The sequence below is a fragment of the Camellia sinensis genome, chromosome 3, assembly GCF_055761805.1.
Source record: "Camellia sinensis isolate YWXY chromosome 3, ASM5576180v1, whole genome shotgun sequence".
Taxonomy (NCBI): domain Eukaryota; kingdom Viridiplantae; phylum Streptophyta; class Magnoliopsida; order Ericales; family Theaceae; genus Camellia; species Camellia sinensis.
Window position 1 is genome coordinate 13,758,767 of NC_138963.1, and position 72,089 is coordinate 13,830,855.

The 72,089-nt window shown below is 39.4% G+C and overlaps 2 protein-coding genes and 1 pseudogene across 2 annotated transcripts; 1 reads left to right on the top strand and 2 right to left on the bottom strand.

Moving 5' to 3' along the window:
• Positions 1–5,130: 5,130 nt before the first annotated feature.
• Positions 5,131–5,922, bottom strand: LOC114308018 (protein FAR-RED IMPAIRED RESPONSE 1 pseudogene; annotated as a pseudogene).
• An 18,958-nt stretch (positions 5,923–24,880) lies between these two features.
• LOC114261630 (26S proteasome non-ATPase regulatory subunit 7 homolog B) lies at positions 24,881–32,568 on the top strand. Its single transcript, XM_082919128.1, is given in 11 exon segments — positions 24,881–25,225; positions 25,228–25,296; positions 28,863–28,955; positions 29,055–29,136; positions 29,332–29,428; positions 29,671–29,746; positions 29,980–30,038; positions 30,239–30,361; positions 30,476–30,533; positions 30,723–30,808; positions 31,587–32,568. Coding segments are annotated over 8 exon segments (615 nt in total). The 5' UTR covers positions 24,881–25,128; the 3' UTR covers positions 30,281–30,361; positions 30,476–30,533; positions 30,723–30,808; positions 31,587–32,568.
• Positions 32,569–35,801: 3,233 nt separating this feature from the next.
• Positions 35,802–36,203, bottom strand: LOC114261670 (josephin-like protein). The gene has a single exon (XM_028201953.2). It carries the CDS (start codon positions 36,201–36,203, stop codon positions 35,802–35,804), a length of 402 nt encoding a protein of 133 aa, XP_028057754.2.
• Between the last annotated feature and the right edge of the window lie 35,886 nt (positions 36,204–72,089).

Sequence of the window (72,089 nt, forward strand, 5' to 3'; positions counted from 1 at the left end):
ATGTGTCTTACCCGAGCTTGCTGCATACGATTTGTCAGAGACTTGTCTTGTCTATCAATCACCTTTTTGGAGCTGAACCAACCCGTTAATGCCACGTGTCCGAGCTGTTTGTTAAGGCAGCCGGCAGATCTTGAAAACAAATCATTTCCTTGTCTCAAATCTTGGTCTTAGAGAGAGAAGCTCTAGAGAGGAGGAAGAAGGGTTCTTGAGTGAGAGTAATCTTCCAAGCTTGATCCTTGAGGCTTGAACCGTTAGATTCGAGTTTTGAGGTTAGAATCTTGATCTCCTTTGGTTGTTCTTGCTGAATATCTAGCTGCATTGCATGATCGGATTTGTTTTGCATGTCATGCATCGTTTTGAAGTTGGTTTTAGAAAGAGAAAATGGTTTTCCATGTGTTCTTGAAGAAAATCTCGTTTTGATCCGAAAGTTTGGAACGAAAACCATGTTTTTGTGTTTGTTCTTGCATGACTTCCTTGAATGGGTACCCAGGTCCATCTATTTTGAACTCTTGGCATGAAAACTCAGATTTTTTTTATATAACAAGTTGTGAACTTGCATCCATCTTTCAAAAGATCATGTTCTTCATATTCTTCAAAGGAAAACCCAGATTTTTCCTGACTTTGTATAACGGGACCTCGGCTTTGTCCTGGACGGTACCCAGTGTGTCTTCTTGAAACGGGAGCAGTGACTAAGCTCCCAGCTTGTTTTGCTTTGTCTTTGACTTGGATCTGGCAAGAATGCCGAGATCATTTGCATGTATATAGAGCTTGCTTTGAGAATGTGACTTGCCATGTGATTGTAGGTCCTTGATATTTGCTTTGAATCTACACCTGAAGAACTAGGTGAGTGGTATTATTGATAAAGCTATGTTATACTTGTTTTGATAAACCTTGCTTGCCTTGTTTTGACAAAAGTATTTTGTTAGCATGAATAAATAGCTCTTGTTTGATGTGCCAAGTATACTCCTTGTTGATGCCACCTTTGAAAAGGATACGGTCCTTGTTAAATCGGGCTACGGGCCTAAGTAACACAAGTCCCTTGTGCTGGAGGACTCTAAACTTTCGCAGTACTAAGTATAAAAGGATACGGTCCTTGTTAACTCGGGCTACGGGCCTAAGTAACACAAGTCCCTTGTACTGGAGGACTCTAAACTTTCGCGGTACCAAGTGCACAAGTCCCTTGTATTGGAGGACTCTAAACTTTCGCAATACTTTTGACCAAACGATTACGGATCGTACAGCCCTTGATACTTGACTGATGAATACGGTTCATCCCTTGTTTCGCCGACGTTATGATACTTGACTGATGAATACGGTTCATCCCTTGTTTCGCCGATGTTATGATACTTGACTGATGAATACGGTTCATCCCTTGTTTCGCCGATGTTATGATACTTGACTGATGAATACGGTTCATCCCTTGTTTCGCCGATGTTATGATACTTGACTGATGAATACGGTTCATCCCTTACTTCGCCGATGTTATGATAATTGAATGATGAATACGGTTCATCCCTTGTTTTGCCGATGTTATGATACTTGTATGATGAATACGGTTCATCCCTTGTTTTGCCTATGTCAGTGAACACCTTTGGATACTTGTAATATTTGATTGATGAATACGGTTCATCCCTTGCCTTGCTAAGTTTGATGTGTTTCGTTTTGAAGGACTCCGGCTTTATTCATGCAAACCTTTATTTTTAGTACCATTCACTGAGTTTTGTACTCACCCCTCTATATATATGTAGGTGATGAGCAGGACGGCGGCGACGCCTAGATCGTTTTGGTCGCTTGTTTGGATTCGTGCTTATGTCGGCTTTACTTTTGTATTTACGTCGGCGATGCCCTGTTTTACATGTCGGCAAATCTTGAAAATCATGCTTCTTGACTTGTATTAGCTGTATTTTGTATATGTCGGCTTGAGAAGCCTTTTGATCAAGATGTAACATGTATTATTTTACCTTGTTGTATTTAAGTTGTAAAGTTAATTGGAATGTTTGGCATTGTTTGGATCTACGCACAGCTCTTACGGACCACTTGTGTTTGATTTATTGCTTCCGCATTTGTGAGCCCCCTATATCCATACTCTGATTGTGTTAAGTTTTGAAAAGTTGGCCTTCGGTAATTACGGATTACTGGCCATCACGGCACCAAACTACTAGGGGCGGTTTGGGGTCGTGACAAATTGGTGTTATATTAATTATGAAGATGTAATAATTTTTATACAAGTTAAAACATGTAATTGGTGTTGTATTAATTATGAAGATGATATGTATGAAGATTTATGATATATTACAATTATGGATTGACAAGTATGAATATGTAATCATGTGGATTGTTTGTTATCTGATTGGAAGCTTGAAAGTTATTTGTTTGTCTGTTTGAACACATATTATGAACAGATTTGGACTGATTTTGGACTGATTTTGGGCTGATTTTGGACAGATTTTGGAATGATTTTGGACAGATTTTGGGTTGATTTTGGACTGATTTCGAACATAGATTATGTTTGTCTGCTTGAACATAGATTATTGACAGATTTGGACAGATTTTGAAAAGATATTGTTGACAGATTGTGAATAAAATTTGTTCTCACATTCTTGACAGATTTGGACAAATTTTCATGGCAGATTCTATTTATGTATTTCTGTATTTCAACACAGGTGCTTCACAGATTTGGACAGCTTGTTAACACATATTATGAACAGAATTTCTTCACATATTTCGACAGATTTTGGACTGATCTGAAACATAGATTCTGTTTGTCTGGTGCTTCACAGATTTGTGTATTTGAACACAGGTGCATCACAGATTGTTCAAATACATTCTTGTGTATTTGAACATACATTCTTTTGTATTTGAACACAGGTTGACAGATTTGGACACATTTCCAACACAGATTCTGTTTATCTAGTTTTCACACAGGTTTTTGAACACAGCTTTTTCCACACAGGTTTTTGAAGAAAGATTTTTCCAATACTGGTTTTTCACACAGTTTTGAAGACATTGTTTTCACACAGGTTTTCCAAGACAGATTCGAAGACAGGTTTTTTTGACATAGTTTTGAAGACAGATTTTTGCACAGGTTTTTAAAGACAGCTTTTTTGAACACTGGTTTTTCACACAGTTTTGAAAACACAATTTTTTCACACTGGTTTTTCAAGACAGATTCGAAGACAGGTTTCTCTCACACACTTTTGAAGACAAATTTTTCCACACATTTGGGTGTAGACAGATATACAAACATAATTTTTGAACAGATTTGTAACAGATTTGGAACACATTTTGGACATAGATTTTTTGGAACACATTAAATCTATAACAGATTTGTAACAGACAGAGCGCAAATATAACATCAATTGGGAACATTAACTATAAGAACAAAGTAGGGAACAACATCAATTTGTTCTCAACCAAAAAATTAAGAAACTGAACAATCCAAAAATATATTAAATAAATTATCCAAAACAAAATAAACTCCAATTTTAGTCACATAAAAGGCATTACAATTATAAATTTCCAACTCACGAAAACTATCGCCATGGTCATTGTGGTTCATTCGTACATTGAAGTCAACAAATGAAGATGGTACGGCTCCATAAATGTGATGCGTAGCAGTCATGGATTGTTGAGTTCTCATAAATCCCGGTGTGCCTCCAATACAGTCCGATGGGGTAAGCGATGTGCCAACTCCATAAATCTGAGTTGGGGGATTTATGAAACTTTGTCTTCTCATAATGTCCACACTTGTCGAGGTGAGAGATGTGCCTCCAATAACATTGACCATGTGTCCCTATTCAATTAAAATGAAATGTTAAAATAAATTGGAGAATAACATAAATTGCTCAATGTAAAATCTTATGATGTATACGTACCGGCACACACATACTATTTTGCATGCCAACCACATAAGGATAAAGCTCTCTACGTACACTACATTCAGGTTGAGATTGACATTGACCTTCACCTTCACCTCCAAACACCTTAGTACCCTATATTCATAAAAGTTAATGAATGCTTCAAATGTATGACATGATTACTATAAAATATGAGTTGAATAAAGAGTAATGAATACCAATTTACCTTTGATTTGTTATGTTTTCTTTTGCTTGCCTTCAACCGATTCACTATTTGATCTACTTTGGCAACCTTGCTTTTAGTAACTGGATGACCTTTTCGCCGAGCAACCAAAGGACTAAGCAACTTGGTATGACTGATTGCCTGTCTATTAATGCTGCCAATTGGGGAAGATGGTACATTACTAGTAATAGGTAGTACATTACTAGTCGAAGGTGCTACATTACTCCCACCACCTTCATCATCTTTCATCACTTTTGCCTTGATTTCATCCAACCCACGGTCGATAAGTTTTATTTTCCCTTCACAGTTCCCAGCAAATTGTACAATGCCAACCAATTTTCTATTCATCTTCTCATACACCTTTGTATTGAAATCATCCCCAAAGCCAGTGTATGTGGTTTTTATACATGTGTACCCTCTATCCAAATCTTTTCGCCATCGTGGTAGAATGTATTTATGTGGAACCTCATTTATGCATCTTGCAATGAGCACAACGAGTGAGTGAGCACACATGATGCCCCTAAATTCAAACAACCGGCACATACATTGCACATCAAATTCGGTCGAATTATAATAGACAACAAAGTCCACATGCTTCATCTTCCCAAAAAGTACCATAGCTTCCTTTATAAAATATGTACAAATTGAACCCTCTTCTTTGACCAGAAACGGCTGACAATAAACTAGTCTCTTCATCTCTGCTTGAACTTCTTTGAATTTTGCGTTGGTGTAGGCATCCTGAAATTGCTTCTCAAAACCATACACAATTAGGCAATCAAAGACTTTGTGCCGAGACTTGAAGTCAGCTTTCTTTTCTTTCTCTACCTTACTTGTCAAGACATTGTCATATTGTTCAACAAATTGTTTTAATGTAGTCTTTGGGTTGACATATCCATCAAAAAATGCATTCATACTCTCACTTCGTTGTGTCGTTGACATGCCAGCCCAAAAAATATCTTTGACATAAACAGGAACCCATCGCTGTCGCTCATCATATAACACCCCCAACCATTGATTCTCATAAAGATTGAATTTTGCAATCATCTCTTTTCATTTCATCTCGAATTCATCTTTTGTGAATGTGTCATACACTGCATTTTGCAAATCCATCTTCATGGATTCATATTGGGAATACCCTTTCAATTTCTCTGGAATTTTCTTCATGATATGCCATAAACACCATCGATGTTGAGTATTGGGGAAGACAATTTCTATCGCATTTTGCATAGCTTTGCACTGATCAGTTATTATAGCTTTTGGGTGATGATCTGACATGCAATTTAACCATGATTTGAATAGCCAAACAAATGTATCAATATCTTCACTAGATAACAGCCCACAACCAAGCAAAATCGACTGTCCATGGTGGTTAACTCCTACAAACAGAGCAAATGGCATATCATATTTATTAGTGAGGTAAGTTGTGTCAAATGAAACAACATCTCCAAATTCTTTGTAAGCCGCCCGACTCATTGCGTCTGCCCAAAACAAGTTTCTTATGCGAAAGTCAGTATCAACATCAATCATATAATAGAAACTCGAATTTTGTGAATGCATCCTCAAAAAATATTTTTGAAGTGCATCGGAATCTCCTTCTCCAAGCCTTAATTTTCTAGCTCTGTCAATGTAATTTCGTGCATCTCGCTCATCAAATGTTAATGACTCATAACCCCCAGCTTCAACAACCATTGAGTGATAATTTCTAGACACCCCAATCCCTACTTGATCATTAATTTCTAATCTTCTCTTCATAGGAGTACGAATCTTCTTATTCATTGCAAAATGACGTGAGTCGGTGGGAATCAAGTCATGGTTATGGTCAAGGTTAACTGTGGTTAACATAAATCTCCCATCCTTTTGTAAGGTTGCCCGTACCCTTGTTTTGCAACCAATTTTTGTAGACAAAGATGGCTTTAGAGGGTTTACTTCTGATTTTTTTATTCTCTTTCCCGATCGAGAACATTCAATCCCAAAATATCTTAATTCCCCATCATTGCCACAAACTTAAGTTTTATAAGCTATGGAAAATCCAACATGTTTAGCATATTTGGCATAAAATGAATGCACTTCTTGCTTTGAGCTAAAACACATACCCCTCTTCGGTTCCTCAACTTTTTCACTCTCATTTAATAAAGGATTCTCAGCACTGTTCGAACCATTCTCCATTCCAGCTCATTCAAAAATACCATATGAAATCAAATGATTTAATAGATTAATAGAATAATAGAACCAAGCTATTATGTTATTACTCTGTTATACTTACACATATACAAACAGATTAACAATGCAAGCTCTTGAACAAATTATAACATATTACCCTTTCAACAGACTATAACATATTACTCTTTCAAAAATTAACAGAGCTTCAAATTGTAACAATTTCTAATCTGTAAGAGCTTCAAATTCTAACAATTACCAGATTAACAGATTATAACAATTTCTAACAATGCAAGTTACCAGATTAACCCAAAATCTGTCCAAAATTAGATTAACAATTTATAACAATTTAACAGATTTGGATTGTCATATTATCTGTTAATTAACAATATACAGATTTTGGACTGTTAATGAACAGATTAGCATTCCCAAACAATATACAGATTCCCAAACAATTTAACAGATTTGGACTGTCCAAACTGTAAATTGTTATAATCTGTTAATTAGTAGATTTTGGACAGAAATTTTGAACAGATATTAAAACTGTTAATTTTGACAGAAATATGTTAATTAATAGATTAAAACTGTAGAGCTTAAAACTGTTAATGAACAATTTCCATAGCAGATTAACAAAAATTATATTCCATTACATATTTGGCATTCTCAAAATCTTATTTTATATATATATATATATGTATGTATATGTGTAAGTATAGAGGAAGAGATGGACAAAAGCTACAGATAAACTTACCTGGATGAGGGACAACAATCGAATAGGGAGATGTCGGAGACGGTGCACTAACTTGAATACGTCGGATGGTGGAGGAGAGGGACGGCGGAGGACGCTTGAGCGAGAGGGGGAAGACGCTTGGGCGAGACAAAGACGGGGACACAGACACGATTTCTTCTCCCTGGAACAGCCCCGATTCAGATGAGAGAGGGAAGACGCTTGAGCGAGACGAAAACGAGGACAGAGACACAATTTCTTCTCCCTGGAATAGAGCTTCAGAATAGACACGATTTCTTTTCCCTCATTTATCAGATTTTTGGGCGGGAATTTTTTTTTTTTTTTTTTTTTTTCACAGTGCATGAAACACACGCACTGAAATATGAAGGTCTGATTTTTCCTTCCTTATTTGATGCCACGTAATTAGAGCTCCAATTAGTGGTCGTAGTTTAGTTGTCTGAATCGGAGCTGTTAACATTTTAGGCCTTATTTGGAATAAATTAAAAAAATTAAAAAGTTAAAAAATTTATACTATTTAAGGGTAGTTTGTGGGGGAAGTCACTAAGACAAAATTATTATTTTACCCTTTGAATTCAACTACCCAAAAAGTCAAAAAATCAAAAGGATAAAATTGTTATTTTGATTTTACTACAATATTTATACATCTTTTCGTAAAAAGTCAAAAAATAATCCCAAACATACATTTTTTTTCTCTACTTTTTTAACCAAAAAGTCAAAAAGTACACTTATAAAACTCATCTCAAACAACTACTTATTTTCATTAATATCGGATATCTTTGGAATATAAAATTATAAACAATGATTCATCATTTATTAATGTAATTTTGCAAATATTATATATATATATATATATACACATATATGAATATTTATAAATAGTGTAAATTTAACTGCATACATAATAAAAAATTTGGTAAAACCGTTTTGATCAACCAACAATATTTTATGCAAACAAAAATCATATACATACATATATTAGCATAAAATACTAATTTTATGGATATTCAATAGCATGAAAATACCTTAATAATGGCTCTAATACGAATGAAAGAAATATAATACTATATACACATCAAAAAATTATATAGATTGAGGCCTACTATATGGGTGGGTAAACAGATTGCACAATGAATCTAATTTAGAAGATGAATCACGTACAAGGTGAATCATGTATTCTTGAATAGTCTCCACAGCAATGAAGTAAAACTACTAAAGTTTTACCTAAACCAATCACAGTAGAAATGTAGAATGGTTTATGTGAAAAGAGAATGTATATTTTTTTATTGTTGTAAGTATAGAACCCAATTTCTGTTTATATAGGAGAGTTAAGAGACCTATAGATAGATGTATTATCTCAGATAATGTCTATCTCATATCAACAATATCTAATTAATAATTATCATCCAATATATTGACAATTATCCATATCAAGATTATCTCATATCTTGAAATATAATCTCTTATTTTATTTGGATCTCTTCTAATCGGGTTATGCCACCATGGGCAACTCAATTGGGTTTGGATTCTAAACCCAACTCAATTTTCAACATATCCAAACTAGCATGTCACCCGTGCTGTGCACGAGATAAAATAATATATCATTTATTAAAAATATAATAATTTTATATAATTTTTTTATATTTTATCTGTCGTAAGTAAAATTTTATATATAAGTTTAAGAGTTTTATTTCAAATGTTTATTTACTATAATATATAGTATAGATAGATTAAAATTATTGTATTGACAATTAATAATTATAATTATGCTTTGTTATAAAAAAAATAAAAATAAAATGACATAGTTGTAATACTTCACTATTTTAGAAAAAAAAATATGAATTTTAAAAAAATTTCATATTGGTTTTTGAAAAAGAAATAATTAAAAAAATTTTAAAAACTTAATGAGTAAGAAAAAATTATCGTAACATGTAATTTAAAATATCAAAAAATATTTAAAAAATTAATTAAGACTTTAAAAAGATGTGATTACAATTAAAACTAATGCCATATTTATTAATAAGTATACTTTTATTTGGATATCTATTTATACTTTAACATGCTTATTTAAAACAAAATAAATAAATAAATAAAAGTATTAATAATTTTGAATTTTAAAATATGGTTTTGTAGACTTGCTATATTAACTTTTGGAAAGAATAATTTTTTTTACAAAAATTGAATATTAGTCATTGAACAAATCTTATAAGATTTAAAATAAAATTTATACTAAGAAGAAATTAATGATATTGCAACATATATATTTTAATAATTTTAAATTTTGAAAAAAAAAATTAGGACTTTCAACTTCAATTATCGTACAACATTTTATAAGTAAGGATAGGGAATATATATAGATTAAAATTAATTTTAAATATAGCTATATTTAAAAGGACATGGTTTTGTATAATTATATTTTAAATTTCAAAATTTATTTTTTAAATTTTTATATAAAAAGATTCAAAATTTCAAATTACATATAGTTTTTTTTCTAAAAACATATAAACTCACAGTAGAGTAGGCAGAGAAATACCATAAAGGAAAAGAGGAGCTGCAAAGATAAATAATTAAATAATTGACTAACACCTTTAATAGTTTTGAATAAATAAATAAATAATAATATTTTTCTTTTTATAATTTTGAAAAACTATTATATGCTTTTGAAGTAATGTTTTGCACTAATCGTCAATTAACTTATATCATAATATAAAAAAATATTAAAATTAATTTTTTTTTTAAAAGTAATAATATACAAACATAAAATCAATAGAAAATCCTTATTAATAATGATTTTGTTTGGATTTTGATCTATCGCTTTATAATGAGTGATATATTTTTTATTATACAAATGATCCTACCAAGCCATTTTAGTATAAAAATTCTACTAAAACAACATTAACCAACAAAAAATAGTTATAAACAAGAAACAAATAATGGTTGGCAGAAAGAAGAGAGAAATGACACAAAATATGAAATACAAAAAATGATCATAGATAAAAAAAAAATAATAAAAAAAAAGAAAAAAGAAAAAATGGTGTACCTAAAGGATGAAATAGTTTGTTTAAAAATACAATAGACTAAATATAAACTAAACTCCAAATTGTCTCATAAAGAACGTTAAAACAACAATGAGTTTCATCGTTCCATGAATATAATATTGGGCAAACTTTACTTTTTCCCCCTATGGTTTAGGCCATGTGCGGATTACCCTCTTGACTTTCAAATATCACCACATAACTCCCATGTGGTTGATGGAGTAATGTGCATCGTTAACACCGTGAATGGCAGACATAAAAGACCAATTTGGCCTTGTATATATATATTGAAGCTTGCTTACTAGTTTCACTTCCAAAAGTCGTGGATCTGAGAAGAGAAAAGTGAAGAGAACTAGGGTTGTTCGATTGAACGATTCAACAAATTAGTGTTGTTCAATTGAACAAATTAGGGTTTCAATCGAACGAAATAGTGTATAGATTTGAGAAAGTAGGGCTTCGATTGTTCGATTGTCATTGATTTGGAAATTTACGAAGCAAACGAAGCCCAAAAATTCACGAAGAATAAGTTGTAAGGTATTTTTTCGATCATTGCTTTTTATTTTGTGTTTCATTCGGTTTGATTTGCTGATATATATATATGTATAAAATGTTAGTTGATGTACTTTTTGTTGGTGTATACTATAGTCCCGTATGTTTTGTATATTAGGGTTTGTGTGCCTCCCTTTTTCGTACCATTAGTCATTAACTTTTTGTCATGGCACTGTGTGCGATGTAGTTGTTCATATCCTGTTGTTATGTTGGTTTTTTTGTATATATAAAGTTGTTCATATACTGTGGTCTCCTATGGTTGTTTGTTTATTTGTAATGAATAATGTGAGTGTATTACTTTGTTTGTTTATTGTCATTGTGTTTTGTGTGGGGTATGCACTGAAAATGTGAAGTTTATCCCTAATCCTCAATGTATTACTTTGTTTGTTTCCTTCTTCAATTAACTTTTAACTTTATGCCTAAAGAATAGATTTTTTAATTCTATTACTTTATACTTTTGTATTTTATTTCTATTTTGTGTGATCTGTTTGAGGATTAGAGATTATTTATTATTTTAGTTTATGTTGGTTACATGCATGAGTATATCTTTGTTTAGAGTTTAGGGTTTAGGGTTGTGGGTTGTGGTCCCAAAATGTATTGATGAAAGTCTTTTCTACTTTAAGAGTGAATGTTGAAAATGTCAGACAAATTCATAACTGTTCAAATGTATCGTGGGGGCCATTTTGTCTTTCATCCACATGTTTATAAGGGTGGTAGGGTGAATGAAATAATTAACTGTGACATTGACAAAATGTCTATGTTTGAGTTAAGAGACCTTTATTATGACCTGGTTGGTGGAAAAGGAGCAAACATAGATATGTACTATACATGGCCTGGTTATAATTTAGATGTTGGGTTGAAAGCAATGTACGATGATGCTGATGTAATGAAAATGCTTGAGGCTTATAAGGGTTTGGATTATGTAGTAGTTTATGTAGAGAAGGGTGTAGATCCTATTATGGTTTTGTCATCCAATGGTGAGTTGTTGTCAGATCCCAATGGTGCAGAACAAGTTGGTAATGCCATAGGTGGTGGTGACACAGAACAAGGTGGTAATGCCATATGTGGTACTAACACAGACATTATTAATATAAACTTGTCTGATATTGACATCATAGTTGATGACATTGGGAATGACTCAGATGAGAGTGCAGAAGTAGCTGAGGGTGAGAATGTGGGTAATGGATGTGAGGGTAATGATACACAACATGAAGGTAATGATACACAACATGAGGAAGGGTTGCAGCATACTACTGACACTGAGTCTGTAGAAGGTAATGAAGCTAATGAGAGTGACAGTACACAGAGTGAGATTGAATTTTTGGCTGATGAAGAGAGAACTGATAGTGATGATTCTGAGGACTTGGACTATATATGGGGTGTTTGGGAAGGAAGTTTTTTGGTTTTTTTTTTTCACTAAAAGACAAATTGGTTACAAAACCCAAAAAAACTAATCCAAACAAAATATCACATCAAACCCCATAATCATTTCACTTTTTCTCTCACAAACATCACATTCAACCACAAAAAAACCCAACTATCTTCCCAAACACAAAAAAAAAAAAAAAAAAAAAAATTCTCCAATAAAATCCTGCAACTAAAAAAATCTACAAAAAAACCCATTTCCCAAACACCCACATAGTTAGTGAAGAATATAGTGATACTGAGACTTTTGAGGATAGTGCAGAGGAAAGTGATGACCAAAGTTGGTTATATGAAGCCCTAAAGGGTCCAAACGATGACATTTTTTTATAAAACCTCACACAGAAGAATTGAAGGACCACCACCTAAAGTTAATCTACCAGGTGATGTTAGTCGGTATTCAGATGATGATGATGATGATGATGATGAATTGAATAGTCTTAAAGGGTCATCAGATGAGGTAGATGATGTTGGATACCCAGAATACAAATAAGGGATGATGAAGGATCCCAAACTTGTAGTTGGAATGAAATTTCCCAATCCCCAAGTTTTCACAGAGTATTTGAGGGAGTTTAATGTGGTGCATGGTTATGATATAAGGTACATCAGAAATGAGAGTGCTAAGATCACTGTTGTTTGTAGGCATGGTTATACTTGGAGGATACATGCCTCTCCATTTGAGGGAACCCCAACCTTTTAGATCAAAACTCTAGAGGGGAAACACACATGTGGGAGGAATTACAGCAACACACAAGCCAACTCTAAGTACTTGGGGAAGAAGTTTATAGATGAGGTGAGAGATGACCCCTCCATTAATCAAGAAAAAAATTAGAAGAGAGATAATGGTGGATACAAGTAGGTTTCAAATATATAGGGCAAAAAGAAAGGCAAGGGAGATAATTGCAAGGGATTTGGCAGAGCAATATCACAGGATTAGGGATTATGCAGCTACAATTGTTAGGAAAAATCCAACCTCACACATTTCAATAATAACTAATCCTGAAAAGACAGAGCCTACATTTGAAAGAATGTATTTCAGACTTGGTGCACAGAAAGATGGATTTCTAACAGGGTGTAGACCAATAATAAGACTAGATGGTTGTCATTTGAAAGGGATTTTTTTGGAGGGCAGCTACTCAGTGCTATTGGGAGAGATGGAAATGACAACATGTATCCTATTGCAATGGCTTTGGTTGAGATAGAATGTAAAGCCTTTTGGTCTTGGTTTCTTTATAAATTAATGAATGATATTGAGAGTGTTGAGGAGATGGGGTGAACATTTATATCAGATAGATAGAAGGGGTTGGTTAAAACATTTGCAGAGTTATACCCTACTGCAGATCACAGATACTGCTTGAGACATATGTATAGTAACTTTAAGACAAAATACAGTGGTTGTGTGTTGAAAGACCTGTTTTGGAAAGCTGCATCAACTGGAAATGTGCATGAATTCAATTATTGGATGAAGAAGATTGAAGAAGTTGATCCTACGACTCGAAATAGGAAGATAGCTATGGAGTGGTTGAGGGAGACTGGCCCTGCTTTGTGCACAATGTCACATTTTTCTCGAAGGAGCAAGTGTGACATCCTTGTGAACAATTTGAGTGAGTCATTCAATTCTTACATCCTAGAAGCTAGAGAGCTACCAATAATCTCCATGTTTGAATGGATTAGAAGGAAATTGATGCAAAGGATTCAAGTTAAAAAGGCTGGAATGGCAAAATACAGTGGTGAAATTTCTCCCAATATTCATGACAAACTTGAGAAGTTGAAGGTGGAATCAAGGAACTGCTTTGGAACCTAGTGTGGACAATTGGAATTTGAGGTTGATCATTTTTAAAGGAGGTACATAGTGGACCTAATTACTAGGACATGCAGTTGCGAGAGATGGGATTTGTCTGGTTTACCTTGTAGTCATGTCATTAGTGCAATTCAAATCAATCATGAGCAGCCAGAAGCCTATGTGCATGAGTATTACAGCAAGTCTAGGTACTTGGATACTTATGCATTCATGATACACCCAGTTCCAAACATGCATGAGTATGAGGAAGGTGACCAGAAATTGAATCCACCAGAAGTAAAGAAATTAGCAAGCATAACAAAGAAGTTAAGAAACAGACAAGCAAATGAGTCAAGAAATCCACACAAGGCATCAAGGAAGAACATCAATGTCACATGTGCTAAGTGTCTGCAGAAGGGGTACAATCAGAGGTCATGCAAGAACAAACTGCATCCTAAGTCCAAAATAGTGAAGGTTAGTGTATACTTATGCATTCATTTATTATACACATGTTGTTATTTGTTTGTTGTATACTTAATTTATTGTAGACTTAATTTGTTTGTTGCAGCAGAGATGTACTAGTGGGCAATCATCTCAACCTGCATCAGCTCCTAGTCGTACTCATACGCCTACTCCAACAACAAACATCCCATCAAATGAGGTAACCAACTTTTAATATTGACTTGTAACTTCAAGTAGGAAACTAGCAGTAGTTTGCCTAATTTTTTCGTAACTGGAAATTTTTTTGCCTCAGATGTCCAGTAACATCCAAACTAGAAGAGGAGGCCAAGTAGCATCTCAGCCACCAATGAGTACTACTTCTATTGGACTAAAGAGGAGAAGTACTAGGTCATCCACTCAGGTAACTCACTTGTTTATATAACCAACTTTTTAATTTTGTAACTTTTCAGTTTGTTAATTGAAAATGTTGTTGTAGCCCACAAAACTACCAACCCATGGTGGAAAGGCATCAAGTGGTCCTGGCAAAGGACCTAAAATCACAGTTGGTGGGAGGGATAGAGATAGATGACCAATTAATGCATCTGCATCTACAGTGAATATTGGAAAAACTGGAGTGGATGCTAATGTTAGAGGACATGCTAAGGAGACTGCACAAAGAACTAGCAACTGGGTCAAAGTAGACTATAGGATTACCTGTTATTATTTATGTTTTTGTAATGAAACAATATTATGGGATGTGTTGTATTTGTATTTAAGCTAAGAAATTATAGACACACACTTATAGTTATGGTTTTTTTATGTAGAGTTATGTTTTGTATTTAGAGTTATGGTTTTTGTATTTAAGTTATGTTTTGTATTTAGAGTTATGGTTTTTGAGAATGGTTTTCAAATGCAGCATACTTCTGTAAATGAATTGCTATTGAATAGCATTGTCAGCATACTTCTATAAACGGTTTGGTATTAAATAGCATTGTTAATCTTAGTTTTTTTTTTTTTTTTGTCATTTTTGTTCCATTGCCTCAAGTGCATTGATTTGGAATGAGACCTGTTGTTTTGCAAATCAACTTAGTATGGTTACCATTGCTTCAAGTATATAGTCAGTTTGTTTGTGTTGGAAATGTTGGTTGTATATTTTGCATTGGAATGCAGTAAAAGAAATTAAAAATTTGTTGATTTTTTTCCAATAAAACTCAGCAGGGTTGATTTTTTTCCAATTAAACTTAGCAGGGTTGATTTTTTTCCAATTAAGAATTTGTAAGAATTTTTTTCCAGTAAAAGAAATTATGAATTTGTTGGAATAATTTTCAATGTTGCAGTAAAAATATTCATACAAAAATCATGTTGTAGTAAAAAAAAAAATTTGAATTTATTTTCATGTTGCAGTAAAAAAAAAATACAAAAATCACAAGTTTCATAAACATAAATTCATTTCTTTCAAACATACATCAAGTACATAAAGCACCTTACAAATTCTTACAAATTCATTTCATACTGAACATTAACATGGTGGAAATGAAACACACAAGCAAAACCACCAAAGATGTCTTCATCATCATGGTCAGTGCCTCCATCTTCATCTCCAGCTTCATCAGTCTTCCATTAAACTGCATACCTTCCTTAACTCTTTGCTTCTTATCATCAATCTCATCTCTTCCATAGATGGGAGCATATCCAACTGGGTTGCACCAAGCCCAGAAATCACAACCCCCCAAACCCGCATTTTCACAAACATAGTACAGCCTACCTTTTAAAGGCTTCTCGGACTCCACGATTCTAATGGATGCTTTTCTTCCACAACGACATTTCTTGCTTATGAACCTCAACATTTGTCCTTCTCCACCTCCAATGCTTGAAGATGACATTTTTGCTGGGTAGACTACGTACAACTCAACATACAAAGCAAGGAGGCAATGTAAAAAATAAGGTAAGCTTTTATGTTTAACCCTAGGGGCATTTTCATCTTTTAATTGCGAGAGAACATCATCAGTTCATGCCCACTCGCACCACTCTGGCGTGCATTACATAGCCGGTTAGAATACACGGAAAAGCTAACGGTGCACATTACTCCATTAGCCACAAGGGGGTTATGTGGTGATATTTGAAAATCAGGGGGTAATCCGCACATAACCTAAACCATAAGGGGAGAAGTGAAGTTGCCCTATACTATTTATAGGGTGAGGAAGACATGAATGGCTTGGAAAAAGTATAATGTATGATAGCTAGAGTTTTTGGATAAGATAAAAAATTGGTTAGATAAAGAGTGAACAAGAATAATTTTTTTTATCTTTCCTTTTCTAAATTACAAATCATGGAATCATTATAAAAATAAATAAATAAATAAATTATGAGATTTTTTTTAAAAAAAATTATATATAGTATAGAGGTGCTTAAATTTATTTGGAAATAAAATTGTATTTAATTATAGAATAGAAAGGGAATCTAAATATAAGGTTTAATTTTTATTTTATGTTAGACTTAATTTAAGGTTTATATAAATCAGACCAGTTGTGAAAGATATTAATAGTATACATTTTATGGAAGGTGAGAAAGTTTTATTTTCATTAGATTTATTTTATGAGAGAGTTTCTTTTTAAATAAAGACTTATTTTGAGAGGGAGATGAGGGTTGAGAATTGTGTGCTTTTTGGGGGGGAGTATTGACCGACAATATATTTGCATTAAATAATTTTGAAGGTTAATATTTATGTCCTTGGAATAGCCAATAGATGTTTTATTTTATTTTTTTATAAAAATTAAAAATTAAAAAAATTAGATTTAAGGTTTTGAAACACTTAGAGCCTCTAAGATGAAATGCCACTTTGGTATAATTTGTAGTGTAGATAGATAGATTATGAGATTTAGGAAATGCATAAATATTAGGGAATAGATTTTAGGAATTTGTAATTCAAATTTTTTTTTTCAAAATCTATAATTACTTTGTTAGCTAATAATATTATTTTTAAAATTACAAAAATTAGCAATTGAAGTTTGTTATGTTTTATTTATTTATTTATTTATTTTAATCTATAGTTACTTTGTTAGCTAATAGTACTATTTTTAAATTTTTTAAAAATTACAAATATTAGCAATTGTAGTTTTTACGTTCTTTCTATAACCTTTTTTTGTAAATATATAATTACTTTGTTATGAGTTATGATGGTAATTTGAACCTGACCGGATAGAGACCCGGCTCCCAACTCCGATCAGAACTGTTTTTTCTTGAAAATACCCCCGACGGGCAAGGGATGGTATTTGAAAATGAATCCCCAACAATTTTCGGGCCGGGGACGGTGATAGGTTTTCTCGCCCTGACCTCGGCCCGTCCCCATTTCCACCCCCAAACTGAAATTTCTATTATATCCCTCTATATATATATATATGTGTGTGTATGTGTGTGTGTGGTTTTTTTTTTAGGGATTTTTTGACTCATTGTTTGGATTTTTTTTTTTTGTTTTTTGGTGGTGTGGGTATTGTTTTGTATCTTGTTTGTCATGTTGTTGTTTGGATGTTTATGTTTGGACATTGTTGGATTATGCTTTTATATATATTTTTTTTATTTGCCTAAAAAAAATGAAATGGGATATGCAAAATTATAAAAAAAAAAAAAAAAAAAAGAGGACCGGGGAAACCCGATCTCCGTTAGGAAACGGGGGTGATGGGTTCCCCGCTAGGGATCGGGAACATGGAATTTTATACATTCGGGGGTCGGAGACGAGGAGTGTAATTCTCGACCCTGCCCCGGCCCGTTTGTCACGACCCAATCCCAGGGGGCTTAGAGTTGAAATCATGACTTGCTAACTTATTCTTATTCGTAGCAAATTAAGTTGCGCAAGTGAAAATAAAAATAAAAATAATTAAACAGAAATTTTACTACATTTTACTAAAAAAAAAAAATACATTTCTAGGGTTTTCATTATTTTATTATTCAGTGACCAGTCCCGAATAGAGACAAAAGGAAGCAAAAATATATTAAAAAAAAAAAAAAAGAAGATAAAATAGTGGTTTAACACCAGTCCATGAGCAGGTTCCATTTCGTGGGGTTATGGATTTCCCTTACATCTCGTCACCTGAAAGGGTAACTGCTATAAGCACACAGCAGAGTGAGAAATATTATACCAAGAGTGTAAAACAACCATGGATAATTAGTTAGGCTAAAACATTTGCATATTTTAATTTAAAATGACAATTTATTTAAAGTGGCAGAATACAGAAAATCATGTAAATAAATAATCATAACCACGGTATAAAACAGAACAGAACAGAAGTCACAGAAGTGACAGCCAAAATAGAGGTCAATGGATCCATGACAAACAGAGGACCACAAAATGGTCAAACAGAGACCAGTGGTTATTTAAGTACCCCAAGGTGTGGGACTCCCGTGGTGATACTTAAAAAAAAATAATTGTTTATAAGGTTGTAGTCAAATATATACTAAAATTTAAACAAACATATCCATGGATTTCCTTTTAAGTAAATAGAGTTTAAAAAGTAATCCACGTAACTGAAATGTTTATAAACATAACTTTTATTTATATAACTTAATAAATATAACTTGTATAAAATAAGTTATAGTAACTCAAAACATTCATAAAACATATAATGGTAAATTATTTGCCCCGGTGCTACCTCAGAGAGACCACTGCTGTCCGACTGGCCTCATACCAACAGAAAATGAGAACACACTACAACCGCAAGGTCCGACCGAGGGAGTTCGCTGTAGGGGATCTTGTCTTGAGAGAAGCAACTCTTGCTACCAAAAATCCGACTGAAGGTAAATTGGCAGCCAAGTGGGAGGGACCTTACATTGTGAAAGCCCGACCCCGACCAGGCACTTACCGACTTCAGGACATGAAAGGTCGAGACCTCCCCCACCCATGGAACGCCGAACACCTTAAACGTTACTTTCAATAAGCTCCTATTTTTGTATTGCTTAGTTATTGTATTTTCTTTTCGGGAAATTCACACATTCTTGATATTCCCCCACGCAATGTAACTTCTTGATTATATATGTCAGTTATCTATATGTTGTCTCAGTAACATTCTTATTTGCAGCATTAAAAGCCTCAGTCAGACTGAGCACTAAAAGCCTCAGCCAGACTGAGCACTTAAAGCCTCTGCCAGACAGAGCACTTAAAGCCTCAGCCAGACTGAGCACTAAAAGCCTCAGCCAGACTGAGCACTTAAAGCCTCAGCTAGACTGAGCACTAAAAGCCTCAGCCAGACTGAGCACTAAAAGCCTCTGCCAGATTGAGCACTTAAAGCCTCTGCCAGACAGAGCACTTAAAGCCTCAGCCAGACTGAGCACTTATAGCCTCAGCCAGACTGAGCACTAAAAGCCTCTGCCAGACAGAGCACTTAAAGCCTCAGCCAGACAAAGCACTAAAAGCCTCAGCCAGACTGAGCACTAAAAGCCTCTGCCAGACAGAGCACTTAAAGCTTCAGCCAGACTGAGCACTTAAAGCCTCAGCCAGACTGAGCATGAGCCGTCTTAGGCAGTCCGACCGTTAACACCCTCTGCCGGACCGAGCGCTAAAAGCTCCATCCAGACTGAGCGTGAAGCACTCGTCCAGACCTAACATGCAGGGCTCGGTCAAAGCCACCCATGCAAAACTTCATACTTGTGGAATTAACTAACACACTTAGTCACAATTCCAGGTCCAAGTCTTCACACCACTCTTTGCTTAGTCCAATTCTAAAGACGTTCTTATCATTTTATTACATTTCAAATTTCACTCTGCATTGTGGAGTTCTTAAATTTCACTATCATTTTATTACATTTAACTTTCTCAGGCCTATCATTTTATTACATTTTAAATTTCACTCTGCATTGTGGAATTCTTAACTTCACTCTGCATTGAGTCCTTATTACAAGCTTCAATTTCACTCTTATTAACAAAGAGTTCTACACACACTTCACCCACGCCTCATTTATCTAAGATCCACAAGCAGAAATAATCAAATAACAAACACAACTGAAATTTTATTCGTTCACAACTTTGTACAAAAGTTCATTACAGCAATTCATGTACAAAAGTTCCTTACAGCAATTCATGTACAAAAGTTCCTTACAGCAATTCATGTACAAAAGTTCATTACAGCAATTCAAAACAAAAAAAAAAAACAAAACAAAACAACAAAGTATCTTTTTCCCCTTCCTCCCCAGTTACTCCTCCTCACTGGAGATGAGGTCTTCTTCTTCAATGCCTTCATCTAGAGGGGTTTGGGCCACATCGTCTTTGCCAATTGTTACACTACTAAGGTCTAAGTCTGGGAACAGCTCTTCAGCTCTACGTTTGAACATCTTCCAGCCACTGTCCCAGTACTCAGCCATTTCGTGCTTATAAAAGTCTGACTGCTGGAAGCTCTCAATAACTTCTACTTCAGTTCTGCCTCCAGCGGTCGTCCTCGATGGGCCCGCCTCCCCAGATTCTTGCCTAGCCAGGCTACCCGCGACCGCGGCATCAACCGTCATCTAAAATTCGGCAGACCCTTTGAATTGCTCCACTGCTGCAACTCACAGATCGGGATAAGCCGCCCTTTCAGAGGCTGCCTTTGCCCTCTCTTCATCAAGCTCTTTCTGCAGGGCCGTCCTTTCCGACGCCGCCTTCGCCTTTTCCGCCTCCAATTCTTTCTTCAGGCTCTCATTCTCCGCCGTCGCCTGGACTCTCTCTGCTTCCACCTCCCTTTGAAGCCTCCATTTCTCCTCCACCGCCTTGGCGCGCTCGCCCTCCAGTTCCCTCTGGAGATCGCCCACTTTGCCATCCGCCTCATCCTTTTGCCTGACCAGCTCCTCATTACTGCTCATAGCCTCTTCATGTCGCTCGACCGCGACGGCGCAGGCTCTTTGGGCCTCGTCCAACTTCTTCTGCTCGCCAGCAAATTGGAACTCGAGTGACACAACCTGGCGGCGTGTGTCCTCCAACTCCGCCTTAACCGCTTGCAGCTCAGTGTGGGCACTCTCCCAACTTGCACTCTTCTTCTTTAACTTTGTAAGATGAGCCTTGGCCTCATCTGCCTTGAGTTTGGCAGCCCCCGCCTTCCTCAGTAGGGCCCCTACTAAGGTGGTTACCTCTATTTGAGCGGAGTATAACCCCCTTAGCAGTTCAACCTCGTTGAATCTGGAGGCCGAGCGCAAGATTGCCTCTTTTACAATCCCTACAAGGCGGTCTGCCCCTGCCCTAGCTGGGCCTTCTTCTCCCTCCAGCCACCCCGCCACCGCACGAGCATGGTAGATCGTCGTGGTCGCACCGACTCCTCCTTCTTGAGGTGCAAGACCCCCTGGGGCTGTCCCTCCCTCCTTGGCCCAGGGCCAGCAGCCTCATCCTCCACTTGCCTTTCGGGGGCGGCCTTTGCGACCCTGGCGGTGATCGCTGCCACCACTGGCACCACCTCCATGACCTCTGAGGCAACATCCACCACTTCTGGGCCACCTACCTTTCCTGGGGCCCCCTCCACTTCTCCCCCTTCAGCCCCCTCGGCCGCACTGGTTTCCTTCACACTCGTCTCCCTCCTCCTCTTCTGGGCAGACACTTCCTCACTCCGACTCACTCTCTTCTTCTTCTTCCCCATGCCCAGCGCCTCCATCTCCTTTAAGGACCTCTCCTTCAAAGGGTCTGTTGGGGGCGGCCGCGGCACAAAATCACCCAAGTTTTTCTCTCCCAAGGGTTTGGGGCGAGGTCGAATCCTTTCCCTCGCAACCGGTTTTGGTGGTCGGTCGGCCTGGGACTCTTTGAATTGTTGGGCTTTAGCAAGAATGGCCTGATCCTCCGCCTCCTGAGCCCTTCTCCTCGCCTCCAACTCCGCTCGGTCGAGGTCCCCACTACTTGGCTTTGGCCCCAACCCCGCCTCAAACAATGCCGACGGCTGAACGAGCTCGTCCCATTTGGCCTTTTCTCTCTCCCTCCACTCCTTCACCCTCTTCACCCTCCCCTCCGCAGCTACCCCCAGTTTCAGCTCCACAGACTTGATGGATACTTTCCAAACGGTGCGCGCTCCAAGCCCCCCATAGACAAGTAGAACCATCGCGGTCGCCACCCCTTGATCGACGACGGCAGACCCGCCACCAACCCCTTCCCCACTGCTGCCTGCAGAGTGACCCACATCTCCTGCTGCCCCGAAGCCTTATAACACGCAAAGAATTCGTCTACCGTCATGGCCTCCCCTCCATTTGCCTTCGGCCACGCACTTGCACAGGCCAGCAGGATCTTCCATGCGTTGGGCATTAGTTGCCTCGGTGCTACCTTCAGACGATTAAGCACATCCACCACCACTCGCGGCAGTGGCAACCTCAGTCCACCCTTCAGAGCATCCTCATAAAAGGAAAACTCTCCTAGCCTGGCGTCAGACGGCCTTTCCGTTGATGTCGGCCGTTGATGTCGGCAGCAATAACTCCACTTCCCTAGGGATTTGGTATTTTTCGCAGATAGCCCCCAACTCCGCCTCAGTCATTGTGGATTTGTCAGCCTTCGTGTGCCAATGATCTGGTTCCGCCTGTTGATTGGCTTTGGAGCTGCTATCATGGTGGAACCGTGGGATCGTACCACCGACTCCCCCACCCTCTTTGTCCTATACTGTGCCCCTAGCTCCACAGCATCGTCATCTCCAAGCGGGTCCACCTTGACAATCGCACTCCCTTCTTCGGCCATTTCTATGGTATGTTTGCAAATCGCTTCGGCGGCAGGAACAAGGAAATTGAAAAAGTGTTGCAGAGGTGTATTGTGAGTAACAAAGGAATTCGCACTTGGAATATTTTGATTTTTCGTACACAAGTAGGTGAATCGAATAATGCCAAAAATCCACGGTTTGCCCGTATTCCAAGGGTCCCAATTAATTTTCGCCAGTTTGAAAACTTTTCAAAATCATCCGCCAAAACCGTCTCTTTAACACCCATAATGACCTAACGTTTCGTTTCTGATCCAATGCCTAATCTTCCCCCCCTACGGGATGTGGCCACGTGTACGACCACGATATACTGTCCACTCCCCTTACCCTTCTTTTCTACTTCAAATCATCACTTGCCACGCCGCCTCTTGAGCCTCTCGCCAATCCGCTCGGCCTTCTTGCGCAGTCACCCCTCCTCACGGTCGGCCCCTTAGCTCGGCCTGTCCTCAATGGTCGGCCTTCTCGCGCGGTCGCCCCTCTTCACAGTCGGCCTTTTAGCTCGGCCTTCTCGCGCGGTCGCATCTCCTCCCGGTCGGCCCTCCGCTCGGCCTTCGGCGATCAGCCCTCCCCACGGTCGGCCTGTCCTCAATGGTCGGCCTTCTCGCGCGGTCGCCCCTCTTCACGGTCAGCCCTTTAGCTCGGCCTTCCCGCGCGGTCGCATCTCCTCCCGTTCGGCCCTCCGCTCGGCCTCCCGCTGGGCCCTCCGCTCGGCCTTCGCGCGATCAGCCCTCCCCACGGTCGGACCATCTTACGCTCGGCTCGCCAACTTGGCCGCCCATCCCGGTTGGACTCATCTTCCTCATGCATATTCCCTTAGCTGGTCTGAAGCTGCACTCGGGAATGGGGAACTACTGACATTGACAGGCCCACAAAGGCCATGAACCACTATAAGCAACCCGAGCCCATCATTCAGGGCCCAATGCATAACCCAGCCGATGGAGTCCAGAACAGTTGGAATCCAATATGGCATCAAGAACCAACGGCATTCAGACACGTGGCGGGTGAAGGACGAGCCACATCAACAGACAAAGATTTGCAAAGTTATTGCCACTGCACATCACCATTAATGCAGCCCATCACAGCATTTATTACGACAACACCTCTCCGCCGGAACAGGACCCCCTTACCCTGAGCAAGGTAAGCTACAGCATAGGCTTTTGGCAAGGAGAGCAGGTCGGAAGGAACAGCGAAATAATTGCCAAAGGATATAAGCGAACGTTGTAGACAAGAAAAATGTTAAGCTTTCTATCTCTAATCTTCTCCTATATACTCTACTTCTCTTCCTAACTTGATCGTCGGAGGGTTCACTGGGGGACTACCCCGTTCCCCATTGAACTTGTTTGCAGGGTATCCGGTGGGCTCGATCATTTGCGCTTGGGCTTGAGGAGCTTGGACCAGTTCGATCCATTCACCGGGGATAAACTATATCAACAACTATAAATATTTATGTGGTATTTAATTAAACATTTAGGGTGTCACACCGTTGCTATTCCTAGTTATGAGATGAGATTTTTTTTTTTAAAGCATAATATTTTTTTAATGTATAATTACTTTGTTATGAAATGAGATTTAAGAAAGTGATAAATATTATGAGAGAGATTTTAGGAACTTATAATTTAAAATTTTAGGTAATTTTTTTGTTTTGTTTTTTTTTTTGTTTAATCTATAATTATCTTGCTAGTCAACAGAATTATTTTTAGATTTTTTTAAAATCACAAAAATTAACAATTGTGGAATAAGATTTTGGAACTCTCACAAGTCTTCTCACTAAAAATTTCATCTTCCTTATATAATATATATATATATATATATAAATAAATAAATAAATAAATATCAAATTATTTATTTCAATATCACTTATAAGTACATATGTCATTTATTTATTTCCCTATCCGTTTAACATTACTTTTGTGCCTACCTTACCATCACTAGTCGCCGCCATTGGCCATGCTGGTATATCACCAACAAAAATCATGGATTAAAATGACCTCATAAGAATGGACATTTTATCAATTAACCCTTAATTAATGAGGGGGTAAAGTGCCACATTTCCAAAATTTAGGAGCCAAAGTACCATTAACCGTTTCTTGGGGGAGAAAAGTTCCTCTCTTGGAGAGAACTCAACCACGGCACAGAGGCAGAGAGGGAGAGGGTTTTGCAGAGCAAGACTTGAACTAATTGAACTAAATCGTTGGAATTGAGGTTATCATAGAGCAGAGCATTCAAGCATTCTTAGCAATGGATGTGATAAAGGCGCAGCAAATATCAGCGAGGCCGATCGAGAAAGTGATAGTGCACCCTCTGGTTCTTCTCAGCATCGTCGACAACTACAACCAAGTCGCGTCATCGGTGTCCTCCTCGGAAGCTCTTTCAAAGGCACCGTCGATATCTCCAACAGCTACGCTGGTCCCAATTTCTCTTCAGATCTTGAGCTTCTTCTCATTTCCATTGCTTTCTAGTCCCAATTTCACTTTTTGCATTCTATTCATGTATGTATGAGTACAGTTGAATGGAAAAAAAAACCCAACTTTTTCCCTCTATTTGTCCACAGAAGCACAATTTGGGTTTGTTTTATTGGGGTTTTAAGGCTGAATGGTACTAATTTAGATTGTGATTGGTCTTCCAGAGAAACACAATTTGGGTTTGTTTTATTGAATTTTTAAGGCTGAATGCCAATAGATTTTTGGGTCTACATCGTAAGTTAGATTTTGATTGGTTTTCTTTTGGAGGGAATGAGAGAAAATGATGGAAATAATGAGCGGTAGAGAGGTGAATTTTCTTAAATGGCTTCCTTTTCATGAGCTTTTTAATGAAGTTGTTTGTTTGTGCTCTTTCTTTGTGCATTAAGGTCTTGATAGTGATTTAAGGTTGTGAGACTTATTTTTGTTTTTACTTGTCCCAAAAGGTTTGGAACCCTGTATATAATTTGATTTTAATTTGGTTATAGTTGTTCACTGTGAAGGTTGCACATAGCAGTAGGGCAATATTATATGCTCCATAGGTCTACAAAGAACATTTTATATGCTAATTAGTCCTGGGCAAGTGATTTAGTTAGTTAATTCTATATATGTTGTAAATTATGGTTGTACTTTGGTTTATAGAATGTTATATCTTGTTGTGTAATGAGTTTAACAATATTTATTAGTGTTTCTAAATGGAAGAATCTCTCTCTCTCTCTCTCTCTCTCTCTCTCTTTCTCTCTCTATCACGACCCTATTTCGCCCCTAGTAGAATGCTGCCGTGATGGCCAGTAATCCGAGATTACCAAAGGCCAACTTATAAAAATTCACACACAATCAGAGTATACATATGGGGCTTACATGTGCGGAAGCAATAAATTTAAATCTAAGTAGTCCATAAGAGCTGTGCATAGATAAAATGAAATGACATACATCTTAACATGGTTTTACAACTTGAATACAAAATAAAATGGAGTACATATTACATTTTGATCAAAAGGCTTCTCAAGCCGAAATATACAAAAGAAATGAATTACAAACTAAGAAGCATAATCTTCAAGATGATACAAAATATGAATCAAAACATTTTGCACATAACATCTTAGGCGTCACCGCCTTCTTGTTCGTCACATACATATATATAAAGGGGAGGGTAAGCTTGGATACTCAGTGAATGATATTAGAAATAAAGGTTTGAATGAATGATATCCGATATCTTTATCAAAACAATACATATCATAACTTGTAACAAAACATGGGATGAATCAAGTTCATCAATCAAAGTCTTTCAAAACTTCTTGGATGTTAATAACATCTACATAATACCAAAAGATGATATTCCGGACAAAACAAGGGAATAACCGTCCCGGAATCGAAGCACACCCGTTCACGACCGTCGGTGGCCGACCCAGAATCGGTTAAACAACCCACGCGGAAAACCTTCAGTGGCAAAACAAGGGAATAATCGTCTCGGAATCAAAGCACACCCGTTCACAACCGTCGGTGGCCGACCCGAGATCGATTAGACAAACTCACCCGTACAAGACCATCGGTGGCAAAAGAGATATCTCAACAAAGGTGCTACATAGGCTTAACGTCCCCTAGCACGAAAGGACGTTCCAAGAATGTCATCAAAACAAATATAATACTTGATACAAAAACTAGGGATAATCATTCATACTTGAACAAATACTTTTCCAAAACGAAACAAAGCAAGCTTTTATCAAAACATTGTAACATAGCTTTATTAAAAATACCACTCACATAGCTCTTCGGGTGTAGGGATTAAGGCAGGGATCCAAGACCTACAAATACATAATAAAAGTCCATTGAATGCACTTCAAGAAGACAAGAAGGAATGCTCAAAGATGGTTATGAAATGCACTTTCAAAACAAGCTTTACATGAGGGAAAAGATCCCGGCATTTCTTTCCAAAACCAAGTCAAGACAAAGCAAAACATGTACTGGGAGTTAAAACACTATTTTTCTTCTAGGAAAAACATGCTGGGTACCAATCAGGTCTTGGAATGGATGCACAGAGATGATCTAGGCTAAAATGACCCAGCTGGGTGAACTCAGGAGGTCTTGGCCGAGGTCCCACACCTCTTGGCCAAGGTGTGGTTACCTAGGCTTCGGTGTGCAGCTGCCTGCCGAGGTGTTACAAGGTGATGGCAAGAGTATACCATGGTCGGCCTAGGTGTGCAGTAGCTAGCCTAGGTGTGCATGCAAGATAGACTAATGGTGCAAGTGATCATGCAAGGTAGGCCAATGTGAGATACGATGCTTGGCCTAGGTGTGAGATCTAGGTAAGAGTGGTCTCGGTGACCACACCTAAGGAAAGGTGAAGTCTGGAAATCTGGGTTTCCTCCCTTGAAGAACATGAACATGAAGAACATGAATGCTAGATTCATAACTTTTATTCCAAAATCTGAGATTTCATGGTATGAGTTCAAAATCATGGACCTAGGTAACCATACTTGGAGATTTCATGAAAACAAACAAAAAAATGTGGAACTTGTTACAAACTTTCGTATCAAAACATGGTTTTTCTTCAAGAATAAAAGAACATCATTTTCTCTTTCTAAAACCAAACTTTAAATCAATGCATGACTTATGAATCATGCTAGATCATGCAATGCGAATAGATCAACATAAAGAACGACAAGAGTAAATCAAGAATCTAACCTCAAAATGCAAATCCAACGGTTCAAATTCTAAGGATCAAGTTTGGAAATCTAGCTCTCTTTAAGAACTACTTCCTCTTCTTCCTAGAGCTTCTCTCTCTACAAGGCTAGGATATGACAAAATGATATGGGTTCTCAGCTAGTACCTGACTTAACCCTCTGCTAGGACACGTGGCAACGCCGAATTGGATGTCCTCAAAAAGGTGACAGAATGACAAGACAAGAGTATGACAAAGTGTGTATAACAAGCAAGGTGACAAGGGCACTCTAACAAGGCGATGACCTCAGATCAAAACATAGGCTTCGGGCAAGAAGGTTTCGATGATCTCGGCTAGGAAGGATAATGCTTGGTCTAACTGTGCCACACCTCGGTGTAGATCATACCAGTCCAGGAACAAGATCACTAAGTGCAAGGATCAAGAATGTTGGATGCCTAGATGATAACATCTCGGCTTAGATGATAAACATCTCGGCCTAGGTGATGAACACCTCGGCCTAGATGATGGCATCTCGGCCAATATGCCAAGGTGAAGGTGAAGGTCAATCGAAGTGATTCTAAGATGGTCCTAGGTGTAAGAGGTTCAAGGGTGTGACCTAGGCTACACACACCAAGCAAGGAACAAAGCATACAAGCAATACTCAAGCAAATCACATAAGCACAAAACAAGATAGGGACTTTTACTTTAGGCAAAACAAGTCAAAGTCTACATGTACAAACTTAACAAGGCAAAATCATATAAATACTCATGAACATGACTAAGACAAGAATGTGGGTTATTACACTCTCTCTCTCTCTCTCTCTCTCTCTCTCTCTCTCTCTATTTTGTAGTTCCTTTTGAAGAAGATGATAAGGATCCAAGCATGTGGTTTCTTGACCACAATTACCATGAGTCAATGTTCTCCATGTTCAAGAGAATAAATGGTACGTGTTTCACCTGTAGCGGCAAGAATCAGTCGTACCTTTACTTTGTGAGGGTGTTGTGACTAAATTGCTTTTTATTAACTTGTGAAATGGTCACAGCCAAGGAGCATGTTGTGGGTTGGTACAGTACGGGACCAAAGCTGCGAGAGAATGACCTAGATAGTCATGGTTTTTTTAATGAGTGAGATAATTAATCTTTCTACTTAAGAGAAGGTGCTGCTTGTGCAAGTAAAATTTTGTGTTTGCAGTTTGTTATCTTTGTTTTTCTTATCTATCCAATCAACAAATAGCTTGGCAATCCCCACAACAACTCTCTCTGTGTTTCTTTTTATTTCCATGTATCTCCCTTATTGTTTGATGCCTTTGGTAATTGCAGTTATGTTCCAAATCCTGTCTTGGTCATAATAGATGTCCAACCTAAGGACCTTGGAATACCCACTAAGGCTTACTATGCTGTTGAAGAGGTTAAAGAGGTAAATACCACTATAGTAGTTTCAGGGTTTCTTGTCAAGCTGTTGTATATAGTTGATCAGATATGTTATATTGAGCTTGGATATAAGAGATCTGTTGCTAAGATATACTTGATCTAGAATGTCTATTGAATAACAGAGAGAAACTGATAAAAAAATCACAAAGTTTGTGACCCTGCTATTAGTTGCTGAAATCCTTTATCATGCTGAAATTGAACCAAAGTAACAGTCACTTATGGTTGCAGAATGCTACTCTGAAGAGCCAGAAAGTGTTTGCTCATGTACCCTCAGAAATTGCTGCTCATGAAGTTGAGGAAATTGGTATTCCTTTTTCCATTTAGCTATTTGTTTCCACAAAAACTGCAGAACATGCAATCTGCTTTAGATGTTGAATGTTTTTATTTGATAAGTATATTTATTAATGAAACAAAATATATATTTTTTTTGATAAACATATTTATTAATGCAACAATGAGCACAAATTGCATACACGGCGTATACAAAAGGAGTGGAATATTTGATCTTCCTGCTTTTTCCATTTCTCATGCCAACAGGAGTGGAACACCTGCTATGGGATGTGAAGGATACAACCATTAGCACACTTGCAACTGAGGTTTCTAATTTTGCTTATTTTAAGTTTCGTTGCATTTTTTTCTTTCACTCAGCTATAGTAAAGAATTGAATCTTGTAGTTTGACAATGTGTACTTTTTTTTCCTTTCCTTTAATTTTCTTGCTTTGTAACTTTATGGGTATTTCAACTATATTCGATCAAAAGGAGAATTGTGAATAACACTTACCTTTGCACTTGCTAGGTTACAGGAAAACTTGCAGCCTTAAAGGGTTTGGATGCATGACTACGAGAAATACGTGGTTATCTTGATCTTGTTGTTGATGGCAAGCTTCCTTTAAATCATGAAATCCTTTATCATTTACAAGTAATCTCCTATATTGACTTGTATTTATTTCTACTTAGAAAATGGAGCCTTTGTTTAACATTTAATATATTCTTTCTTTGCACATTTCATATATGAATTTCTATAAAACTGCAGGATGTATTCAACCTTCTTCCAAATCTGAATGTGGCTGAGCTAATCGAGGCATTTGCTGGTAAATATTTATATATATTATAAGAAAGAAACCAAATATGTTAAGTAGGAATGTAAAATTGGCCTGCTCAGCCTGGCTTGGCCTGAGTTTAAGCGGAAAGCCAGTGGGCTCTGTGCTGGACCAATTTCCAAAAACCCCCGTCTAGGCCAGCCATCTTACATATTGTTTGTTCCCCCTTTGTATTTGCAGTGAAAACAAATGATATGATGTTGGTCATATATCTTTCCTCTTTGATCAGAAGTGTGGTAGCACTCCACGACCTGATCAATAGCAAGGTAACTTTTGCTCTCCTCAACACAAATGTCATTTTGTACTTAATTCATGGCTTTATTGGTACCTGATAATTAGCTTAATGTATAGATTATATGTTGGGTATCGTTAAAAATACAAATTACTAGGTGGTCTTTTAGGCGCTAATAATTTACATATTTATTTTACGGGATAAACCAAATGTAGAAGGTTGAAATCAGCCTGCCACAGGTGCAAGAATGCTGCCTCCACATCCTGTTTTTATAATGATCGTCGCTCAGGTGTCGTGTGAGCTTATAGTCCATTTGGATCGAGTGATTTGGTGAGAAATTACAAGAATTGAGGAGAAAGTTAACTCTTCTCATATTTGGTTTATAATTTAGGTGAGAAGTGGTGAAAATTTGAGAGAAATAGAACTCATTTATGTAATAGGTTGTGTATTTTTTTTAATAATACCGTGATTGCTCAGTAAATAAAAAAAGAAAAGAAAAGAAAAGAAAAAGAAATACCATTCATATCCCTATATCACATACATTGTTTTCTTACTCATCCAAACATGATAGTGAGAAATCACAATCATTTCTACTCTTTTTCACCAAGATGAGAGACGAAAGTCATTTTTCTTTTCTTTTCTCACCCCATGATCGAAACACGGAGTGTTAATGTCAGATCTTTCTCAACAGGGGTACTAATAGATGGACTTTGGGAGTTTTCTTGATGTTTCAATCAGGCCCTCTTTGCATCTTTATAAATATTGGATGGGTAAAAGATCATTTACAAACATCCTCTTCTCCTATTCCCCAGATGCTTAACAAAGAACATGAAAAAGCTGAGGATTTGAAGCCTGCTCCCGTCCCAGCCAGCACTTGAAGTTGATTGGATTTTACTGGATTTCACACATGATAGAGCTCAAGGTGAAGCTTCCGGGGAGGAGGGGAATCTGTCCTACTCTGATGCTTCTCATTGATGAGAATTTTTGAATTTTTCATGTTGCAGCCAGAGACCATAGGTCTCCACAGGTCTCCATTCTTGATTCATCGCTGCTGTTGATTCATTATCAGTTGGTGAATTTTAATTTGCTTACCGGTCAATGTACCATGTTTAATGGCTGCAAAAATAATATCTTCTAATGATTGTTTTGTTCAGCATCTTGTCTCCTCTCCATCATCTTTATTGACCACAGCATTTTATTTTGTGCTTCATTCTGAGGATATGTTCTTTCAGTTATCAGTTGAACTATAAAGATCTATGTCAATTTGGAGCAATGAGATCTGTGAGGAAGAATAATCAGTCCTCAGATGGATTATTTGTCATCAAGGTGTCCTAGTCGACTGTCCATTTGCCTGCAGGCTTATCCTTTAATGAAAAACCTGTTTCTCGACAGATTGCAGTAATGGGTGGCTGAAAGGGCTCACCAAGGTGTATATCCCTTTTCTGGCTAGCGGTGATGTCAGTGGATATGACTTGGATCGTTCATATCCACTCCCTAGACTCGCAGAAGAAACATACCAAAGTTTGGATCCAATACAGCCACCAATTGGTCCCCCTTACACGAGCTCTTGAAATGAAGAAAGCTTCCAGTCATGGGATCCGAGATTTTGAGAAGCTCTCCCTTGATTTGTGGTAACTATGCAGCACCAATACTGCCTTAGAAATGATTTGGATTAGTTAGAATTGATATAATTGATTGTACTATTTATTAGTGTGAGCCAGTCTTATATATAATTGTCAAATTGGGATTCGAATCGTAAATTGAAATGATTTGTTGAAATGATATTATACCAAATCGCGAATCGAATCAAATTATGAATCATAAAGATTTGGTTTTTTAAAATTAGATAGAAAAATATATCTACATACTTATATATTAAATATATCTAATGAATATGAAATATTTAGATTTAAATTAATGAAAATATTATTTTAAATAATGATCATGTGGTTTAGGTAAGAAGTTAACATGGATTTTCATATTTACCGCTTCACATTTTTCCTATTAGATATTATATTTTATCAACTATTCTTAATAAATAAATAAATAAATAAATAAAGCAAACAAAGACAAACTTTCAATTTTTAAGTAATAATAATTCAACAACAATGTTTTTTGACATTTTACAAGGTTAACATATTAAAATCTTTAAAAAACATTTTTTTTCTAAAATCTGACTTAATGCCTTCAAAAAATTCATTTTGTAAATGCAAGTGTTTAGATAAAATTGAATATAAACTAAGAATATTGTAGAGAGAGTTCATTCTTTTTGGCTGAGGTTCGTATTTGAGAGTAAATAGGGAGAGAGAAAGTCAAAAGATGACATATAATAATGGGTAATGCTAGGGATACCAAATTTTCTACCAAATAAATGACCAAATGTCTCAAACTCACACTCATGTGAGACATTTGGTCATTTATTTGGTAGAAAATTTGGGACCTCTAGCATTTTCCTATAATAATCTTAAAGATCTTAAAAAGGTTGTGTGAACCTTTTTCCAACAATAAAAAAGCAAAAAAGAAACCAAACATCGATTTTAGTAATTTACGATTTACCAATTTGGTTCACCGATTCACTTACGATTCATAACTATTTGCGAATCACACAACTTGTCTGAATTGATTACCTACTGAATCGAATCAAATCGTACAAGTTTAATAACAAAGGACATATACGGTGGCGAAATGATTTGGATTAGTTAGAATTGATATAATTGATTGTACTATTTATTAGTGTGAGACAGACCTATAGGGTGGCGAGTCAAGACTCGGGTTATGACCCTTGATCCTATTAGTTGTCTTGATCATGAAATTACTATTCATTAGTCAGAACATGGCAGGTGGGACTGGACTGGAACCAAGACAGGGTAATGCCCCTTCATTATATCTCGTCAAATTGGCAATGGGATTCCTTGTAGATTAACCGTGTAAGTGGACAGGAACAATTGGTCTTTCGGCTGTTATAGTTTAGGGAGTTTGTTTCTGGTGTTGTTGGTTGGAATCTTGCTAGCCAATTCTTTGGGAGTGCATGTTTGATGCATCGCATGTGAGTTAACTATTGCTTTTTCCCTAATGGATGCCTATTCATGCCTTACTTTCTATCTGATACTGTTTGATTTTCTCAAATGAAATATTACTTTCATAGTGTATTTGAAATTCTCAACTTACAAGTTGATCCACTAGAGTTAGATGGAGCTATCCAAGTCAGTACTACGTACGCTGCCACTCTTCACTATCAAATGGCCTACCAAGTGCAGAATAATGCCCTTCATTTAGCTTTTCGTGATTCCTTGAAATATTTGGTTGGTTGTTGACACATTCGCGTGATAGTGGACTTTTGAGGTTTTGTCGATTGTATTTGCTAGGCACAAGAATACAGATGCATTAGGGTCCATTTTTAGGTTTCTAGCTATAAAGGTGATTGATTCCTTATAAGTGCTTTCTTTCTTCTGTTGATGATGATATGCTTGTTCGAGGACGCCATCATCATAGTTTCCATTACAACCATGTCTTGTTGATGTCCTTTTATGCTTAAATTTATGGAAATGTGATGGGCTTACGACATTTTTATCATTTCAAGGTGCCTCTGAACTACAATTCAAAAAAAAAAAAAAAAAAGGTGCCTCCGAACTAGGCACGGGATCCTATCTCCAAATCTCCTCTATCCTATATATTTAGCTTCTAAGGAGTTGGGTTAGCGGAGTCGCTGAGCAGCAGGAGCAGGTGAACCCACAATGGGTAGTAGACGGTATAATAGGAGCTACCCCACAAGTCAACTACATAGACTTCCTCTTCACCGCACAAGTAGATTAGAGGTGACTTAACTATCCCAAGAAATTACAATGGTAATTGATTTATTATTTATATGGATCTTATAGATAGATTCATCTTCTCTAGGGACACTTAATTTCTTGTATCAAAGATTGATGAAAAAGTAGATACCTTGAAATAATGGTGGTAGTGACTATAGAGAATATTGGATAACCAATGTATATAGAGAAGAGTTGGATGGTGGTGATGTAGAATGTAATCACGGAAGATGTTGAAACATCGCAATAAGTTTTTCTTCCCTAGGATAGTATTAATAATAAATAGAAAAAACCTCTAGTAACAACACTGACCAGCAAGCATTCACCCTAGAAACAAAAGTAGTTCGGTGAAATGTTAGTAAAATATTGGTGTTCTTAATTTTTTAAATTTTGTCAAGTTTTCTATATCATTACATCATTCTAGAGTGTAATATAGTGTTGTATTGGATATTTTTTAGAGTATCTCTTAACAGCTTTCTTATTATTATTATTTTTTTCATTTTTAACTAATTTAGGTAGACTCACCTCAAAAAATTAGCTCCAACAGCTCTCCTAATGGGCTTCTTATTTTTTGAAATCAGTAGCTCCTTTTTACATCCAATAATGTTAATAACACTAATAAATCTACCAAGAAATATACTAACTAAATATAAAATTTATTTTACTTTCACACGAAATAATGGAATTCACATTATATGTCGTGTTTTAGTTAGTATGCTTGTTGATATATTGATTAATATTTTAAGTATTACTGCTTTACATCCCTTAGAAATATAAAAATAATTTTTTATGACCACATCTAATTATTTTAAAGACAAATGTGATGAAATCAAAGACAAAGATGATGAAATCGTATAGTTACAAATATCAGGTAATTTTTTTTTAATGATTTACACACTAAAATTTAAAAGATTAATAAATTAAATTATTAAAATAAAATTCATGATAAATCTAAGGGTCTCAGTTGGACTGATTCAATTCACACTATGTGAATGGAGACATCCTCAGCCCTTTGACTAAAATTTATAGAAAAAAATAGAAAGAAGATGAGTTTGGTTGCTACTATAATGAATTATTTAAAATACAAAAATAAAGTATTTGAAAATTATGAATTTGCTTCCTACCCCAAACAGTAGAACTCATTGTGATATCTATATGAATCGTAAAATTCTTTCTTTCTTTCTTTTACATGCAAACCAAAATCAACTTCTTACTTTCTTAGCAAGAAGAACTTGCTGATACTGAATTTGATCTCTGCAACGAACAGGAAGAAGAAGAATTCAAGAACTCGATACAATCCTCTACAGCTTCAGCTCGATGAGAATCAATGGCATCTGCTGCATATGACCTAGACCTTGTCAAACTAGACGACGATGAAACTTTACGCGAAGACCTCTTTGTGATTGACACGAAGCGTAACGCTCTCACAAACTTAGCTCTCATACTCCTTAGAAATCCCATCGGTGAAACACCCGGAGAGGAGTCATTTTGAAGTCTGAAACTCAAGATTCTGATGACTCTCTTCCTTTGTATACCACCAACTTTGGTGCCACTTCCATGGTTATAGAAGCTTGGTGGCTTGTTGGTGAGTTCAGGACTGAAACACACTTTCTTGCTCATTTTCTTAGACATCATGAGAGAGAGAGAGAGAGAGAGAGAGAGGGGTTGTGAACAAGAGGCAGTTGGAGAGGTTGTGGGAGGTATTTAATGATGATTTTGATGAGAGGGAAAGAGAGAAAAAGGAAAAGGAGAGGATGGAAAAAGATAAAGAGAGGGTTTTAAAATTCTCATTGTAATGAGAAATCTTCATTGTTTTTGATGGAAAATATATGGTTTGTTCACTGAAGTTGACTGCATACCAAACAAGCGTTAAGTGTACGTTTTTTTTACTTATTTTTTTTTTTTTTTTTTTGTGATTTGGTGGTGGTCAGAAAGGAGAAGAAGAAAAAAAAAAAGTACTAAAATATGATAAACATGATAAATATTGATAATTATAATCATAATTTTTTATTAATGTGCAATAATTTTATAAGATTTTCACTGAACAGTAATTTTCTGTCTTTTTTTTTGGATTCAGCGGTCAAGAGTGTTCGGCGAGCTAATATGCATCTCAATTAATTTCTTTTCTGATTCAGTTAAAAGCAGACCATCCACGCTTGGATTGGAAAATTTAAGAGAAATTACTTTCTTGCAAGTTGTCTCCAAGAATCAAACCTTGAGTAATCGTGTGGGTAAAAATTTCGAAAGAACAAGTAAAAAAAATGTGAATAAAAGATAAACTAATTTTTTTTTTCATTTTCTTTTTCTAAGCCCTATTTAAATTCATAATTCAAACATTACAATTATTAGTTAATATAAAATCACAAATAGAATTGGACAGACTTTTGGTATCTCTCATTCACTTTATTATGCATTTCTCACTATTATAATAGGGGCCGTGATTCATCCCCCGAATTGGGGGAGCCCGAATCCCCCGAAATTCCATTTCAGGTAAAAAAAAAAAAAAAAAAAAAAAAAAAAAAGAAAAAAGAAAGAAAAAAGGAAAACAGTTTCCAAAATTGGAAATTAGGAGGATTAGGAGACTCTTTTTAGAGCTACCAAACATTTCCCATTATAATAGGAAATCTCTTTGATCAAAGATTGGTGATATAATTATATGATATTACTTTTACTCTAAATTCTTGTTCAAGTTTGAGCCATATATACATATAACTGCTACTTAACGTTAATATGTGTTTTTAAATTTGATTTTCTGTGCTTTTACCTTCTTTTTTTTTTACAAACAATCTATTCTGGGTTGATTTTTCTTATTATAACTATTGATAATACTAACAAGATGCCTGAATTGTGAAGTAAATAGAGATAAATTAATTGCTATGGTTTGTGCAGGGCAAATGGCCTTATCTAGGGCACATACCCAAATGTATTGGCTTAGGGCATATATATGCTTGATCACATTTTTCCTTTTGCACCATACTGACACTAGTCATGGGCTAACTAATAAAGCAATGTGGTCTAGCAAAATAAATAAATTCCAATGGGACACAAGCATAGATACCAATTTAGTGACTAGTCTTGAAATTTTGGTGATTGACGCAAGTGTGAACTATAGGAAGATTGGTTTTCATGAGGAATTAATAAACACAATTAGTTTGGTCAAAAGGGAAGGAAAGTGGTAGAGCCCTAGAGAGAGAGAGAGAGAATGGAAAAACACAAAAGTGAACATTTGATACACTGCTCTTATCTGCGTTTCTTTTGATGTGCTTCTAGATATGGCCCCCTCTTTGAATGCATTTGTTTTTTTAGAGAGAGTTTGAATTTTGGAGAATGGGGATTGGAGTGAATTGCAGGAAGAAGGGGACTAAGATCATCTCCAACGCTTCATCAAATTTGACATCAAATTTAAAATTTGGTGAAAAAGTCACTTTTTGAAGTTCCAACGGTTTCACCAAATCGATATCAAATCGAGAATTCACCAAACCTTTCACCAAAATGAGAACAGGCACAGCATTTCACCAAATCACTATTCCTGACCATTGGCGGAGACCAGCCGGTTGACCAACCGGTCGACCACTAAAGGGCTCAAACAGTTCAAAAAAAAAGTTCAAACAGTTCAAAAAAAAATTTGTCTTACCAGTTGACCAGCCGGTCGACCAACCGATCGTCCCGGAAAAAGGTTCAGACAGTTCACTGAAAAGGTTCAAACAATTCAAAAAAAAAATTTTGCCTTCACCGGTCGACCAACCAGTTGTCCCAGCGCAGATTTGATGAAAATTTGATTTGATGAACCATTGGAGCCCTCCGTATCAGAATGAGAAAAAAGTCACTTTTTTACTTAGATTTGATAAAAATTTTGATGAACCGTTGAAGATGCTCTAACCCATCTTTAATTTACCTTTTTTTTTTTTTTTTTTGATCAGCAAAGAAAAATTTCATTAACAGCATGAAATTAAAGGTACAGGAAGATGACATGCATCGAGAGAGATTCGGAAAGTACAAAATACCCCTACTACTGCTACTCGCATCCATACAACCAACCCCTTGGCCTCACAATTTTTTTAAATAAAAAAGTTAAGAAGAGCTTAACTATATAAAAAAAAAAAAAAAAAAAAAAAAAAAAAAATTACATGAAACCCCACCAAATTAACCCACAAAACCAAAAGTCAAAACCAAAACCCAACTCCCAAACCAACGCCCACCTGCTAATTTTAAAACCAAACTTTTCACCTATGCTGTTCCAACTTCCAACGCCCACCAGCTACACTCCTACGCCTGACCCATGCCTGCTACACGCCAAGACCCACGCCTGCTGCACGCCAAGACCCACGCCAGCTCCTGCCGAGGATGTTCTCTGGCCGGAAAACTCCATAGCCTATGGCCGGAAAAACTCCATAGACTGCTGCACAACACTTGCCCGACAACTCCAAAAATCTCCCCTGCCCGAAAACTATGGCCGGAACACACCATTGGCCCTACACCTCCAACCATTGGATTTCCAAACCCACCTCTGCCACTTTATCTGCAAGCTCACCCACGCCACTTTAACTGCAAGCTCCCTTGTGCCGCCTCCTCCCTTCAAACACTCCTACTATTATAGTCAAACACACCCGCTACAAAAACTCGGCAGATGATGATCCGAATACCGATCAACCGCTGAGACACCTCCATAACCAGGACGAGGTTCACCCCTCAAACTCCCACTCGAAGAGGAGCGCTCGAATAGAGACCAGGCAGATCTGGAACGACTATGACACTCATATTAAAATTTCATTTAATTTACCTTTATTTACCTTCTTTGACCAAATGAATTCTTTTGTTGAAAAACTATTTTGTGGGAATTAGGAGTAATTATTCAGTAGTGAAAATTTTTACACCACGTGTTGATGTATTTTTGTTAAGGGAAATGATATACAACTCACCATTTTAAATTTATTTTTATAAATCTAACATAGTTAGAAGATACTGGATGGAAGAGATATCATTTTCTTCTCCAAACTTTCACACTTTTTCAATTTGACTCCCAAATTTCGATTAATATCAATTTTACATTCAAACATTCAAAATTTTGATCAATTTGGCCTCTACTGTCACATTCCATCTGCAATTGAATGAGATGTGCTAACGTGGTACCAAAGTTCATTTAGAGTCATTTTATCCTCCAAACTATACCTTAAAAATCAATTTATCCCCTAAATATAAAAAAATTAAATTTAAATATTTAATAAATATTTTTTATCTCAATAATGAAAAAATTAAATTTTAAATAATATATACATTGCAAAAAAATAATAAAAAATATAAAAATTGTCATTTTGAATTATCTTGAGACTATGACGCATGAATAACCAGTTACTTAATCATGTTTAGTCACAGTTTAGTAGTAATCAGTGATATTATCAGTAAACAGTGGTGAGGGTTGTCACAAAGGTGTTAACGCCCCAAAACCACCAAACAGGGTTGAATTGGTACGAAACTTGGCACATACGACCGCCTAAGCACGAGAGACTTGTGGAAGAAGACGGGGCTCGAATCGGGTTCCTGGTTTAGAAGTTAGAGCCGGATTTCGGTCTAGGTAAACTAGTTTCTTAAGAAATTTAAATTCGAGGTGTTGACGCCCCAAAATTACCAAACGGCGTCAGTTTAGCACGAAATTTGGCACACACGACCGCCTACGCACGAGAGACTTGTGGGAGAAGACGGGACTCCAATCGAGTTCCCGGTTTGGGAGTTAGAGCCGGATTTCGGTCTAGGCAAACTAGTTCCTTAAGAAATTTGAATTCGAGGTGTTAACGCCCCAAAATCACCAAACGACATCGATTTAGCATGAAACTTAGCACACACGACCGCCTAGGCACGAGAGACTTGTGGGAGAAGACGGGACTCCAATCGGGTTTCCGGTTTGGGAGTTAGGGCCGGATTTCTGTCTAGCCAAAATTAGTTACTAAACTATCTTTGTAATTATATAGTAGTTAATTTTTTTATGTTTTTCTGTAATTAAAATATTAACACAATTATATTGTCATTAATTATTTTTATTTTGTTATTTTCAAATATTTCCTGAGTAGCAGTTTGCTTCTTGTGGAATGCAGCGTGTAACGATTATAACTAACTTTTGTTTTTGTAACCCACGGAAGAATCATGATGAAAACTTTTGTTTTTTATTTACGTTATTTAGATTTGTGAACAACATTATGTATGTATTATGCAGCATTATGTAGTGGGATAATTTTGCTTATGTGTTGTTATGAATGAAAGAATATTTTAATTATGGATGAATTTTTATTTATATACTGGGCTTTTTATATTATTCTGTAATTATTGTTTTTTTTAAAAGTTATTTTTCATTTAATACAGGTCATTTTCATATTTTTAATAATTTTATTACAGTTTTTTTTTTTTTTAAGACGGCACCATACACACCGTCTCAAAAAAAAAAATAGAACCAGGGGTTTTTGCGACGGCATTAATGCTGTCGCAAAAGATAGGGGAATTGGTTGAAAGGAAGACCTTTCGCAACGGTGTTATTTGCCGTTGCCAATAGTACTTTAGCGACGGCATCAGGTGCTGTCTCAAATAACCCTTTAGCGACGGTATTTTTGCCGTTGCAAATAACCTTTTTAGCGATGGCAACACAGTGACGTCTCAAAAAATCTCAGATTTTCACGCATTAATGCCGACAGCATTTTTCCATCGCAAAAATGCGTTTTTGCCGTCGCAAAGAAAAGGCGACGGCGTTATGCCGTCGCTAAAACCCTTTTGCAACCCCCTTTGTTGCGACCCCCCACTTGTCGTCGCAAAAAGTCAGTTGCCGTCACAAAAAACCTTTTAAGACGGCGTTTTGGGTATTTGCGACGGCATTTTGCCGTCACAAAAAAACAATTTTTTTGTAGTGTTAGATATGTCTAACTAGGCCAAAAATTAAGAAAGAAAATTTTGAGTACATATTTTGTTTTTGTGTACAACGTATGCAAAAATATCAAATGTCGGTGAGTACCTGGTACGGGTACGACATGTTCGTCGAATTATTCATACTTCATAGTCTCAAGATAATTCAAAATGACAATTTTTATATTTTTTATTATTTTTTTGCAAAGTGTATATTATTTAAAATTTAATTTTTTCATTATTGAGATAAAAAATTATTTATTAAATATTTAAATTTAATTTTTTTTATATTTGGGGGGCAAATTGATTTTCAAGGTATAGCTTGGGGGGTAAAATGAAATTCCAAATGAACTTTGGTACCACGTTAGCACATTCCGTCCAATTGTAGACGACATGTGATGGTAAGGGTTAAATTGATCAAAATTTTAAAAATTTGAATGTAAAATTGATATTAATTGAAATTTGGGGTTCAAATTGAAAAATACGTGAAAGTTTGGAGCAAAATGATATTTCCTCTAAAGAATGATTGACTTAGCGTGTGTTACAATTTCTCATTAGTCAAGAATATCACGTAAATAATATCAAATGATATTATGAAAATATCTAATAATTTTTCAAGAACCTGAAAGTTTTATTTCTTATTTTTAAATACTACACATATGAAATACCATCAAATTTCAAAATAAAATGTATAGCATATATTCAATTTAGTGTAGTGTGTGAACTACACCCAAAATTGATTCGATACATATATTTTATTTTATGAATACTTTTCTAGTTGATCAAATCAAAGAAATCCTCATATCCCATCTAAAAAGAATTGGAAAACCTCATATCCATAACCATGCTGAAGGAAGAGCCCATTGTAAATTGCAAAATTTTGAATCCAATATAATTTAAACAAGAATTTTATTAAAGAGTATTTTACAGACGTTAGTTAATAAAACTTAGAACAAAAATTATATTTTTATGACATATTTTAATAAATAACGCACCATCAACTACTGAACAGTGTCACCTAAATGGAATACATCTTCGGAATTCAATTCAATAGAAAGAAAATACTATGTTTTTCCTTAGTCTTTTTGGGATTAATTCAAGTTTTTGACTCTTTTCAAGTTCAAATATTCTTGTTTTCTGGCATTTGCATTTACGGCATTTACATTGAAGAAAGAAAACTTGGGAGTGGTGGTCCAATTTCACCACCGAGTTTGTTAGAAATTGAATATTGCTGATTCCATAGTTGGACTTGAACTAGTGCAACAACCCTAATATTGAGAAGTTGATAATTAAACTAACACCTTTGTATTTCTCACATGCTAATAACCATATGGGTTTTGACACAGACCCTCACAAAATTCATTTCTCACAACCTCTACACACTTGTGAGAGAGAGAGAAAGGGGGAAAAAAAATACATAATGAATGGTCACCCATCAATTGGGGGTCGTGAGAGTCACTCAGTCTCAAGTATTAATCTAACCGTATATTAATCAATGTCAATGACAACCACACAAATCGCAATTGAAATAAACAACACAATGACTTACATAAAAAACTTTGGGAAAAAAAAATCCCCTATAAAATTATTAGTGTACAGTAAGTGAAAAATTACAATAAATATTAAACCGATCATCTTTTGTCTTTAACTACCTAACAAAAATGAACAACCCCCCTTCCCTCCCCCTTTTTCCCTACAACCACTAATCTCAAGTGTTAAACAACCCATTAATAATAACCCACCCACCCTCCCCTTTCCCTTTTTTTCCCACAACCACTAACCTCAAGTGTTAAACATCCCATTAATAATAACCCACATGTGAAAGAATTATGTTTAAAAAGGACTAAATTTCTTATTTTATTTTTTTTATGTCTCGTCCGTCTGGACTTGATGGCCCTGAAATTAAAATAAAATTTAATTTTTTTTATCAAATAAAAGTTTTTTTTTTTGGATCTCTATTGAAAAAAATTCAAATTTTCTTTAAATTTTTTGAATCATCTACACCAGAGACGAACTTAAAAAGTAAATTTTTTTGACTTGAAATTGAAAAAAGTTTACTACAGATAAAAATAAACCTAAAAATTATTCCTACTTATAAGCTGCAACAAAAGAAAATACCCACTTGTTTTAGCAACCACAAATTGAATATCTGAAAATTTAAGTGCAATCCATCAACATAATGAAATCTAAACTTTTTCACATAAAAATTATGTGTAGTTATGTAATGGATTCGATGCACATAGAAGAATTATTTTTAAAAGATCCAAGTGCGTCCAAACCATTTGCATTTTGGGTCCATCATTTTCACTTTCATATACTGAAGAAGGGCTGTTAAGTCAATCAGTCAAAATGGTCGTAATGTAGTTTTAATTTGTAAGAGCATCTATAATGGATGTATTAAAAATATGTATTAAAATATGTTATATAATAAAAAGTGATAAAAATAAAATTAAAAAAGATGTATTAAATATTTGTTAATTTTAAAAAGTAAGTGATGATATAATAAATATGTTAAGATATGTGTTAAGATGTGTGTTAAATATATATATATATATATATAAATAATAAATAAAATAAATAATAGTTAAAAAGTGCAGTGGGCCGCCCACTGCACTATGTCAGCAAGCATTCCTCCCTCTTTTTTCTCTCTTTCGGCTGGCTAAATGGGTTGCTAATTGTGGCGAGCTTCTTGGCATTTGATATGTTTAATAGGTATGTTAACACTTCTATTGGAACATAAAAAGTGATTTTCAGCTAGTTAGAATTTAGTCCCTAACACTACAACATTGCTTAATACATCCACTTTGGATGCCCTAACTCAAATTGGTCAACTTTCCAGCATGCAAATGGCACCTCCACAGTAATCACTAGGAAGATTTTGTCAAAATCCTTTCATAATAAAATTTTAATGTATTAAAGTTAAACACAAAAAAAATTTCTTTCAAAGTCTAGGAAATATTATATTATCAAAATATTAAATTTTAAAATAATATAACTTTTAATGTAAATGTCGATTTTTAATAAAATTAATATTTTTAAAATTCTGTCATCAAGATCTATCAAATAAGATGGAAAATGTTATATGTCCTAAATTTTCTACTAAATAAATGACCAAATGTCTCACATGGGTAGGGGACCACAAAATTGCGGACCCCACACCCATGTGAGACATTTGGTCATTTATTTAATAAAAAATTTGGTATCCCTAATATTATTCCAAATAAGATCCATATTGACTATGAAATTATTTTTCAAAAAAATTATTACCATTGAAGTTGATATAAATAGTAACAGGAACATGTTACTCTATTTGACAATTACTCTATTTGATAGTAACATATTATTCTGTCTCACAGTAGCGTGTTACTCTGATAATATTATCAAAGAAAGAAAGAGGAAAAAATAAATAATTATATATATATATATATATATATATTTTTTATTTTGTCCTTAATTATATATTTTCTCTTTAGGAGATTTATGAAAAAAAAAAATAAACTGAATTGTCATTTTCACCAAATCATAGTCCATTAAAAAGATTTTGACTAAATTTACCTCATCAATAAGTACAATTTAAAATAAGAGCTACCAACTACTGTGTGTTTGGTAACGTTTACGTTTTCAGTTTATATTTACAAAAATTTTATAAACTGATTTTTATTTATTTTTTGTTTATTTTTAGAAAAACATAAATTACAAACGCGTTTGGTAATTGACAAAATCTTTAAAAAAAATTAAAAATATAAAAAATAGTGAGAAATGGCAAGTGGTGGCAAGTGGCGGCGGAAGACGGTGGTGGAAAGTGGTGACGGTGGGTAGCTGGTGGTGGCGAGTGGGTAGCTGGTGGTGGTGGGTGGGTGGGTGACGGTGGTGGATGGTAGCAAGTGGGTGTGGGTGGTGGTGGTGGTGGTGGCGGCGGTGGCGGGTGGTGGGTGGTGGTGGCAGGTGGGTGGCGGATGGCGGGTGGTAGTAATGGGTGGTGGCGGGTGGTGGTGGTGGTGGTGGTGGTGGTGGGTTGGTGGGTAACAGTGGCGGGTGGTGGGTGGTAGCGAGTGGGTGGTGGCGGCAGGTGGGTGGTGATGGTGGGTGACGGTGGCGGGTGGTAGCGAGTGGGTGGTGGTGGTGGCGGATGGCGGGTGGTGGTGGGAGGTGGGTGGCGGATGGTGGGTGGTGGTGGTAGTGGGTGGGTGGGTAACGATAGCGGGTGGTAGGTAGTAGCGAGTGGGTGGTAGTGGTGGTGGTGGTGGTGGGTGGTGGCGGCAGGTGGGTGGTGGTGGTGGTGCAGGGTGGGTGGCGGGTGGCTGGTGGTGGTGGATGGCTGGTGGTGGTAGGTGGTGGCAGGTGGGTTGTGAATAGTGGTGGCAAGTAGGTGGCGGATGGTGGCGACGGGCGATGGATGGTAGTGGCGGGTGATGGGTGGTGGCGGGTGGATGGCAGGTGGGTGGTGGTGGTGGTGGTGGTGGTGGTGGCGGCGACGAGGGATGAGTGGTGGTGGCGAGTGGGTGGCAGGTGGGTGGTGGGTGACAGGTGGGTGGTGGTGGGGGGTGGGTGGTGGTGACAGAAGACGGTGGTGGAAAATGGTGGCGGGTGGTGGCTAGTGTTGAGTGGTAAAAAAAAAAAAAACTCAAAACTCAAAACAGAAACACATTTTTTGTATTTTCATTTTTTGGCCAAATTTATAAACTGAGACCACTGATTTATAAATCAAAAATTTTACTAAACAAGTTTTTATTTGAGTTTTTAAATTTTTGTAAATATAAATAGAAAACTGAAAATGTAAGGGTCTGTTTGGTAACGTTTACGTTTTCAGTTTATATTTATAAAAATTTTATAAACTGGTTTTTGTTTATTTTTTATTTATTTTTAGAAAAACATAAACTACAAACGCGTTTGGTAATTGACAAAATGTTTAAAAAAATTTAAAAATATATAAAAAAAAAAAAAAAAGGTGAGAAATGGCAAGTGGTGGCTAGTGGCGATGGAAGACGGTGGTGAAAAATGGTGACGGTGGGTGGTGGGTTGCGGATAGTGGTGGGTGGGTGGGTGGGTGGGTGGGTGGGTAACGGTAGCGGGTGATGGGTGGTAGCGAGTGGGTAGTGGTGGCGATTCGGTGGCTGATGGCGGGTGGTGATGGGGGTGGGTGGGTGACGATGGCGGGTGGTGGTGGTGGTGGCGGGTGGTGGTGGCAGGTGGGTTGTAGATGGAGGGTGGTGGTGGCTGGTAGGTAGCAGGTGGTGATGGTGGATGGGTGATAGTGACGGGTGATGGGTGGTAGCGAGTGGGTGGTGGTGGTGGTGGTGGCGGGTGGTGGGTGGTGGTGGCAGGTGGGTGGCGAATGGTGGGTGGTGGTGGTGTTGGTGTGTTGGTGGGTGGGTGGGTGGGTGGGTGACGGTGGCCGGTGGTGGGTGGTAGTGAGTGGGCAGTAGGTGGTGGTGGCGGGTGGGTGACGGGTAGGTGGCGAGTGGGTGGTGGTGGTAGGTAGCTGGTGGTGGCGGGTGATGAATGGTGGTGGCGGGTAGGTGGTGGGTGGTGGTAGCGGGCGATGGATGGCAGATGGGTGGTGGTGGTGGTGGTGGTGGTGGCGGCGGTGGCGAGTGGGTGGGTGGGTGGTGGGTGGTGAGTAGTGGTGGCAGGTGGTGGGGGGTGGGTGGTGGTAGCGGAAGATGGTGGTGAAAAATGGTGGCGGGTGGTAGTTAGTGTTGGGTGGTAAAAAAAAAAAAATTCAAAATTCAAAATGAAAACACATTTTTTGAATTTACATTTTTTGACTAAATTTATAAACTGAGACCACTAATTTATAAATCAAAAATTTACCAAACAAGTTTTTATTTGAGTTTTTTAAATTTTTATAAATATAAATAGAAAACTGAAAATGTAAGTATTACCAAACGATATCTAAATATTACCAAACGACACCTAAAGAATTCACCAAAATCATAGATAACTAATAAAACAAAGTTTGATTTGTATAAACTACTAAACTTATGGCTATGTTTGTCATGCGATTTTGGGATTGTTTTAGTCATAAAAAAATAAAATATATTAAAAAATTAATAAAATAAAATATTACATTTAAATTATAATTATTTTATTTTTTCTTTTACAAAAATTTAAAAAATAAAAAAATAACCCACATCTCAAAAGAAAACTATATCTAATTGGTTGATGTACCAACTCGCCTTTTGTTGGTTCCGCTACAATACAAAGTTGACTCACAGTAAAAACATTATACATCGAAATATTCATCATCATAGTAAGCATGTATCGTTCAAAAAACAGTAGTAGGCATGTAAAAAAATGGGTTGTTTTCCTTCCTCAAATGATGAACCCATATGAACTCAAACGTAGCAATACCTTTCTTCGCCGTTCGACCTTATTTGATAAGTATGCTTTCTTTTTCTTTTCTTTTTTCTGTTTTTTTTAAATAATGAATAATCTCTATAACATAAAGCCCTTTGAACTAGAGTGCTGCTATTAGCACCTATCAAAATTATTTGGACTTCCTATTTCTTTGAACCCCAACCCTAAACCCTAAATTTTAATAAATTTTTTTTGAACACCCCACTTATTACTAAATCTACCCATATTCATAATATTTTCACAATGAAATGTACACCCACCTAATTTTTCATCCATCTCCTTCGTCTCGGCCGTCAACGGAGCATTCCGACAACTCTCATCTTCTTTGAACGCTCTCTGTTTTGTCGAATCAGTAACCTCGAACATCCTCTCATCATCATCTTTTTCGTTGCTTTTTGTATCTTCGTCATCGCTGAGATCGATCGAAGATACTCCAATTTCTACGGGATTTGCATAACCGTTTGCAAGATGCGGAAAAACAGAATCATCTTCTGAATCGCCATCAGAATTCTGAATGTAGCCCAAAACAATTTGTTCACCACTGTGTAGCCGAAAAAATGTATTTTGTTCAGAACTATTTTGTCGAGCAATAATGATCCTGTCAGCACTGTATGTTTGAACAAAATTTGTTCATTACTGTGTAGCTTGAATCCATTCCAATTCACAACTTAAAATAACATGAATTAAATTCATTCAAAATACATAACTTAAATCCATTCCAATTCACTCTTTTCCATTCTAAGGTAATTTAACAAAAAAAATTACATAACTGACTATCTACATATTAATGTTCGGAACATATGTATTGAACGAAAGGATTATGTTCAGTACTATATTACCGAACATAATTCTAACAGTCAGCAAACCAGTATCGAACAGTTCGAACGAAACAAGAACGACCGAGAACGACCGAGAATGTTAATACAAGACAGATAAACTTACCAATGGAACGTCGGTCTCACTAGAATTGTTGTTCTCGTCCTCCATTGCCCTACATAGTGAAATAAATGATGAAGTATACGTTATACTTGAAGCAAAACTTTCAAGTTCAATAGCGTTGATGATGGTGATGAAGATGACACATTCAGGATCTAAGATGATTATGAAAAATAATAGATTTAGGGTTTATGTTAGTTAGTTATGAAAAGTAATAGGTTTAGGGTTTACAAACATAGAATATATATAGTTGGAGTTGGGAGTGGGAGTGGGAGTGGGGGTGGGGATGGGGGTGGGGGTGAGTGTCCAATATTATAGAGTATTAGTTCTTATTGATAGGTGTGTGTTCCATTTAATAATGTCTTTTAATGTAATTTTATTTTAAGGTATAATTGTAATAAAAAAAATTATAAAATGGAGAGTCCAAAGAATTTTGGCAGGTGCAAATAGCAGCACTCTTGAACTAATCTATATAGAGCTATAATACAGGTACAAATATGAGTACTATTATTGATATGATATAGGTATATTGATACGGTAAAAATATATATATATATATATATATATAGTATAGGTACAGCTTGGTACGTTTATAAAAATATTTATTTTTAATTTAGAATAATGTAAAAAATTGATTAAATAGTTTAACTTGTTAAGATCCAATTAACAATTAACATAAACAAAAATTAAATATTATTATATTAAATAACCTACACATCACAGCTTAATTTTAAAATTAGGCTAAGCATAAAACTAAAATAGAAAATAAAATTTATCTCTATAGTAGAATAAAATATTATTTTCTACTAAAGTACGGTATGGTTTGGATAGATATTAAGTACGTCTGAGTACAACAAAAATTCAAAAGAAAAAATTTGGATATGTGTTTCATATATTCGGTACGTATGCAAAAATATCATATGTCAATAAGTACTCGGTACAGGTATGACATGTTTATTGACATACCCATGCTTCATAGATATAAAATAAATCTTCAATACATACAATCACCTGCAAAATGTAGTTATCAGTTATGCTTTTTCAAGGTATGTATAATTTATATATATATATATATATATATATTATTTAAGAAAAATAAGATAAAATGTATAATTGAATTCAAAATCTAAAAATTCAAATGAATTTAAAAAAAAAAATCAGAAGTTGGAAGATTTGAAAAAAAAATTAAAAAAAAAATGCTGAATTTAGAGCATAACTGCTCATATAACTACTATAAGGATTTTTTGAGAAAAATTCAAAAATGAGATGTGAACACTAATTCTAACTTTCACATATTGATAGATAGATATCCGATAGTTCATCCAAATAGCACTTTTTGTTCCAATGTTTTCTGTCTCCATACACTTGCAAGTTTTGTCAAAAATTATAATTATGACCTTGATAAATTAATTAATTATTATTGCTAGATAAATACATTGATTGCCAATGAATAAATATTCTAAAGATAGAGGATCTGTACGGGGAGCAAATATTCTGCAGAGCCCGTACTCCTTTCGTCCAAGCTCCTTGTCTATCCGATCGACCTGCGAGTACAACGGCAGTGAGCTACCCGGCGGTGTTTGGCCGAAAAACCCCTCCGACGGTCAAGTTAGCACACCCCGTGGGAGAGAGAGAAGAAGAGAGATATATCACAATGAGTGTTTCTTACCAAATGATGTTACATCCCCAGCATGGAGGGCACAGTCACGCTTATATACTTTCTGCGCTCAACTCTGCACCCATTAGTCTCATGACACGTGGAGCTGCTCTCCCATCTATCAATACAAACCCAGCGAACACCACCTAACCAAACCGCCAGACAACATTAGCAGGAACTCGGCAGCCCAGCGGCATCTCCTCGGCCTTCCACGACCGGACAGCATAACGAGTCTGAGTGCTCCACTCGCCGAGCTCCTTAACAATCGAGCTTGGTAGCATTTCGGCAGAACCGAGTTCAAGACAGGTCGAGCCGGCGAACAAAAGGCTTTTCCCGCCGAGCTACACATGCGAACCATGGAACCTGGGTTGGCAGGCGGTCATCTCGGCCAAGTAAGCTCGGTCCAAACACGGGACCTCGACCTCGGGCCTGGGCCTCGACCGAGCAAGACCAGCTCCAGGGAAGTCCCAGTTAGCTCGGCCTAAGCAGGAGGCCTGAGCCTCGACTGAGCAAAACCAACTCTGGTCAGGCCCAACTTAGCTCGGCCCAAACATGTTCGGCCCTATCGTGTCCGGCTTCTACCACGGCCCAAAGTCAGATTATAAATCTCCCTCTCAATTGCCCCTTAATTCCGTCTGCGCAAGCGTCACTGAGATTACCTGATCCGACCGGGGTAGATTCTCCCTTGGTTCTTAGTTCGCAAAACGTTAACCGCACTAATCCCTAAGCTCGATTTCTCGATTTGCTCGGTTGACGTCTCAACTCGCCTCCTTGTCTCTTCAATACTGATGCCACCGTCAACGGGGACACACGTTGAGCATATTTATTGGCCTCGAGCAGCCAACCCAGCCGCCTCTTCATATTCAAATTTAGGGGGCCTTTTCCTCCTATAAACACGCCTCTTCCCCCTTTGCATTTCCTTCTTACTTCTTCTCTCTCTCCCACGGGGTGTGCTAACTTGACCGTCGGAGGGGTTTTCCGGCCAAACACTGCCGGGTAGCTCACCGCTGTTGTGCTCGCAGGTCAATCGGATAGACAAGAAGCTTGGACAAAAGGAGTACGGGTTCCGCAGAATATTTGCTCCCCGTACAATTGGCGCCATCTGTGGGAAAGGTCAACAGATAAAGGCCCTGTTTGGTAGAGCTGTGGCAAAGTGCTTATAGCTTATGCCTTAACAGCTTATAGCTTATAACTATGAACATAAACTGATTTCTGACTTATAAATTAAGCATCTCCTACCCCACTCAAAGAATAAGCTGATTTCTAACTTACAAAAAGTTATAAGCTGCATTGTTAAACTAAACAAAATACATCAAAATAGCTTAAACTAAACTGAAAGCTGAAATAAGCAGCTTTTAAGCTGCACCAAACAGGCACAAAACCTTGTCTTGCAAGCTCATCCGATCCCTTTCAATGGCGAACAACGATGAAATACCGTTGTCTGCCATTGACGGTGTTACCTCAGAATCAGCCAGACAGAGAAACGGACTCCCCGCTGTTCAGAACATGGCAGACCTGGAGACTTCCCCAGGAGGACATCTAAGGGATGCACGAGATAAGCGCTCCAGAAGTTTTGGTCGATCGCGGAGCCCAGAGAGACACCGGCGGCGAAGAGAATCGCATGCTCGTCGTCTGGAGCATAAGTTAAGGGACCAAGACACCGTCATCAAGAGAATGGCGGCAGAAATGGAAGCTCTCAAACGCCAGGTCAAAGGGAAGGGTGTTACTGGAGTGGGAGACCACAGTGAGCTCACCCAACCCCGTCGATCAAGCAGCCAGAGCCAACGGCACACTCCCTCTCTTTCTATTACCAGAAGCTATAAGGGTGGAGACCTAGACGCGCTTGCAGAGAAGTCTAGTGCGCAAGATAGTACCTACTATCCCTCGTGTCCGGCGACCACGTTGGGATATTCTTACTCAGTCCGTTCAGAGGACTTGTGGGATGTCCTGAAAGAGCGAGCTCGCCGACGGGAGGCGGAACGGGTGTCGGCGTTTCAGCAGTTATCTTACGGAGGTCACCATAGTGGAGTGGTTATGATGCCACCGCCCCATTTGGCCGTGCCAGTTCCTTTGGACACAGATTTGGCGAGGCTGAACGCCACCCCCTTCTCCCTTGAGATAGAAACCACACCGCTCTCCGCGGGCTTTCACTAGCCCAAGTTTACGCTCTACAACGGAAAGACCGATCCATACATGCGTGTAAGCCACTTCTGGCAGGTCATGGCCGGACATAGGCACAATAACGCTCTTAAGTGCCTAATCTTCCCGTCGAGTTTGGGCGAGCTGGCCTTGAAGTGGTTTGAGAGGCTGCCGAGGGGAGCATCGAAAGGTGGTAACAGTTGGCGAAAGCCTTTGTGACTCGTTTCAAGACCAACACTAAAACGCCAAAGGAGGTGGACCACCTTCTCAGTGTCAAAAGGGAGTCGAGCGACACGCTCAATGCATACAACTCCAGATATTGGGAAACCTTCAATGAGATTTTAAATTGCCCGATCAACCTGGCAATCACCCAATATAAGCGCGGTCTCCTGGTCGGACATAGGCTACGGGACTCGCGTACCATGAACTAACCGACCTCTATGGGCCAACTAATGTAGCGCATCAATGAGCACATCCGAGTAGAGGAGGATACGGCGGTGTCCATCGCGAAGACAACTCCGGTGGTAACAGACAACAGGTCGACTGGCAAGGTACACATGGTCAAGCAGGAGACTAACCGTCCAAATGATCGCGCCGAGGAATCTGACCGTGGGTGAAATCATCGAAACCGGGAAAGGGGTCATCGGAATGACCGAGCTGAATACCCCCGCGATGACGTAGCAGATGCTAACAGAAGGTTGAAAGCTCAGACGGGCATCACCACGGTCTGTAAGATTCTAATATATCGCATACTTAGTGAAATCCGTGACGAGGATTACGTCCGGTTTCTTGCTAAGTTAGGCAACGCGCAAAAGGGTTTTAATCCGCAGTACCGCTGCACATTTCACCGAGAGCGAGGACACTGGACAAAGGACTGTTTGCCTCTGAAGCAACACTTAGAGGAGTTGGTCACAGCTGGACACTTAGATCTTTACATTGATGGGGGTGTTAAGGCTGCACATCCCGCCCCGGCTGATCTGCATAGACCGGAGGACTTGGAGGCGCCCCGTCAAGGAGTGGTTAATGTGATCCACGGCATAGTGGAGCCGGTGCGTGTATGCGAGCAATGAGGAATGATCAAAAAGGCGGAACACATGAGGAAAGTTTTGTCAGTCTAGCCCGCAATCAAAAAGGGGAAGACCGAGAAAAAAGACGTGATTGGTTTCTCCATAAGGGACCTCGAGCGCATTCAAACGCCACACAACGACGCCCTAGTGGTCACCCTCCGCGTCAAAGAGTTCAATGTCAAGCGAATCTTAATTGACCAGGGAAGCTCGGTTGAAATTATATACTACGACGTGTTTAAACAACTCAAACTCCGAGATACAGACTTGGTTCCGGCAACTTCGCCACTGGTAGGTTTCAACGCGTAACCGGAGTGGCCTTTGGGAAAAATAATTTTACCGGTCAAAGCCGGATCTGTGGTCAAGCAGGTGGAGTTCTGGGTATTGCAGGTGCCATCTACATACAATCTGATCCTCGGTAAGGGTTGGCTTCACGCTATGCAAGCTGTAGCGTCAACCTACCACCAGGTTATGAGATTTCCCTCAGCTATGGGGGAAATTGAGGAAATTTGGGGCGATTAAGTCATGTCGAAGCAATGTTTCGTGGCAATGAACGGGAGCCGAGCTGCCAAAGGCTTCATGCAAATGATTGAAGGCCCAGAAGACCAGAGTGTCCTAGATGACGTGGGCACCAGGGCCGAAGACAAAGCTATTGAAGAATTGATAGAAGTACAGATCGACACGGAAAGTCCAAACAAGTTCTTTTTGCTCGGATCAAGCCTAACCGCTCAAGAAAGGACCGAGATGGTAGAGTTCTTGATGGCAAATATCGAAGTCTTTGCATGGTCGCCCTACGACATGCCTGGCATCAATCCAAGTTTTATTTGCCACCAACTCAATGTTTTCCTTGATGCACGGCCAGTCATTCAGAGAACAAGGAGATCGACTCTTCATCACGCCGAGGTAGTCGCGGAGGAGGTAATGAACTTTCTTAAAGCACGAGCTATTCAGGAAATGCACTATCCTCAGTGGATTTCAAACAAGGTCGTAGTACCTAAGAAGAATGGGAAGTGGCGGGTTTGTGTTGACTACAAGACCGTCAACCGAGCTTGCCCTAAAGACAGCTTTCCTCTGCCCAGAATAGACCAACTGGTGGATCTAACGGCCGGACATAACAGGCTCAGTTTCTTGGATGCCTACCGCGGTTATCATCAGATTGCCATGCATCGTCTTGACCGCAAGATAACCTCTTTCACTACCCTAAGGGGACTATTCTGCTATCGAGTCATGCCTTTTGGTTTGAAGAACATCGGGGCGACTTTCCAAAGGATGGTAACCAAGATGTTTCCTCCTCCGCTTGGCCGGACGATGGAGGCCTACATCGATGACATGGTGGTCAAGAGCAAGCAACATGCTGACCACTTATCCGACCTAATCGAGATGTTCACTATTCTTAAACAGCACAAGCTACGCGTATGCCTTCGGCGTGGGATCCGGGAAATTCCTGGGCTTCCTAGTCACAAACCGAGGTATCGAGGTAGACCCCACACAAATCAGAGCTGTACAAGAATTAAGCAGCCCAACTCAGCAAAAGGTCATGCAGCATCTTTCCCATATGGCAGCCGCCCTTAACAGATTCATAAGTGGGTCATCAGATCGCTGCCGTCCTTTCTTTCAAGCCTTAAAATCCAAGTTTTCATGGGACGCGGAATGTGACAGGGCTTTAGCCGAGCTCAAGGCGTATTTGTCTTCTGCTCCTTTGTTGGTGACACCCAAGCCCGGCAAAGAACTCTACCTTTATCTGGCAGTTTCTCAGCACGCGTCCGATCAGAAGGTATAAAGCATTTCCCTATCTTTATGTGAGCAAAGCCTTGCTACCGGCAGAGTCGAGGTACTTGCCACTAGAAAAACTCGCTTTGGCGTTGATGATGGCCTTCAGGAAATTGGCGCACTACTTTCATGCTCACATAATTATTGTGTTGATCGAATTTTCCCTAAAAGCCTTGTTCGAGTGGGCGGATTTCATTGGTCGAATTCTAAAGTGGGCAGTCGAATTGGGACAATTCAACGTTAAGTTTCAACCCCGAATAGCCATAAAAGCTCAAGCATTGGCAGATTTTGTTGCTGAGTTCTCGCTTGGGATTCACCAAGTATGTCCGGTGGATCTCACCACGGTAGCCGAGGAAGCAAACGAAGATTCAACCGAAATTGCACAGCAGGGTGATGTTGGGGACGCGGAACTTGCACGCCCTGACATAGAACCTCCATCCGGCATGATACATCAGCCCGGCGGTGCGACGACGGACTTAGGCATAACAGACTAACCTGTTGGGTCCGATACCGCGTCACCGAGGGGGGAGGAAGTGGAACCGATCAGCATTGAACCTAAAACTGAACGATCGAGTGACCATGATCCCAGCAACTTTCAAGCCTCCCAAGATCCCTCAGAGTGTTGGAAACTCTTCGTCGGCGAAATGTGGAAACTTTTTGTAGATAGAGCCTCAAACCGTCACGGTGTCGGGCTAGGCAAGTTTTGATCTCGCCAGATGGTCTGGCCATCAAACACTCTATCACCCTCAGATTTCCCGCATCAAACAATGAGGCTGAATACGAGGCGTTACTGGCCGGACTTAAGAGCGCGCTCCAAATATGCGCATCCGAGCTGATGGTTTACAACGATTCTCAACTTGTTGTCAACCAAGTGTCTAGGGTTTAAGAAGCTAAAAATGACAGAATGGCAAAGTACTAAGCTCTGATAAGAGACCACATCAAACGATTCCAGGCGATAAGGGTCCACAAAATTGGACGGGAAGAAAACGGCCGCGCAGATGAGTTAGTCGGTCTGGCTTTTATGGTCAACCGAACATCTCCTAGTCCTCTCCTGATTGAGTTCCTTCCAAGGCCTAGTATAGAGGAACCCGAGCAGACAAAAGTACTCTGCACCGAGCTTGGCCGTTCTTGGATGGACCCTATTATCCTCTTCCTAAAAGAGCGGACCCTTTCGACTGATAAAAGGAAGCGCATAAAGTCTGGGTGAAGTCAGAGCGGTTTTGGCTCTCTCCATCTGGCGCTTTATACAAGAAGTTTTTCACCGGTCCTTATCTCAAGTGTGTATACCCAAACAGCGTGGAAGCTTTCTTGTACGAAATTCACGAAGGCATATGCGGCAGTCACATCGGGGGCAGATCTTTGGCCTACCGAGCTCTCTCGCAATGGTATTGGTGGTCGTGCATGCAAGCGGACACTCAAAAATATGTTCGCAAATGTGAGAAGTGCTAGAAGTTCGCCCACCAAATTCACCAGCCGGGTAGAGAACTTCTTCCCCTCACAAGCCCTTGGTCTTTCGCGATGTGGGGGCTGGACATAGTGGAACCACTCCCAACGGCACCAGGCAACCAAAAGTTCTTCATCGCGGCTACGAACTACTTCACCAAATGGGTTGAAGCTGAGCCCTTAGCAACTATCAAGGAGAAAGACATCAAACGGTTTGTCTAGCAAAATGTGGTAACGCGGTTTGGCGTCCCCAAGATTCTGATTTCTGACAATGGCACCCAATTTGACGGGCGCTTACTTAGAGGATTTTGTGAAGAATTGAAAATCGAATTCTACAACTTTGCCCCGGCATACCCGCAGTCCAACGGCCAAGCCGAAGCATCAAACAAGACCATTTTTGATGGGTTGAAGAAAAGACTTGAGAAAGCCAAAGGAAAATGGGCCGAGGAACTCCCAAGTGTCCTTTGGGCATACCGGATGACCCCGAGGCGATCTACCGGGGAAACTCTTTTTGCTTTGGCATATGACATGGAGGCAGTCATCCCATTGGAAGTTGGCATGCCCACCCTCCGCAGTGAAAGTTTTGAGCCCGAGCTGAACTCTGAAGCCATCGCCCTGGAATTGGACCTAGTGAAAGAGCACCGAGACAAGGCTCTAATCCATGTGGCCGCATACCAACAAGAGCTTTCCAAAAAATACAACAAAATGGTACACCCCAGACCGTTCAAAGTTGGGGATTGGGTTTTAAGAAAGGTGATGGGCAACACATTGGTGCCGAGGGAAGGCAAGCTAGGGGCAAACTGGGAAGGGCCTTACAAGATAACCGGTCTGGCGTACAAGGGGGCATACCACTTGGAAGATTTGGAAGGAAAAGGCATACCCTAGCCATGGAATGCGGTCAACCTCAAACTGTACTATGTTTACCATTTTACGTTCTTATGTAATTTTTTATGGAAGGACTTACTCTCCCTATACTTCTGAATGTAACACGCTTTTTGTCAAATATAATAGAAGTGACTTATCTTTGTTGAAGCATTCTGTTGCTTTCGATGCTTACTTTGAGATTTAAACCGAGATGTTTTACTCCGATTAAATGAGTTGATGATTTGCTCAACTCTATGGTCTCAACCGAGACATTTTATTCCGGTTCAATGAGTTGAAAAAATTACTCAACTCTGTGATTTCAACGGAGATGTTTTACTCTAGTTAAATTGTAACAACCCTCGTTACTGTTTACCGATAAACACTGATTACCGTTAAACTGAATTGATTATGACTGATAATTGGACTGGTAAAAGTACTGAACTGACTGACTGAAATTGGAAACCGAATTGATTGAATATATGTTAGTTAAATTGCATTCTATCTGTTTGACTGTATGATTATCTGTTCATGCTTATATGTTTAAACTGCTAATTGAAGGCCTTATCGGCGGCCGAATCCGGAATTGATTAGTGTTTTATGATCCTCATAATTAATGTGATTTTATGGTATAATTATTTGAAAACTGATTAGGTATGATTAAATTAGATTAAAATAAGCCAATTAAAGAGTTGGACTTAATTACCGTTTTGCCCTTGAGTGGGCCACTACCTCTATACCTTGAGCTCATTATACTTGAGCCAAAAACATTTTCCTCAGCGCATTCCTTGTGCTCTAGCCGACCTTAGAGAGAGAGAGGAGCTAGAAGAGTTGAGTTCAACTTGCTTCATTGTGAATTGGCTAGAATTACTTGAAGAATTGAAGGTTGATTACTAATTTGAGCTCCCTCACTTCTAATACTACACCTAAGGTAGATCATTCATCATCTTAATGATGTCATTGAGCTAGTTCTTGCATGATTCATGCTTCATTGTAGAACTAAGTCATGAATTGGTTCATTGTTGTTGAATTGAAGCTTAATTGTTGCATGCATGTACATATATTGAAGTTTTGAGGTTGTAAGTCCATGTTTCCTCACATGCATGTCCATCTTTTGGTCATACTCCATGAATTCATCATGTTCTTGAAGAAATGAGTCCATTTGAACAAGCTTTGAAGGTTGAATTTGGTTTGAATCCATGCATGTTTGCATGTTCTTCATATTCTTGAAAATGGGTTTGAATATGGTTTTAATTGACTCACCTTTGGGGCTTGAATTCATAAATTGAGCTTTGAAACTTGTCATACATTGAATTTAGTTATGTTTTCCAGAATTTGGGCCCAAGAGGTCGAGTTTGGAGTGGTTGAATGCTTGGTTTGAGCTTGGGAGGCAAATCTGGAAATTCTAGATTTGGCTTCCTCGCTCGAGCGAATGGTTCCCCGCTCGAGCGAGCACCTTTGTCCAGGGCTCCGCTCGAGCGACCATCGAGCGACCATCGCGCGTAAAATCACAGCATCCAGTATTTTTACTGTTTCGACAGACCGCTCGAGCGAAGGATTCCTCGCTCGAGCGAAGCCTTTGATTTTGGAAGCCCGCTCGAGCGAAGAAAGTCTCGCTCGAGCGAGGTTCCTATTTTCAGCAAACTTTGCAAAATGTTTTCTAAGTGTATTTTTGCATCCTCATCCCATCCTAGGCATTCTTAGGCCTAGTTTAAGGCATCTTAATGAGGATAAAGATGTAGAACACACCAAGGGAAATTAGGGATTAAGTTATTATCTTTCCCAACTGTGTAGCTTAGTGTGTGTTCGATCTGTTGACTGTGTAGGGTTGACTTCCGAGGAGACGCTCTAGCTTACTATAGCCCAGAACTCTGTGAGTAACATTTGTGTAAAGATATGTTCAAAATGATTATCTTCTGAATAATTAAACTGAACTGTTTCTGAACTGTTATTGTTAACTGAATGAATGAATGTATGACCTATATTCTGAACTGTATTGTGGCATCCTTAGCAACTACTGCTTACTGTTACTGTTACAGAGATCTCTGTCGGTTCCCATGTTGGAACCACTACTGTTTACTGATATGATGGCCATCATTCACTGTTTGGTCTATTAAGACCCGGTCTATTAAGACCTACTGTACTGTTTAGCTACTGGATGTACCACATATGACTGTTATAATCTGTGTAACTTGGAGCAAAGTGCTGCACGGAACTAAGTGCTACAAAGTGAGCCACCTCTAGAATCTATGCGAGACACCTCTTGAATCCATAAGAACTGTACTGTTACTGTACTGTTACTGTTACTATTACTGTTACTGCTACTGTACTGCTACTGTACTGTTACTGTTTCTGTTACTGCTACTGTACTGCTACTGTACTGTTACTGTTACTGTTACTGTTACTGCTACTGTACTGCTACTGTACTGTTACTGTTACTGCTACTGTTACTGTTACTGCTACTGTACTGCTACTGTACTGTTACTGTTATTGCTACTGTTACTGTTACTGTTACTGCTACTGCTACTGTACTGTCACTGTTACTGCTACTGTTACTGTTACTGTTACTGCTACTGCTACTGTACTGTCACTGTTACTGCTACTGTTACTGCTACTGTACTGCTACTGTTACTGCTACTGTACTGTTACTGCTACTGTACTGTCACTGGTACTGCTACTGTTACTGCTACTGTACTGCTACTGTTACTGCTACTGTACTGTTACCGTTACTGCTACTGTACTGACACTGCTACTAGTACTGCTAACGGATGTGCCACGTACGATTACTATGATTTCTCAATGACTGTTACGGCATCAATATGAGCCACAAACTGACTGACCGATATACTGAATCAATGAACTGTTTAAATTTTGAAAAGACATTCATCCTAAACCTCTTTACGCATTATGTTATTCACTGGGCTTTAGCTCACTGCTCATATATATATGTAGGTGTTCAGGCACTGGACCGCTGCTAGTAGCGTCAGGCAAGCTTTTGTTTTGTCATCCAACCACTGTGCCTCACTGTGAGGTTCTAAGCCGTTCAAGCTTCGGCTTTGGGGTGTTTTAATATTCCCCGTCTGTCCCTGTAACTGTTTTGTTTACTGTATAGACTGTATAGACTATTACTGTACCGTTTATTAAGGATTGGATCCCTGTTCTGAATGATTGTACTTGTATGTGTAGACTGTCACAGCTCATTGGACATTGTTTATTTACTATATTGGCTTCCGCCAGGCCCTGTACTCTGTTTTACTGGATTACTGTTAGGCAGGCCTTCGGTAATCTCGAATTACTGGCCGGTTACGGTGCTAAACCCATAGGGCCGGGTTTGGGTCGTGACATAAATGAGTTGATGATTTACTCAACTCTGTGATTTCAACCGAGATGTTTTACTCCGGTTAAATGAGTTGATGATTTACTCAGCTCTGTGATTTCAATCGAGATGTTTTACTCCGGTTAAATGAGTTGATGATTTACTCAACTTTGTGATCTCAACCGAGATGTTTTATTCCAGTTGAATGAGTTAAAAAAATTACTCAACTTTGTGATTTCAACCGAGATGTTTTACTCCGGTTAAATGAGTTGATGATTTGCTCAACTCTATGGTCTCAACCGAGATGTTTTATTCCGGTTGAATGAGTTGAAAAAATTACTCAACTCTATGATTTCAACCGAGATGTTTTACTCTGGTTAAATGAGTTAATGATTTGCTCAACTCTATGGTCTCAACCGAGATGTTTTATTCCAGTTGAATGAGTTGATGATTTACTCAACTCAGTGGTCTCAACCGAGATGGTTTATCTCGGCTAGATGAGTTGATGATTACCTCAGGGGTTTAGCTGAGATGCTTTACCTCGGCTAAAATAGTTGACATTTTGTTAAAGGTTTTTGCCGAAATGATAAAACACAATGCAACATGCAGTACAACAGTTAACGAAATCAAAACTTTTCATTGATGTAAAACCGAATTACATAAGGTAGGGCAGGCAGCCCGGTTACATTGTTAAAAAAAAAAGAAAAGAAAACTAAACTAAGGGGGACAGGTCGGCAAAGTCATTCCCTGTTGCAGTTGCCTCCAGGTCGACCGTGGTTGTGATTTCTTGGACGCCGGTCTCAACTTGGCCGGCCTGCTTTGGACAGTTATCTCATTCGACAGTTTCCTCGGCTTCTTCCACGCCTTCTTCCTCGGCCTCAGCCTGCAATGCGCTAAAGACGTCGTTGGCATATGGCACCATGTATGTCGGCAGAAAGGCAACGGGGGGAGAGGCAAACACGTCGGTCCCAGATCCTTGGCCGAGCTGTTCGCAAGCAGCTTTCCACCCGGACTTGAAGAAAATGTCCTTGGTGGCCTCCACTTGCTTGGTGTAGTTTTCCTCGGCCTCATTGAAACCTTCGTTGTTTGCCTTGTCCAGTTAGTCCTTCCTCGATTGCTTCAACGCTTCCAGCTCGGCCCAAAGAGCATCCTTTTCTTTCTCGGCGGCTTCCAGTTGGCCGAGTAATTTGGAGTTGTCGGTGTTTGCGATCTCCAAAGAGGCCTTTGACCGTCCCAACTCAGTCTGCAGATGCTCAACCTGGCTGGCGGCGTCGGTCGCTTTCTGCCGGAGTCTATGGATCCGTTCCATCACCAGATGTTGTTTCTGGATGGCCTACAAGAAGAGTGTTTGATTAAAGAAAGGAAACCGAGCAAGCACTTAGAAATATTTGGATAAAGCATGCAAAATTCTTACTCGGGTCATAGACTTGACCGAGGACTTCACAAGTTGGGTGTCGGACACGTGGTCACTGCCGGTCACGTCACTCGGCAGAAGGAGGACTTTGGTTAGGTTGAAGGCGAGGAGATGCTCTTTATCCCCTTTGACCGAAGCACTGGCCGGGATCTCTTTTCCCCAATGCTTCAGTTGAGGCTTCCAGGGGGGTGTTGGCTCAGTTGTGACCGCTGGTTGCTCGGTGTTCAACTCCGCAACGAGCTCGGCTGAAGGATCGGCGGTGCGAGGCCTTTTCTCAGCTCGGTGACTTTCCTTGCTTGCTTGTACAGCTACAGGTGACGCCAATGCAACCACGGTCCCGCTTGTTTGACCGGCAGCAGCTGCACGGGAAGGGATGCTCGGCAGCTCGGTGGATGTGGCGGTGATGAGATTTTTGATGCGGCTTCGTTTGGCTATCTCCTCTACTTCGGTCAGTCGGATTAGGGGCACGTCCGGTAGATTTGGATCGGGGGGCGGAGACGGCGCTCGGAGGAAGTCGGTCACTCTACTCCGGTAGAGAGCGGAGTATCTGTAGGTCGGCACGTAACCGAGAAGGTTGTGGTAGTCCCGATTAGGGTACGAAGCACGGTTATGATGGCTGCTTCGTTGGGATAATGGTAATTGGCTTGCAAAGCTTCGATTGCTGCAAAAAGGAGAAGAAGAAAAGATATTAAGTACAAAATATAGAAAGAAAGTAATTTGACCGAGCAGTTAGCACGGCTTACATGTTGAACCGAAGTTCTTATTGATATACCAACCCGGCACGTCGGCTGTTTCATAATTACTGGATACCCAAAAAAAGTCATCGTCGTGCATGTCTTTATCTGGGGTGCCAGTCACGATCTTTTCCTTGCCCGGCCTAATATTTAAATAGTAGTTGAGTCCATCGCCGGTATGCCCGAGGGTGTACTGGCGAAGTATCTCGGCTAATCCTAGGCTGGTTCCTAGCCGGTTATTCAGCTCGGCTATCCCGTTAATTATCCTATAGGTGTTGGTTGAGACTTGCGTTGTGCTAGCCCGGTGCGTCTTAAGAACTCGCACATGAGGGGATTGATCGGGAAGCGAAATCCGCCTTCGATAATGAAAAGCACGGTGAAAGGGCACTGGTCTAGTCTGTCCCAAGGGGTTGTGTCCTCGGCACCGAGCTCTAGATGTACATCAGCGGGGATGCCATATTCTTCCCGGAACGCGACTAGTGCAACCGGCGTGTCAACAAGGAAGCGATAACACCCCATTTGAAGTCGACTGATTTTAGCACGGCTGGTTTGGTTTGGTAAAATTCTCGGTTGATGGCTGCTCGGCCTTTGAGAGCCTTAGAATTAGTGTGTGGTCCCTTTGGACTCTGCAGTAAAAGGAAGTGTAAGTGTAAGTGTAAGTATAAGTGTAAGTTGGAGTGCAGTCGCGCAAAACAAGCTTGACTTTAGCTCGGTTAGACGGATTGCCAAACCATCTCGGTCACAAAGGTGAGCCCAGAAGCTCGACCGCCCAAGCGGACCAGATTTTAGCCCGATCGAGCGGTCCGGCACTCTGTTACCTCGGTTCCTATGCGAGTTTTGCAAACTCGTAATTTGTTCAGTTTTGGTTTGTTTTGGGATCATAAGAAAACCTGAAGCCCGGTCCGCCCCAAGTCTTCGTGTGTTCATCACTGAAGTTGAAGAACAGTAACGAGAGCAGGGGCAGAAGAGGGTCTTGGGGAGCTATATCCTAAAACCTATAGCTTTTGCGTCCTAAAATGTGAAATACTGAATGGAAAAACAATGAAACGAGTCGAAGAACTTACCAGAAATAGGCAAAAGTCGGATCTTCAAGAGCAAGAATGGAGCTTGGTAATCGAGGGCAAGAATGGTGCTTGGTCGTCTGGAACGAAAGAGAGGCAGTAAGAAGGAAATGCAAAGGGGGAATAAGCGTGTTTATAGGAGGAAAAGGCCGCCTAAATTTGAATCTGAAGAGGCGGCTAGGTTGGCTGGCCGAGGCCAATAAATGCTCGACGCGTGTCCCCGTTGATGGCGACGTCAATATTGAAGAGACAGTGAGGCGAGTTGAGACGTCAACTAAGCAAATCGAGAAACCGAGCTTAGGGATTAGCGCAGTTAACATTTTGCGAACTAATAACCGATGGAGAATCTACCCCGGCCGGATCAGGTAATCCCAGTCACGCTTGCGCGGACGGAATTAAGAGGCAATTGAGAGGGAGATTTATAATTTGGCATTGGGCTGTGGTAGAAGCCGGACACGACAGGGCCGAACATGTTTGGGCCGAGCTAAGTTGGGCTTGACCAGAGTGGGTTTTGCTCGGTCAAGGCTCAGGCCCCCTGTTTAGGCCGAGCTAACTGGGACTTCCCTGGAGCTGGTCTTGCTCGGTCGAGGCCCAAGCCCAAGGTCAAGGTCCCGTGTTTGGACCGAGCTTACTTGGCCGAGATGACCGCCTGCCAACCTGGGTTCCATGGTTCGCACGTGTAGCTCAGCGGGAAAGGCCTTTTGTTCGCCGGCTCAACCTGTCTTGAACTCGATTCTGACGAAATGCTATCGAGCTCGGTTGTTAAGGAACTCGGCGAGTGGAGCACTCGGACTCGTTACACAGCCCGGTCGTGGAAGGCTGAGGTGGTTTTCTGTCTCCATACACTTGCAGGTTTTGTCAAAAATTATAATTATGACCTTGATAAATTAATTAATTATTATTGCTAGATAAATACATTGATTGTATCTTGACCCATATGCCAATAAATAAATATTCTTAAAGATAGAGGATCCAATGGAATATCTTATGCTCCTAAGACATTTTATGTATTCTAAATCCAAGCCACATTTAACCCAAAAAAAGAAAAGAAAAGAAAGAAAAAAAAACACAAAACAAATTGGGTCACTACAAGTAGGGCTGCAAATGAATCGAATTGTTCATGAACAAGCTCTGCTCGGCTCGGCTCGTTTAGTAAATGAGCCGAGCTCGAGCTCGAGCTCGCATAAGCTCGGCTCATTAAGCTCGGCTCGTTTATCTTTATTTAAATTATATATTAAATAATATATAAATACATTATTTATATATTAAAAATATATAAATATATATAAAAATAATAATATAAATACATTTTTATATATTAAATAATATAAATAATATTAAAAGAATTTATTGAGCCGAGCCGAGCCGAGCCTAGCTCGAGTTTTATTAAAATTAACGAGCCGAGCTGAGTTCGAGCACAGTTCCTTATCGAGTCGAGCTCGAACTCGATAAGTAAACAAGCCGAGCTCGAACTCAGTAAAACTCAGCTCGACTCAGTTCGTTTGCGGCTCTAACTACAGAACATCCCATCAATATATCAATTGGCAGCTAGTTAACGTAAGTTAGATTCAAAGCATGACATCCTAATTATGTGGAAAACGTTCTTTTTTTTAACTTAAATTGATACAAATAAAAAAATAAATTTGAAAAAATCAAGTAACTTGATTATTAAAAGACGTAACATCATTAGCAGTAAGTGACATTACTTGTACCAAAATTATAATTAAGTGACAATTTCAAAAAAATAATAATATATATATATTGAGAGGGTAATTTATGTGAAAATTGGGCCGAGCTGGGAAATGGGTCATTATGGCCCACAATACGAAGGGTTGAGTAAAAAGGCCGTAAAGTTACTTCGGCCCGAGAGAAATGTAATGTTACTCCGGTCCGGAAGCGACTTGGAGTTAGGCCGGTTGGAAGACGCTTTGAAGTTAGACCGGTCATGACGTATTGTGGTTAGACCGGTTAGAACCTTGCTACTCGATAGCTCGGTCTAGCCACGCCATTCTTTGTACATGAGGAACCGAGATAAGGAGTAGTGAAAAGGAGAACCAAACTAAAGACGGTTCGGTCTACTCTGTGGCTCGACGTGATCATAATTACTTCAGTTATATTGAGTTCGGCCATGATAAAAACCATCTCACTTGGTTTAAGCAGTGAGGGGGGTGTTGAAGGATAAGCATTGTCTTTCAGGAGTATGAATCCTAGGAGGACTCTGCATGGAGAAGTAAAAGTCCTACTAGGATTGTGCCACACGAAACCTATAAAAAGCTCACAAACATCACCTTTGGGGAGGTAACACACAACTTTGCTTTCTGAATACACAGAGCTTTTGTCTATTGGTCAAGCTTACTGACTGAGGCATCGGAGAGGTTTCCGGCACACACCCGCCGGCTAGCTCACGTTTGTGTTTTCAGGTGATAAAGCGACGACGTACAGAGGAGCGCAGACTTGATCAATAGGATTATACGAGAAGGTTTATTTCTTTCCTGTACAATTGACGCCGTCTGTGGGAAGATCAGACAGGACAAAACCTCTTGATCAAGCTTTACCTCTTTAGGAACAATGGCGCACATTGAAGAATTACCACAGTCTGCCATCGACGGGCAAACACCAGATGGGGGTGCAAGGCGTGAAGGATTACCTTCTATCCCTCCTATGGCGGACTTGGAGTCCCAACGACATAACTCCAGAAGAGATACTAGGGGGAGGCGGACTCACAGCCCGTCACTCTCATTCACAAAGTCCTGACAGACAAAGGCGGAGGATTGATCCTCAAGTTTTGAAGGACCGCGTGAAGGAGCAAGACGAATTAATAAGGAAGATGGCGGCGGACATGGAAGCCTTGAAGCGCTAGATGAAAGGAAAAGGAGTGGCGACAGGAGAGGGGCGCAAAAACAAGACGTCCCCTCGCCGCTCAGAAGACCATGGAAGGCATTCCACACCATCACAAGCAGAGAGTAGAAGCCTCAGGACAGGCGATATACTCAGTCTAGAACCTCCAGAACTCGTTACTCCAGGTCTGAGAGAACGAGATCATTGAGGTCTTACACATAGGGAAGTACCTACCGACCCTCGCACTCGCACCAAACATCATCCAAACAGACAGAGTTACCCAGATCATCCGATTTGCGGATCATGCAGGAAGAAAAGGCACGATGGAAGGAGGACACCAGGGCGCGCGACCCTCGCAGAGTTTCTGCCCTTTAACGATTGGCTCCTCGATCGCATGGAAGCGTCGAGGTTGGAATGCCATTACCACGCCCTGCCTATGAACCGACGGACAAAGCATTAGCGAGGCTACAGACCTCGCCGTTCGTTCCAGCAATTGAAAACGCGCCCCTACCTACAGGCTTCCTTCAGCCCAAATTTGCTACGTACGAGGGGAAAACGGACCCCTACATTCACCTAAGCCACTTCCGCCAGGTTATGGTGGTATATCGGCGAAACGAGGCTCTAATGTGCATCCTCTTCCTGTCAAGCCTTTGCGATCTAGGCTTGACTTGGTTTGAAAAACTTCCAGAAGGCAGCATAGCCTCCTAGGCGCAATTGGCAGAGGCGTTTGTCACAAGATTCAGAACAAACACCAAAACCCCGGTGGAGATTGACCAGTTACTCTCCATCGGCATGGCTGAAAGAGAGACGCTAAGGTCCTACAATAGCCGCTACTGGGAGACATTTAACCAAATTGTGGACTACCCCACCAATCTCGCCATTGCACAGTACAAAAGAGGCCTTCTAGTCGGGAATAGACTAAGGGACTCGATCACCATGACGCCACCCCTCACCATGGAAGCCTTGATGGAAAGAGTGCATCAGCACATCAGGGTAGAAGAGGATGGCGCACGTGCCAAAACAAAATCTGGCACGACCATAGTACTAGAAAAGAAGGCCTCAGCAAAGGTCAACCCGGTAGATCGTCCGAACAGAAACGGACATGGCAGACGAGACAACAGAGAGGACCAGGATAAAAGATGGTTAAGGGTCTGCACGGCCATAACCACGGTATTTAAGAAACCGATCTACCGAATTCTAAGTGAAATAAGATATGAGCCTTTCGTCAGATGGCCAACCAAACTAGGGAAAGCTCAGAAGGACTATGACGAAAGATCACGGTGCACCTTCCACAAAGAAAAGGGGCACCGCATTGAAAATTGCACGCCATTGAGACAGCACCTGGAGGAGTTGGTGGCAGCAGGTCACCTAGATAAATACATTGAAGGAGGGGCCCAACCAGCCCCCCAGGACCATAACAACCCCAACGGAATGCCAATCGACACCCCACCTCAAGGCGTTATCAATGTGATACATGGAGTCTTTGAACCTGAGCGTGTATGTGAGCTCAGGGGATCAATCAAAAAGGCTGAACACTTAAGAGAGGTGCTAAGTGCCTAACTTGCCATCAAGAAGGGGAAGACAGAGGCCACAAACATCATGTCTTTTTCGGATAAAGACTTGGAACTAATATATTGCCCTCACAATGATGCCCTGGTTGTCACTCTCCAAGTCAAGGATTTTGACGTCAAGCGGATTCTGATTGACCAGGGTAGTTCATGTGAAATCATGTACTACGAAACATTTAAACAATTGAAGCTGCAAGACAAAGACTTGGCGCCAGCTGCATCTCCCCTAATTGGATTCAACTCCATGAGAGAATGGCCCGTCGGCAAAATAATTCTTCCAGTCAGAGCAAGAAGCGTGACGAAGCAAGTGGAGTGGGTATTGAAGGTCCCCTTCACTTACAACATCATCTTGGGCAGAACATGGCTGCATGCCATGCGATTGGTGGCGTCATCCTACCACCAAGTAATGCGGTTCCCCAACGATACCGGGGTAATTGAAGAAGTCTATGGAGATCAGATCATGTCGAAGCAATGCTTCGTTACGGTGAATGGCAGCCGCGCTGCCAAAGGATACGTTCATTCGGTGGAAGAACCTGAGAGTAATGAGCTATTCGCAGATGTTGGCAAAGCGGCTGATCAGAAAGCAGTGGAGGACTTGGTAGAGGTAAGAATAGATGAAAAGAACCCGGATAAGTTCTTTTTGCTCGGTTCGTCGTTGTCCACCACTGAGAGATTAGAGGTCTTGGAATTCTTAACCTCTAACATCGAAGTGTTCGCCTGGACGCCCTACGACATGCCAGGCATTGATCCAAACTTCATCTGTCACCAACTCAATGTTCACCCATCCGCCAGACCAGTCATCCAACGCACACGCAGATCAGCACTCCACCATGCCGAGATAGTGGCGGAAGAAGTAGGTAACCTGCTGGAGACAGGAGCAATTAGAGAAGTGCACAACCCAAGATGGATCTCCAACACAGTCGTAGTGCCAAAGAAGAATGGCAAGTGGCGTGTCTGTGTCGACTATAAAACAGTCAACAAGGCATGTCCAAAAGACAGCTTTCCTCTACCGCGGATAGATCAACTGGTAGACCTAACGGCGGGGCACAACTGACTCAGCTTTCTGGATGCATACAGAGGCTACCATCAAATTGACATGCATGAACCAAACCAGGAGGTCACATCCTTTACAACTCCAAGAGGACTATACTGTTACAAGGTCATGCCCTTTGGCCTAAAGAACGCAGGGGCAACATTCCAACGGATGGTCACCAAGATGTTTGAACCATTGTTAGGCAGAACAATGGAGGCTTACATCGATGACATGGTGGTCAAGAGCAAGGATGAGAATGACTATCTCAAGGACCTAGGCGAGATGTTTAAGATCCTGAAGAAGCACAAGTTGCGCCTCAATGCATCCAAGTGTGCATTCGGAGTAGGATCTGGCAAATTCCTGGGCTTCCTTGTGACCAACCGGGGTATAGAAGCGGACCCCTCCCAGATCAAAGCAATTCAGGATTTGGAGAGACCAAACTCAGTGAAAGAAGTGCAGCATCTCACCGGCATGGTAGCTGTGCTCAATCGGTTCATAAGCCGGTCGTCAGACAGACTACGACCATTCTTTCAAGCTTTAAAAGCCAAGTTCGAATGGGACGACGAATGCGACCAAGCTCTGGAAAGCTTGAAAGAATACATGTCTTCTCCACCATTGCTGGTCACCCCAATACCTGGAGAAGAACTCTTCATGTACCTGGCAGTCTCTCAGCGCGTAATTAGCGCAGTGTTGGTCCGTGCGGAAGGAATTCAACATCTGTTTATCTATTATGTCAGCAAGACATTGCTGGGAGCCAAAACAAGGTATTTGCCACTGGAAAAACTGGCATTAGCCTTAACGATGGCCTCCAGGAAATTGGCACACTACTTTCACGCCCACACCATAGTCGTCTTCTCAGCTTTCCCACTAAAAGCTTTGTTTGAGAGGGCGAACTTTTCTGGGCGAATCTTGAAGTGGGCAGTAGAGTTGGGACAATTCGACATCAAGTTCCAACCTAGAACCGCAGTAAAGGCTCAATCTTTGGCAGACTTCGTCGCAGAGTTTACTCCTGGAAGTCATCATATCTGCCCAGTCGACCTAACTGACACAACCGAACTAGGGATGGAAGTTGACGCCGGAATAGCGCAACCCCTAGCAGAAGGTGCTCAGTCAGACTCCAAGGCAGACCAGACTAAAGACAGCAAGGAAGAAGCAAACCAAGACTCACTAACAAATAAAGGCTTGGTACAATCAGATAGCGAGGGGCAGACCGCAATAATGGACCTTAAAGAAAACACCAGCAACATTCTTGACCCCACGACATCATCTGACCCCTCCACTTGCTGAAAATTGTTCGTTGGTGAGATGTGGAAGCTCTTTGTGGATGGAGCATCCAACCGGCATGGTGCTGGACTTGGCATAGTCCTCATCTCACCAGACGGCCTGGTTGTGGAGCAAGCAATCAACCTTGGCTTCCCAGCATCAAACAACGAAGCGGAATATGAAGCACTTCTTGCAAGACTCAAATCAGCATACTACATAAAGGCCACCGAATTAATGGTCTACAGCGACTCACAGCTGGTGGTAAACTAAATTTCTGGCGACTATGAAGCAAAGGATGATAGGATGGCCAAGTACCAAGAATTGGTCAGAACAGAGATCAAGAAATTTGAAGTAGTGAGAATAGAACAGATTGGCAGGGAGGAAAATAGCAGAGCAGACGAACTAGCAGGCTTCGCTTCAATGGCAGATACTTCCATCCCTCATCCGTTGCTCATCGACTTCTTACCAAGACCAAGCATTGAAGACCCCGAATCAGAAGAGGTATGTTGCGCTGAATTAGGCCCCTCATGGATGGATCCCATTATACTGTTCATAAAAGACGGCATCTTACCCGAAGAAAAGAAAGAAGCCAACAAAATTTGAGCAAAATCGCAGCGATTTTGGCTCTCTCCATCCATGGCATTGTACAAAAAATCATTCTCAGGACCCTATCTAAAGTGTGTTCACCCCAGCAAGGTGGAAGCATTCTTGTTCGAAATACATAAAGAGGTGTGCGGAAGCCACCAAGGAGGAAGATCATTAGCTTACAGAGCCATTTCGCAAGGATACTGGTGGCCATACATGCAAGCTGACTCAGAGAAGTATGTGAAGAAGTGCGAGAAATGTCAGAAGTTCGCACATCAAATACATCAGTCGGCCAGAGAACTCCTACCATTGACCAGCCCATGGCCCTTTGCAATGTGGGGCTTGGACATAGTAGGACCACTTCCAACGGCACCCAGAAACAGAAAGTTCTTTCTCGCAGCAACAGACTACTTCACAAAGTGAGTGGAAGCAGAAGCATTGGCATCAATCAAGGAAAAAGATGTGAAGAAGTTCGTCTGGCAAAATATCATTACACGATTCGACATACCTAAAACCCTCATATCAGACAACGGCACTTAGTTCGACGGCAAAATTTTTAGAGGCTTTTGTGAAGAATAT

Coding starts and splice junctions, on each gene's coding strand:
- LOC114261670 (XM_028201953.2), bottom strand. CDS start 36,203: ATGAGCAAGAAAGTGTGTTTCAGTCCTGAACTCACCAACAAGCCACCA.